General features: G+C 43.2%; 3 protein-coding genes across 3 annotated transcripts in view; 2 read left to right on the forward strand and 1 right to left on the reverse strand.

Moving 5' to 3' along the window:
• Positions 1-3,107: 3,107 nt before the first annotated feature.
• LOC137904621 (microtubule-associated protein tau-like) lies at positions 3,108-39,085 on the reverse strand. The gene is made up of 16 exons (XM_068748820.1): positions 38,874-39,085; positions 36,353-36,363; positions 33,559-33,624; positions 32,813-32,890; positions 32,048-32,272; positions 27,381-28,700; positions 13,603-13,931; positions 11,871-12,068; positions 10,751-10,865; positions 9,784-9,840; positions 9,427-9,673; positions 7,035-7,077; positions 5,160-5,252; positions 3,614-3,695; positions 3,431-3,540; positions 3,108-3,281 (listed from the first exon to the last, which is right to left on the reverse strand). The coding sequence occupies exons 1-16, from the start codon at positions 39,083-39,085 to the stop codon at positions 3,108-3,110; spliced, it is 3,360 nt and encodes a 1,119-aa protein (XP_068604921.1).
• A 20,326-nt stretch (positions 39,086-59,411) lies between these two features.
• LOC137904522 (LIM/homeobox protein Lhx8-like) lies at positions 59,412-63,874 on the forward strand. The gene is made up of 8 exons (XM_068748712.1): positions 59,412-59,438; positions 60,773-60,925; positions 61,743-61,864; positions 61,949-62,169; positions 62,629-62,726; positions 63,176-63,271; positions 63,457-63,637; positions 63,798-63,874. The coding sequence occupies exons 1-8, from the start codon at positions 59,412-59,414 to the stop codon at positions 63,872-63,874; spliced, it is 975 nt and encodes a 324-aa protein (XP_068604813.1).
• Positions 63,875-66,773: 2,899 nt separating this feature from the next.
• klhl20 (kelch-like family member 20) overlaps positions 66,774-72,089 on the forward strand; it is a 7,449-nt gene continuing 2,133 nt past the window's right edge. The window contains exons 1-13 of the mRNA XM_068748323.1: positions 66,774-66,796; positions 67,298-67,555; positions 67,656-67,764; positions 68,105-68,311; positions 68,595-68,753; positions 68,899-68,993; positions 69,101-69,216; positions 69,604-69,787; positions 69,895-70,038; positions 70,501-70,634; positions 70,882-71,090; positions 71,191-71,297; positions 71,596-72,089. The exon at positions 71,596-72,089 is cut by the window's right edge and continues 2,133 nt beyond it. Of these exons, the coding sequence (XP_068604424.1) occupies positions 66,774-66,796; positions 67,298-67,555; positions 67,656-67,764; positions 68,105-68,311; positions 68,595-68,753; positions 68,899-68,993; positions 69,101-69,216; positions 69,604-69,787; positions 69,895-70,038; positions 70,501-70,634; positions 70,882-71,090; positions 71,191-71,297; positions 71,596-71,680 (1,830 nt within the window). The 3' untranslated portion in view covers positions 71,681-72,089. The remainder of the gene's footprint in view (positions 66,797-67,297; positions 67,556-67,655; positions 67,765-68,104; positions 68,312-68,594; positions 68,754-68,898; positions 68,994-69,100; positions 69,217-69,603; positions 69,788-69,894; positions 70,039-70,500; positions 70,635-70,881; positions 71,091-71,190; positions 71,298-71,595) is intronic.

Consider the following 72,089-nt stretch of genomic DNA (forward strand, 5'->3'; position numbering starts at 1 on the left):
TTCTTATGACCGCATTAATTAATTATTTTTATTTCTCAACACTATTTTTTAAAGTACAGATCTGCTGAGCAGACGTGGCTAAGTACCACTAGATGGTCCCGATCACAGTACTTGCGAGCCCTTCCTGGTTCTGCGTTCCTGAAATACCGCTGCACAAGGCATTCCTGGAGCCGGGCAGTTTCCCACTGTCCAGAAAATACTAAAGAAATAATGAACCCATGATCATTTAACATTTGTTAAATTACCTTACACAAAGAACCAATGCAAAATAACGAACAAAAATGTTTTAAAAAGCTATTTACTTCAATCTATTTACACTCCAGATGTTGTGGAAAGCGGAACACAGGAAGGGGACGCAGATGAGAACTGGGCTGGATGAGGACGGCCTATGATCAAAATGAAAATAGTGACAATGATGGGAAGACCACACCAACGCAGCTCGTCATTATTCCAACAATGTCAGTGTCGACCACCAAAATACGAGAAAGACTTTCATTCCAGAACAGAAACATTCTTCTACGAACATCATCCTCTTATCTTGTCTTGTCTTGTGTGTATCACTGTGTGTGTATCGGCTGATCTATCTTTGTGTGCTTTTGTGCATGTTTACCAACTGTTTTGTGTGCGCTTTCCTGCATACGGCTGTTTCCGTGAGAACTTTAGCAGGTCTCACGGAGAGGACGCTAAGACGCACTTGGATAGCGGAAAGACTTAAAAGAGGATGTGATGCTGTGGCTCCACCCCCTCTCCACTGGGGGGACCACATGACCAGGAAGTGCCACAAGAGAGTGCATGTGCTGTCTGTCTGACTCTTAAAGTCAAATGGGAAACGCATGTGATTGCTGGGGCCCCTCACAGGAAGGGGAACAGGTGTTTGAGGGACGCAGCGGCAGGGATCAAGAGATTAGACATGCGGAAACTAAAGACTTATGCTGCAGGAGAACATGCACTGTGACAGATCAGAGTTCCGTGCCCTCAAACGTTGGTGCGGGTCCTTCCTACTCTGATCTTAACTAAAAATATCCGGATTTAAAACCTAAATCCAAAGTTTACTGATGAATCTTTTGTGAAACAGGGTTAACCCGCTCCACGACCACTTGGCCACCAGCCCTCTTGATTATCATGCACTGATCTCACCACATGACTTTTCTAACTGTGCTACATTCATCTGCTTCGCAGATTTACAGCTTCTAAACATTGCAGTAACGATTGCCAAAGAAAAGCCTCTGTCGGATGTGTCTGACATTCTGCGCTGATTTCAAGCTCTGTCTTTAGATCCATGTCCAACTGTTTCCCCTCCCCTCCACTGCCCAGACGGCACCCACTCGTCCTCGCCACCCAACAATGCTAGCTTCAAACATAAATAATCTAGACATGAAGAAACAGGGGAAGACAAACTGGGGCAAAGATACCAAGAGTGTTAGTGTACAATGAGAAAGCATGCATGGTTGTAGGTCATGTTGATTATGAAACAATTGCTGATTGGTTAGAATATGTTTAAAGCAGACTTGACGGTATTTGCTCTGCTGGCACTGAGACTGCGTTAACGTGGAAAAGAGGTGCAGCTAATGAATGACAAGGTTGGAAGTTAAAGAAGGTAAGAGGGACCGTAGTGTTTTTGCTATAAAGACAGTAATTAGACGGAGGAGCACTGAAAACTATATTGGGTTTATTGCAGTAGGGTTCTAAAACTGGGGCTTGAGCTTGCAGTTTTAGGAATCAGTGCTTACGAGGGGAATGTATGAGTTTGCATGCTCGTGGGAAGCCCCACATAGAAACAGACAAACGGCAATTGCTCTTCTCTGCTGCAGGCAGGACCGAAGATCAACCGGGGAACTGAGAGGTCCAGGTTCGGAATAGTAGCAGGGCGCTAGCAGGTGGGCCCCAGAGAAATACGGCGACGCAATTGGCCAGTTTGGTGCTGCAGTGGGCGGGATTAAGGGTGGGGCCATAGGGAAGTGACTACGCCATGGTTGATTGGTTGGTTGGTGCATTGGCGGGGTCGGCCATGTGCTTCCCGCCAAAATCTAGGTCACTCAGATTCAATCTATGGAGGGAAACAGGCAAGATTAAGATAAGAGAATGTAACCACCAGAAAAACACAAACGTTTGATCAGAAAAGGAGAAAAGAGGAGGAACATTTATCTTAAATTGTACTAGATGACTCTTTATGTCTGGATCTTGTCCATATGAATTAAATGCCAAATAATAAAACATTCCTGTTTTTATTGCATCAGCAATACAGTCATCCATCAATTAGGCTGATGTGGAAACCACACAGGGTTGGACTCGGAGGCCAGAGGCAGTGCAGCAGATAAATTTATCTTCTAACACAGGCTAATCCGGACTCCGTATCTCTTCATAATTCAATTTCGTAGCAATGTAGCTGCTATTTTTACCACCCCACTCCATCACACACATAGAGAGCAAGCATACACACATGGACACGTGCACAGATGCTACTCGTCTCCGTAATTTGCTGCTTGCAGAACCCCATGAATAGCTATTGTCCAATCAGAGCTTAGCAACTGTATCTAGACACACGGGCCTGTTGAACATGTTGCAGCAGTGTGGACAGGATGACAGTGTGGAGACAGTGTGGATGACAGTGTGCTTCTTTGCTACAACACAAGCTGCAGCATATTTGACAAATCAACTAATCCCGACAATCCAGGCTGCCAGTTGGTCACTGATGTCAGGTGGTCAGTAAACAGCTGTGGCAGAGCGTCCACTGGTTAAATGCTCGCTTTCCTGTGGTAAACATAATGATAACGATGACCAGCCATTTAGAATAGAATAGAATCGTACTTTATTGTCATTTCAGACGGTGATGCAATGAAATTAATGCAGCTTCCGTTTACTTTTAGGGCTTTTCTGCATGTATGCAATTGATGATTGAAGAGCAATATTGCAGGTCATCTAAGACTTTATTTCTGTCTTCTACATGGAGCATTAGGGTGTGAGGGTGGAGTCTTGGACATGCAACCTCATGTAATGGATCGCTGTACCTTCTGCATGCATACTGAACCGCTTCCTGCTGAACAACGGGCTAGCTGTAAACACCTAAAGGTCATTTTCATTTGACTATAGCTGATTTGCGTCCGCCTTTACTCACTTGTCTCAGCGATGCGCTTGTCTAAGCTAAGGGGCTCCCTCAGCCCATCTCCCCCAAAAAGAGTCGGTGGGTGCTCCTTCATCCCAATCTCCTTAGCAACACCTCCTGGTGCCGTTGCCAGAGCAGCAACAGCTGTTGGAGTTGGGCTCACCTCTGTTTTCTCCTCCTGAAGCCAAATATAGGGGAAAAAAAAACCCTCATTCTTTTTTTAGTGTATTATTTCATATTAATACGCCATCTAGTGGCATTAGCAAGTAAAGGCACAGTGACACAGCAGAGGCAAAGCCTGTTGAAGGTCACGCGTAGATGCTTGACCTTGTGTCCGTTGGTCTGTCCGCTGCCTGGCCCCACGTTTTCCATGGATCCAGCCTTAGACTTAGATTTAATGTTTTGCTTCTGGGACTCAATTTTCATCTCGCCTCCACCTGGAGTCAGAAGACGATTAGAACAAGAACAGCGTAGAGTTTAAAGGGAGGAGAAAGCCTTTCTGAAACTGACCTGGCTTATGTTTGATGTTGTCCTTGGAGCCACATTTGGAAGTCACTTTGCTCACATCAACCTTTCTATTCAGGATCTGCACCTGAGAAAGAGAAGAGATCATGAATATTCTTTAAATTGCCTCATTTAGACGATACGTCCTGACTCCAACATCCGCCTTATCGATCTCAGATTACATCCACTGTCATGCATCAGATGCGTTTACACAGGGATGATGTTGAATTACATTTAATCTGTGGGAGAACAGATTGCATCTCCACTCCTTACTTTGACCTGTTTTATTTTATGCAAGGCGTCCTCTTGTTTTTTTGAGGCTGGTACATGACGCTCCACCGTTGCAGATAAAATGGGACAGGCTATAATTGGAGGTAGGGAAAATTCAGGTATTATATCATCATCACCTCGCGAGGGAGTGTGTTTAATCTGGATTAGTCTGCTGGTAGTTGGTTCTAATGGATTCGAATATCTGGTTACCTGAGATCAATCATATTCAAATATTTGATGAGAGAAAGGAGACAGTGGAATATGACCCAATGCAACAAAAAAAAAAACTTCTTCATAGGGTGACACTTATTAGTGAGCTGATTATAATATAGTTATTAGAAATGCAAATATTTAAATTCATTGAAATACTAAACAAGCCATTATAATATTTGCACTTTAGAAAACTGCCCTTTTCTTTACATGGAAAATGCTTTTCAACATACTTTTTATGTGTTGTACATGTTTTGCATGCAAATCAGCAGTACATAAAAAGTATAAAGCATCGTATGTAGTTATGGCAGGCAGAAATGGACCATGAAACGGTGAAGACTGAAATAAGAAGCCACACAAAACACAATAGTTGGCAGATATTTGCGAGACCAGTCGAGGGGATTGAGACTTTTTATATCACGGCACAGACCAAGAGGCTGATTTCCATCATCCCATCATGTGTGTCGCCTCTGCAATGATTAAACTTTAGTTTGTCATGACTGTGGTTGACACCTGTTTCAGACAATGGCTGCTGGTAGCGTGATGCACTGCATGTGGGTGATCCAGCTTGCAGAGTGATTGGAAGGCATTCTTTGAACATTTTCATGATCTGTTATGGATTCGACTAAATGAATCCATGAGAGCAGCCCAGAAATAAGATAAGACAGAAGCAGGTGCTAGAATGACACGATACGTGAACGCAATCGGGGATGAAAGAGGGATCCGTGAGCATGCCGACCACAGCGCATTCAGTAGTCTGGAGAATATCAATGCTTCAGTGTCGCTGTCATTCAATCAAGAATAACTCAGTCTATACGGAAGCAGCAAACTGATGAATCGTCAAACTGATTCAGTCTTAGATCCGCTAGTGATTGCATAAACTAGGTTTAAGAGGTTTACAAGATATGATATCCAACCACATTCATTTCTCTTGCACGTCATCCTTTTCTAGTTGGGATAAAATGAGGTTCCCAACTCTTCCACCAGTGTGAGCCAAAAAAAGCAAGACAAGGACTGAATTAGCATCTTAATAATATGGCCAGAGTCTGACTCCAGCTGCAGCTGTACTTACATTGCCACCTCCTGGGACATGCTTAATATTGTCCTTGGATCCACAGCGAGACGTGACATGGCTGAAGTCCAGCTTTTTGTGCACTAGCTGAACCTAAAGACAGGCATGCAAGACGTCCATACGAGACAGGGAGGGAAGAGACAGAGCGGGCAAAAGAAGAAAGACAAGAGCAGCAGAGAAGAGGAGATCAGCCGTCAGCGTCACTTGACAGGTCAGTCGGCTTGCTTTGTCAGTATGGAAGAGACCTTGCCATTCTCATCAATGATTCCTCCAATCAGCGATCGGCTGCATCATGTCATGACTGGAGCAGAGCATTTGTAACGATGTTTTGGGACATTATTGCGATTCAAAATTAACTTTATGAAATATTCTCTAAGGAGGTATGAGCTGAGGATCCTGACTGAATAACAGTGGCACTCTTTCATAAGCTGCATCAAGTACATGACAAACACTGGAAGAGGAGAAGAGGCGCGTGCAACACAAAAGTACACAGGAAAGCCAGTGTTCTGGCGTTAACACATGCTCCTCTATGCAGAGACACAATCGCAAGCGACTAAAATAGCAAGAAAAGAATAGAAAAGGCAAAAGGTGTCCTCAGCCTCTTTTTTCTGTTCTGCATTCTGTCGTTAAGAACAAATTCCAGTCGACGTTTGGCTCAGATGGGAAACCAAGATTTTTTTTTTAAAGCAATGAGCAGTGATTGTAGCTTTTGGGTCATTGATGAACCTAAGTATTAATGGATGATCACAATCAGCCATGTTGCATGTGTTGAACGCCACCCCTTTGTTGATAATCAGGATAAACAATGTCACAGACGAGGTCATTCCATAAAGACGAACAAAAAAGGGCCTGGAAACCAGACCGACGCATTCAGGTAACAGATGAAGTGACCAGCAGGATCAAAATCACAAAGACACATAAAGCGGCTCCGCCTTTTTGTGCGGGGATATTGATTTTATTGCCGCTGCAGCAATGTGAAATGCCCTGGAGCAGACGTAAGACACCTTCCGAGTCTCTGAAGATGGCATGATGACGCAGGCGGCTGCAGCAAAGGATGACTCACAGAGTTACGCTCAATGCACACAGACGTGCATGGACACATGCACACAATCAGCACTCGGCCTGTGTTGCCCGTAGCCGCGACGTTGTGATGCATCAGTTCATAAACTAAAAGGACTTAATTAAGGAATATTGGAAATACTTTATTTTTTATGCAAAAATAAAATTGGAGATGTCATGTTGACAGTTTTTGTCTTTCAGACTTGCATCCGAGTTCATCTCCTCAGATGCCAGCAGTAAAAACATGGTGTATTTTTTTGGATAGTGCGCTTTAAAAGATGGAGGAAGTTTAGCCTAATGCTAAAAGCTATAGCAGAGACGCCTATCAAGCAAAGATGAACTCATTTGAAACGGTAGGTAGAAAATGTCAAAACACAAAAACTACATGAATTATTTCTGATTTTAACATTTGGAATTGAATTTAAGCTCCAATGCACATTTACCTCTTCAGGCTGCTTCTATATGATTCTGATTACAACACGATGCAATGTAAGTAAGGCCATCCGTCTAATGGTTGGAAAAGTAGGGAAATCCCAAATGCCAGTATCCTGTAGTTTACGATGTGAAGTTAAATTGGCTGTTATTCAGCACAATAATAATAACAATACAATCTTATTTAGAGACATTGTCTTACCATTGATCATGAAAACTGCAGTTTTTTTAATAACAGTCATAATAAATCGAAGGAAGAGCTGCAGACTGGACAGATATCTTCTCATTTCTCTGGTGAACAGCAGGGGGCGGGTCCTGGGTGAATGCATGTAGAATGTGTGCGTGCAGGGACATACGGCGTAAGGAGAGATGGTAGAGACTCACTCTGGCCTTGGCAGCAGGGGTGGACGGGTCTGACGCCTTGTTGCTCTGAGAGGACAAAACCTGCGGAGACAAGCACCCCCCTGGTCAATACAACCTCCAGCCAATCACGGGCCTCCGTAAATGCAGTGGAAGAGCAGGTGGAAGGGGCGGGACCTAATAAACCATACTGTGTGGTTGTATGGAAAATAGCGGTGTCATTCAAGAAGAAATCATTCGAACAATGTGTGGGTGAACAATTCTGTCTCGTTGTAATAGTGACACCAATTAGTTGTGTGACTTAATCACCAACTAATGGGCAGATTATGGTACAATAGCAGGTACAAGAACAGGTACAATAGCAGGTACTCAGCAGCAAACCGGAGAAGATGAAACACCTTAAAACATGGCAACGACTTACAGCAGTTACACAAATAAAATGCAGCTTGTACCAAATATCCGGCGCGAGAACGAGCAGAGCAAAAGATCAAATGCCACATTCGTGACAGTATGGCGACAAATAGGAGCACAATATTTTATTTTCCATACTGTTTGATTTATTTTTGAGTGACAAACATACAATTTGCTGCCAATGTCCTCATAATGGTTGAAGCTTAAGAGACTGGAGGATGAGTGACACGTCTGCTATTTTACAATCTCTTTGTTCAGCAGCTATTTGTTAAATGCATCACACTGTCTCCACTTTATTGCACTTAGGGACACGTCATTAAAATACATTCAACCCTCCGTGAAACGACACAGCAGGAATAGAACTGCCTCTGCAAAACACAGGCCATCTCAAAATTAATCTAGCTTTAATTGGACTTGTGATTTCTAGCCCGATATAAATGATACAGGTAGACGAAGTGGGGAATCACCGTGAATATAAAACAAGGTATAAATAGGGGAGAGATGACATCCATGCTTGGGTTGACAAATCGGAAAGAATTTGCTCAATGGTTTACCCAGACAGCCGTCTCTAATCCTCCTGTGTGACCGCGCGGAAGAATAATGCAGCATGAATGGACAAGGATATTTAAGTAGATAAATATGTACATATTGTATTTTTTAGAGCACAGAAGCAAGAAGACAACTTTGATTACGCCAACAGATGGGACATTATTATTTTCGCAGGGTCTATAGACATGAAATCTAGAAAGAGCTGGCAAGGAGATAGGAAGTTAGGGGTTCGATGCCTTGCTTAACGACACCTCGGCAGGAGGTTAACTGGCACCTCAACGGACTGGGCTCGTGGTGCAGCTAGTTCAGACTGACGATTAAAAGCAGATTGGATGCAGATTGGATTTCAGATTTACTCTGAGAAATGACTAATGCAAAAAAATCACAGATTAACTTTGACTATGAAAAGAGGCTGACATGACAAAATAAAGCAGCACAAAACAGTATAAAAATAAAAAATACCATGATAACTATTTGTATAAAATAGTTACACATTTTGGAAAAGATTTGAAGAGATGATTCGCTACACTCACGATGTCATTTTATGAGATTAATGGAAAAGCAAGTCTCAGGAGACCGGATGAACCGAGCTGACACATCAAATCTGAAGGGGAGCAGAGAGTATCTGTGATTCAAGGCGACGCCTCAAAACCCCATCACAAAGAATGAGGGGCCGGAAATACAGCCAAGCGTCTGACACGCGTCAGATCATGATGTTCTGTGCACCTTTATCACAGTTATGGAAGGAAGAGGAAGCTCATTGTGTCAGTAAGGCTTCAAAGAGTCTCCCTGTGTGTCACAGCAGGAGAGGTTCTCCAAGCGTCCCTGGGAGTGTGAGGAACAAAGTTCGCAGTGCAGCAAAGACAAGACAATTAAAAGGTGGATGGATGAGAGAAGCCTTTTAACATCGTACCAGAGTAACCAAAAAGTATTAAACAGCATCATCCAAAATAGGCAATACACATCTTAACCTGAGTTTAACTGCAATGGCAGGCGCTGGCGTACATTAAAACCCTCACGTATAGCATAGAGTGGATGTGCTTGATGATTTAATTGAATTAGAAAGTCTGGTTTCAGTGTTTGAAACATCTGCCGCAGCAGCAAACGTTGTCTGACATTTAAGTTGCAAAACTCAAAGCTGTGGTTATAAAACCGACAGGACAGAGGGAACTGTGCCGAGGAGAGACGGTTCATTACCCACGGAAATAAACGAGAAGGGAGCTCTGGTGGAGATCAGGATTTACCCAACCATTTCATTGTGTGAACCTGGACTCGGAACAGAAATAATACTCAACCATCACTAATCCTATTGTCATGTAAGAAGATTTAAAGTCAGTTCATCAGCTGTGCCTAGACGTGAACACACATTCACTCTGATTGCAGAATGACCTCATTCAAAGGTTATTATTTCCCTAATTGTTGTGCTGTTTGATAATTATATTGACCTTTCTTGAACTGTGTGGTTTGTCCTACCTTTCCTCCACCGGGTTGGTATTTGATGTTGTCAATGGATCCAACCTTGGAGCGAACGTTCTTAAGGTCAGGGGTTGGAGCGTTGATAGGCCGGGGGGTTCGAGGAGTACGGGGCACTGGCGGCTTCTTCTCCACTGGGGTCTGCTTGGGCACGGGGGGTTTGGTGATAACCCGGCGGCGATGAGCTTCACCGTTAGTGGAGGGCGCAGCGGAAGAGGGGGGGCGACGGGCTGCAGACCGGCGGAGAATAGAATGATTCCACCTTTCATGATGCCTGAATAAACCATTTGAGCAGCTCATTGATCCGGCGTGGAGAAGAGAAGACATTGGCTCGTCTTACCTGCCGTCTTGGGTTTCTTGGGCTCGCCTGTCTTATTCTCAGCATCATTTTTGTTTGCTGAAAGCAGGACACATAGAACACAACCTTGAAAACACTAGAATGACATAATCCTGGTAGTATTTATGAGTGTACTAGTGTAGACCATGTGGGGGGGATTTTTATTTGGCATTTGAAGTACAGTGTTTTGTTTAGAATCTATACTGTAGATGTGATGTAAAGTTTAGATCTTCTCAGGAGTCGGTTGAGATCAAACCAGAAATAGAAAATTACAAAGTCAAGGAGAGATTGTGCATGACAAAATAAATAAAGGACGAATAGAAAGACATTTCAGGTGACAACAAATCTCGCTGAAAAGCTGGCTATAGAATTACAGCGTGCAAACCCTGAAAACACAAAGGTGATGTTCTAGAAAGCTCCAAAGCAGGTGATTGGCTGCTACTGTCCAACTAAATCTCCAAGTTTTCCTGACTGATTAACTCTCCTAGAGGTCTGAGGGTAACTGGTCCTGTATGGGTTCTGTCATCATGATGCGGAATGATTATGGGATCTGATTAAACCCCTGCAAAAACGTACAGCATTGACAATTGTGTGAATGAATCGTATTCTCTTGGGCTGAAGAGAAAAAGACCTGTTTGCATTGCATCGCTCAGACTGAGTCATAGCGCCCCGCTCAAAGAGCTCTTTGTGCTGTGTGGACAAAAATACCAGTCTGGTGTCTTCAACAATCAGCTCTTGAATCCAATTAAGTATAACGTATGGTAGAAATTCAGTTACCGTGCAGCCAATGAGTCTCTCTGCAGCCGTAGTGCAGTGAGCTGAGGTCACATTGCATTGTGAACCAGCTAAAGCAGAGTTGAGTTACTGCCTCTCAGAATAAATCACCGTCAGGCGCAGAGGACAAACAGGTGGGGTGGGTACGATGGAAAGAAATGTGCTCTGCAAACGAGTTGGTGCGGGCTGAACCTACCTGCGGTTTTGCTTGCAGAAGTTGCAGAGGAGCCATTTTTATTGGCTGTTCCACGGGATGTGGGTGGGGCCTTTGGCACAGGGGGGCGTTTCTCGGCAGTACCATTTTCTGGAGTCTGGAAATGACACCCAATGAGCAATAAACTGTGTGCGTGTTTATGCAAACAAGCATTTCTTATTCTGCTGCCACTTTGCTCTTTTGTGCTATTTTCCAGCATCATGAGACGTGAATCATGCGAGTATGACGTAAGCAGAGAAGGAGAGCAAAGCGAGGAAATAAAGGTGAAGGCAGACTCATCTGGAGCAGAGGGGGGGGGGGGGGGCTGCAGTCTTTCAGTCAGATTGAAAATCACACTGAGATTCTGTGCAATAAGAACACGCAGGGTTGAAAAAGTGTCAAACAGGACCCTTCAGGTACGATTTATGTAAACATACTAAAATTTTAAGATTCAGAAGTCAAAATGTGAGCCCAAAAGAACTCCCGCTCATCAGAAGTTAAGTCTTTGAGAGCCAGTTCTTGTTGCGCTCATCGGCAGCTCCGCCAGGCTCCGGCGATTACACATCATCACTCTGAATAAGAGGCTTGCTCAAGACGAATAAAGCCTGCTCAGCATAAAACGCAGGAGACTCATGTAGCGCGCTTGTCAGCGAGGTGGATATTGGACTTGATCCTGACTGACTCCTCCAGTTTGCTCACAGAAGCGATGCCAAGCTGCCATGATCCAAGCTGCTGCAGTCGCTCTGCGTGGACGGTAAGACTTCAGGACGCACGGCTCTCTCCCGGTCCAAGAACTGATGCATCAGCAGTGTGACTTTTTCTTAACTTAAAAGTCAGTCAAATGAAGAGATTGAAACTGTCTGAAAACATTGATTTCAGGATTGAGCGGTTCTCACAGACAGCAACGACTGATTTGAGTTACAAGCTCAATGTCAAAGTATTACTGTACATGTTTTCCGCCTCTTCAATTGTTCTGTTCTTGGACTTTTTGCAAGGTGCCATGCCCCGTTGGAAACTACCATATGATACTGAGAGAAAGCCGGTACCGGTACTTGCTTTCGGTGGGAACGCCACAGTGGTTGCACCAACTTCACGAGAACGCCAGCGCAGACTTTAAACTCACCTTAGCAGCCTTGGTGGAACCAGTCGCCATCGGCGGCCGCTTGGCGGCAGTCGGTGTGGTTGCCTTGGGCACGGGACTTTTTTTATTGGCTGAGGCTGCAGTGGGGGGAGGGCGTTTGCTTGAGAGAGCTTCTCCATTGGTGGAGAGCGTGGATGGGCGTGATTTGGCAGACCTTGGTGGAGTTGAGCCCAGGTCAGGCTGGCAATAATGGAATTAAGAGAAGCCACAATAACAACAGAAGAGAAGGGAAGTAAATAAAAAAAAAGACAGAAAAAGAAAAAGCAATCGCTGATTGCAGTGACAGCGTGATATGGCACAGCCAGGAACCATGTGACATTTATAAATTAAAGTGTAAAGTGTAAATTAGCATTTTCTAGCCATGTTAGCTCATCAGCAGCAAAACAAAAAACTACTTGAAATATAATGAAAGAAGCATTCCAATAGCACCAGACAGCTCATGGTAGGAAATCAGGCCTCAAATTATTGAAAACAACACTTTAATCAAGTCACCAATCACACAGACATAATGACGGACGACCTCCAAACGGAGCGACGCCGGTTCTGATTGTCTGCATCACCGGAAGAAGCCTGAGCTTGAACCTTTTTACCGTTGTTGCTCTTGATGAGGGAACATTTTTTAATTTAACTTGAATAAGGTGAGCTTGAAGCTTACTGCTATACTGCTAACACGCTAGCCGGCATGGGCAGGGTAAAGTCTAAAGTGATTTATTTCCAAATTGCCGCACAGAAAGATGCATCGTACATCTTCACACACTAAAACGATCTAGAAAGAGAAATAGCACTGCAGGTACAGGGAAGCTCGTCTCCTTTGAGTCTCAGGAGAATTATTTCTTTCATACCTTTAGTTGCAACAACATTAAATTCACATCTAACTCTTAAAATAACTGCATCTGGCACACCTGCTCTCCTTCCCACCTGTTTTTCAGTATTTTCTCATCACAGTTTTCCCTCTGCTCCTTCACGCACACATTTCACGTCTCATCTCATTTCCTTTCCTTTCATTCTGTTTCTCAGTTATTCTATCACTCCTGTGCCAACAGTGCACTCGGCGCTGCTGACGAACCTTGTCTTGTCTAGTCAGAAAATCTGAAGGGGAGGGTTTTATAATTACCTCCACCAATGACGTTTGTTTGTTTGTTTGTTAGCAGGATAACGGAAAATGGATCCATTATCTGCTGAATGGATCTTGATGAAAAAACGAAAAGACAATCTGACGATGGATCTTGGTATAAATTACTGTAGATCCCATTACATTTAGAGAGCAATCCGGATACCTGTCTGGATTGATTAAAAAAATAAAACTATGGATTTTCCCATTCATTTATAATGGAGGCTTTAAAAAAAAAACATCTTGTAGTATGTAAAATACATTTATTTACTTTGGCCCTCACGTTGAGTAACATCTACAGCCTCACACAAATGACGAGCAATAAACTGTCGAAGCTTTGCTGCTCCCTCTGGCTTGTGCATCCGTTTGTGAGTCTGTAAAGGGCAGCGTTAAAAGTCGTTTGATAGTCTGTGCTGGATGGAACCGTTCATGTGACGACTTTAATCATCTGTGCATCGGAGCGAAATGGAACGTCAAAGTCCAGCAAATGAGAACTTGAAAGCCTTTTCCTTCAAAAGGAAAATCCACTGATGCGACTATCAGACAGACACAAATCAGACACACACACTTATGGTTGTGTGTGTGTGTGTGTGTGTGACCCACCTTGCTCTTGCTGTCAGGACTTCGTAAAGCCTTTCCATTGCTTGTGGGAGACTTGGCCGTTCCTTTCCCTTCCTTCTTCTCAGCAGACTTTTTCTCCTCCTCCTTCTTGTCGTCTTTGTTGGTCTTCTCCGGTTTGTCAACCTTCTCTCCCTTCTGGTTGGTCTTGTTGTTTTTCTCTGTGTCCATCTTCTCCGACTTGTCCTCGTCTTTGATGATCTTGTCAGACTTCTGCTTCTTGTCCGGTCCATTGTTCTGCTTCTGCGGCTCTTCCTTCTCTTTTTTGTCAAAGGGATTGATCTTGTTCGTCTTTTCTTTGTTGTCGGATTTCACTATGAGAGAAGCAACATCGTTGTTAGCGTCTGACAGGAACAGATCGATAATGTTCTGCAGCGTTCTGCATGCTCATTGTATGTATATTCCAGGTATTTATAGGCAGGAATATCTATGTGGGTTGTTGTATGTAGGTCGCCCCAGCAGCTGATTAAGAAAAATCAGAGAAAATAAGTCAGTTGAGGAAAGAAGAAGTATAACTTGGAAAGGATGGAATAAAATTAGCACTCATCTGTTCTAGTCCGAGCATCGTTAGTCTACTATGAGTCACCATCATCAATGTCTGAAATCCATAGACAGTTCTGTCAGAGGCCTTTCAATTACCTTCACTTTAGTTTATTGTCTTTTGTCATTGATTGAAGTGAGGCCACCAAAAAAACCAACGTCAGAAAAATGTCAATCAACCACCAATAATGATTCCAGATGATAATCAACAACTGAATTGTGCATTGATGATGGAAAATGATAAATGTGTTTTTGTATCAGGAAAACTATCTCAAAGGAAAGAGGTCATGGTCGTCTTGCGAGGTCAAATCAAAAGCAGCTAAACTTTAAAATCAGTCAGTGATTCACAACATATTAACAAACACTTAATATTCAGTGACATCATTATTGTAACTTTAAAATAAACAGACGACTTTATTACTCGACTGAAAGTAGCTTTATCACAGTATCGCAGCTCGGGCTGCAGCGATTCATCGATTAAATCGAGTAGTTCGATTAGAAAAAAAGCTCCGATTTCAATTTGGTTGCCTCGAGGATTCGATTAATTAGTGTTGCGTATTAAAATCACCCATAATCTGTTGAAGCCGTCCGTGGGAAAGCCAGCACGGCATGTGTGGCGGTGGGGAGCACGGACAAAGATGAAGAAAAGAACGATAATGAAGGAGAAAGGGAGGAAGGAGTCCAAAGCGAATGACAGAATCTGTCCAAAGTTTGGGACCATTTCAAGTAAAAAAAACCCCCCAAAAAACGAGAAGGTGGTGCAATGTTAGCGGTGTCAAACAGAGCTTCCGTATCGCAACAGGACTACGTCGATGTTGCAGCACTTGAACAGGAAGCATCCAGAACATTTATTATCTAAACAAGCAAACAAGGTCAAATCAATACCATCAGCTGACGCTATGTGCATGCTATCGTCACATAAGTTGTTTTTTTTTTCTATCGTCACATAACTAAAGCCCCTCTTTTGAAACACTTGGCTACATGCTAGAAACAAATTTGAAAGACTTATAATAATAATATATGTCACTAACAACATTATAGAGCGTGTTAAAATGTGAAGACAGTTTTTAATTTATAGTTTGAAATTGTTTGATGCAGCTAGTTTTATTGTCAATGTTTGTTTCACTACCTGAATACCTGAGGCTTCACTCAGGTATTTTATTTATTTTTATTTGCATTGAATGCTCTTGAGAAATTAAAGTGCAATATTAATAGAAAGGAGTGTGCCGTTTAAAATAAATGTAATTGCAAGCATTAACATTTGTTTGTTTGTTTACCTCTTAAATATATTCTGAGACACTTTAATGTGTTTTTATCCGATTACTCGATTAATCGAATGAATTACTCAATATATTAATTGATTACCTAAGCTGCACCTGCAGCACCCAGCAATACCAGCACGATGAAACTGCTGGGTGAGAACACACAGGATCCATGTAACGCCACGCTATAAGGCACAGCTGCACACACACACACCTGTGTGTGTAGTTGTGTGTGTGGGTGTGTGGGTGTGTGGGTGTGGGTGTGTGTGCGAGTCTGTTTGTTTGTGACAGATGTGATTGGGGAATTACTAACATTAACAGACACAGAGCTGGAGCAGCGATATTTCACTGCAGGCATTCTACTCCCTCACACACACGCATGTACACACACCTACACACACACACACACACACAAAGCCCCTACTCACGAGACAGGACAATCAATAGACAGGATGATAGACTGATTATTGGGAGGTATTATTTCATATACAGTTCACACAAGCTGGTCATTTCGTAAAACTCTCATACTGTAATCACACTTTCATCAGTGCCTGTACAACATTTGTGCTCATCCATTCACTATTTATTACCTTCTGTCGTGCACATGCATATATGGATTTACCTGCTCACGTGCACCAGTAATCACACGTTGAGAAACTTCCTACAAGTTTTGAGCATAAAGTTTCTATTATCAGCCCAGTCCTGTTTGTTTTTTCTTCTTCTTCTGACCTGGATTTGCTGCCGTCAAACTAAAACGAGCCCACAGACGCAGCATTTCGGGAAGTAGCTGGGCTTAACTAGTCCTGGTTCCAGGTAGGTCCCTGAGCCCATCGGCCTGATGAGCTGGTTGTGTGTTATCACAGCTTCATTTAGCTTTAGCTTCAAGACTCGCCTCCTCCTCCTCCTCCTCTTACAGTTGTGCTATTTAGTGTGTGTGTGTGTGTGTGTGCATTGCTGTGGTGCGGTGCGGTGATGCATTTTGCTGCCAAATAAATAAAATACACCTTAAGTTGCACCTTCGCCGTCTGCTGTCAGGGTGCAAGTGGGGGTGTGTGCCTTTAAAAGCTGTAAGATTCACAGCTCATCTCACACACACACACACACGCACACACACAACGCTAGAAATAGCTGTTCTATATTTGAAAGAGTACAGTCACAGTCAATGTCTAATCAATGTCCCAGCTTTTCTATGTCGACTGCAGTCGGAAAAACGAAACATGGCTGAATAGAAAGACGACAGAGGCGGAGAAACACACATGAAATACTGAACGGAGAGGAAATTAATGTTGTTCTACAAATACATTTAAGGGTAGTTCCTCTGTCAGATCCCACGTTCGGTTACATCAACATGAACCTGAATGGAAAGTGCTTTAAATGTGTTTATCAAATGATAATGTCAATAAGTGCAATCATAGCATTTAAATTACGAGGGTGGAACTATCGTGGCTCTATTGCATTTGGATGCAACAGAATTATCGCTATTAAGGACATTTTGGATCCCAGATCCAGAATATAAAATCCATTCAGTTTTGACCTTGCTAATAAATTCTGTCCAAAAACTGTTCTGTTGTTAGAAAACATGCAATCACATGTTAAAGGGATGCATTTTAAATCTAAAGCTGAGAGCAAGGACAATAACTGCAACTGATGTGGGGAAAGACAATAAGCACTGTCAACAGGTGGACATGATGGCAGGAGTACATTAAAATCATAGCATGTCCACCTGCAAATGCACTCACTTTAAACTAACTTTCAAAAGGGTTCAGGTTGATCAGGTTGCATGCGAGATGCAAGTTCCATTTACAGCCTCCATTCAAGGCATATCAGCAGAGTGTGTGCAGGAAAGTGAGCAATGCTGGTTCAAGTCTCAGAAATGCACCGGAAGGCTCTGTGATTGTCATTGGTTAACAGAACTTCTGCCTCTCCTTCAAGTCTCTGATGCTGTTGGACATCTTTGATACATCACGCAAGTGAACATCTATATTTGTCCTTTAAGTACCGATAAGAATAACTGAACGAATCAAACGTCTCGGAAGTGACTCAGAAACCTCGAACGAATCTCAGGAAACTTTCATCCAAACACAAAAATCTGCCGCTCGCCTCATATCCATCCCATCAGAGGCGCACAAGAAGAAACTCTTACCCGTTATGCTTGCTTTATTATCTTGAGTGCTGCTAATGGACATTCCCACAGGGGGTGGGACAGCAATTAAAAAACTGCTCTCGCAACTCCCGTGGTGCCTTTTAGGAGGTGGGGATGAGGGCATTAGCGGTGATGCCATGAATGTGGATGACATCATCATCGTCGCCATTGCAGCTGCAGCTTCTCTGCCGTCTGTGACTGTGAGTGAGCGCCGGACGGCGGCGTGAGGATAGGGCGCCCTCGGCGGGCACGCTGTTCCCATCAGGGCAGAATCCGGCATGTTGGGTGCCATCACTGGTGAGCTTCCAATGCCAGTAGGGTACGTTTCAGCCATCACCATGGGAACAGACAGGTGTGAGCAGTCAGACATTGCACGTCTCACTGCGGTCCGCTGTGGTAGGTCGTTGCTTGGGCCAGTTTTTGTTTCTCTGTTTCGGTTAGCAGGCGATCCCGTTTTCCCATCATCACCCGTTCCACCGCTGCCTGGCGGTGGTCTTGTACTCCCCTTCTCAGTGGGACCTGAGCTTTCCATTTCCTCCGTGACACCTCCTACACCCTTCACCTGAAGCCCAGGAGGCAGGCCTGCTTCAGGCTCTCCAGTGATGAGGTCAGCAACGGGAGCGGCAGCGCCAGTAACCTGGGTAACGCATTGCTTTTCGAAATATGGCTTGATAGTTAGATTTCCGACAGGGACAGGCTTTTCTTTCGGACAGCCGAGTAGGCCTCCAGATGTCGAGGACGTAACAGATTTAATCTCATCCTCTTTATGTCCTGAACTTGATCTGGCATTTCCGCTGAAGCAAGGGTTTAATGTGTTTCTCTCCCAAAGCCGCTCAGCTTGAGCAGATCCCCGGATGAATCCATCGTTGCCGCCAGAACGGTTTTGATGTGGATTCTTTTGTCCAAAATTTGAGTTTGATGTGAGTTTATGGTCAAAAGCGGGATTTGGAAAGGTTCTTCCAGGTGAGACAGGCGGAGAAGGTACTGAAGAAGAAGGGGATGAGTGGGAAGAAAGGGGGCTGCTTGGGCTTTGTCCTGAACTCCCTAATGACCCTCCTGCTTCTCCCACTCTTTGTGCATCATCCCTTGGCCTCTCCCCTCTGGCTCCCTCATACTCTATCTTCAGCACTGGCGTCTTGAAGCTTGGACTTCCTGGGGCTTCAGCCACTTTCCCAGAAACCGTTCCCTCAGTCCGACCTTGGACTAATTTAATCTCACCTTCCATCAAAGTCATTCTGGACTCACCCTGTGCAGCAGAGGCAACCTTCTCTCCTGATGCCATCTGGGTCTGGCCGAGCCAGTCACTCTGTCGGCCAGAACCCGGGCTGCAGGGTGATAGTGCAGAAGAGGCCAGGACTGCAGGAATGCTGGCCCCGGAGACATTGCTCAGCCTTTGTTGCTGTTGATGCTGATGCCCGGCGGAAGGTTGACCGAATCCGCTGCTGCCATGATTGATGCCGGGCTGCTGCCAGGATGATCCAGAGAGGAAGGACATTCCCCTGCTCTGTTGTCAGATCCTTTTGTCTCACCCCTTGCTGGCCTGTTTGGTTTTTCTTCACCTGTCTTTAGTTCGTCCGCCTGTCTCCTGCTCTTTTCTGCAGTTTTACTCTCGTCCAGGAGGCAGAAATGTCCTCAGTATTCAAAGTGTTCTGAGCTTGGAAAGTCGAGGAAGCAGTACATCCTTTCTTTTCTTTTCTTTTTTTTAATTGATGCCTTGCAGTTGTGTACATGTACAAAGGAGCTGATGTGCATGTGTGTGTGTGTGAAGAGGATAAAGCAGCAGGCGTGAAAGTGACTATGTCTGGTCGTCTCGCTTTCTCTCTGAGCGCTGCACCGATCAGCTGTGGGGCTAAATTGCACCTTGCTCTCTCTCTCTCTCTCTCTCTCTCTCTCGTCTCTCTCTCTTTCTCTGACATCACAAAGTCACATGATAGCTCGGAATGTTCCCTCATTCGCTGGAGCATAATTTCAGCATCAAGCCCCTGGCGACAAGCGTGCACAAGCATGCACACATGAAGACATATGATTGCACACACACACACGTGCACAGAGACAAACTTGCATCCATGCAGGCAGCGTTCACACGCTGATATAGAGTGAGAGACATTAGGAGGGGTTAGTGAGACATCAATGAAGACTGCAATCATCCTCCGTCGACTCTGATTGGTCACCGACATCATGAGATGATGCTGTGCGAGCTTAAATAATGTGATGTGAATTACACGTGAGGAAGGGCAGGTACAAACACTGGTATGTAATTCTGGCTTGTGGTTTTGGCTGGACTGAGTTTGAACCGTCTCCTTCGAGCTCGAGATTGACGATTTGCTGTTTCTGTGCAAACAGCATAGGAGGGAAGGTGTGAGTTAAAGTATCGAATGGAAATATGAACACTGACTGTTGGACACTAACATGGGTTAGTTGTTAGTATCCTACATTTGTTGTGAAATTGTGGGGGTAAAACTCAGGGCTGGGTTCGGGTTTATTCAGTCGGTCAAAACGTTTTCAAATCATAATATTTGACAAATGGTTTCAAATTTAGTGATTTATGAAATGAATTTGTTTACCGTACTTCCTGACAAAACGGAAGCTTTGACTACATTTCAAGGTGGAGCCCCAAATTAGTGTCACCAGTTCAGCATAAATGTGACATCACAATCCCCCTTCTGTTCCAGCGGCATCAAATAATGTCAAGGAAAGTAGTTTAGTAGAATATTACATCACACTGAAGAATAGATTTTGAGTATAAACTATTCAATCTATAATGTCGTCATTACATTTTCTTCCATTTTCTTCATTTGGATGTTAATTTAAAATTAAGTCATAATTACAGCATGAATTCTTGGCAGCTTGTATCTTTCCAGTCTTGGTATTTGGTTATGTTTTTATATTCAGTAAGTTTGTAACTTTACACTTGGTTTCATGTTTATTTTAGTACCTATTTTACTTTTATCTTATAATTAATATCTGTCAGACTCTGACTGGTATAAAAAATTCATTCATTCCATGTAGAGTATTTCAAGACATTAAAAGATCCTTCATTGTGAAGAGCAAAACAAATTACAATAAAAATATTGCAACACAACTGAGTTTTTCTAACACACTAGCTATCTTAAGGCCTCCATTCTGATATTTCAATTTCACCCCAACAGGCCTGTACAAAGGCAGCAGCAATTTGTGAAGCATGACTGATTATTATGAATGATTATTGCATAATCCTCCATAAACAATTAGTTTATTGTAGCCACAGACAAAGAGGCAGCCGGAGAGAGGAAGACTTTAGAGTTGTTCAGTCAGAGTTGTTGCTTCTGTTAAAGCTTTGGGTCAGTATCAGCAATGACACAATTCAAATGCGTTCTCTGGTTAGATTTGTAGGTTTGGTAACAGAGAGGTTCTGGCTTCTTAGAGTCCGAAACCTGAAGACCAACTCCTCCCACTTTCATGGATTCAAGATTCAAGATTCAAGATTCAAGATACTTTATTGTCATTATGCGAGCATAATAAAATCGTGATGAGTGGTGAGTGTATCAGTCAGATGGAGCCTGCATATTCATCTAAACGCCTGGTGGCGACCTTTAGCTGATATTTCACTGGCTTGCAGCAACAGATGTCCATCTCAGACTGCTGTGGCAAAGCCAGCTCGCCGATTCACTTCTTTTTCTGAACGATCTCAGACAGAAATGTATGCATATCGGTAAGATTCCGCCTGATATTAAAGACTAAACCGACTAAAGGCGAGGTGCCAGATCAGATTTAACTCCGAATTGGCTTTACACACACAGAGGCAGCGGTTGGAATCAGTGAACCCTATTGTGATAGCCATGATAGAGGTGACATCAGAAGACTGCAGGCATAGGAACGACTCAGACATACTGAACCAAAATATCAATGCAACACTTCAGTTTTTACTCCCATTTTTCATGAGCTGGCATCATCATGTCCCGCAGCTCTCTAGCTTTTCCCGTATCGTCCCAAAATTTAAAGTCCCTGCTCTCGGTCCTAAACTCTTCCATTCCCTCTTCTCTCGCTGCTGCTGCACCCGTCTTCCTCCTCTTCTTCGTCTCTGTCTTTGACCCACAGTAATCCATTTTCCAGCAGCAACCCGTGGGTTAACAACTGCGCTGGCGGTCGTTGTTAAGCCGGGCCTCGACCGATCCGGTATGATCGGATAATCTAACATGATTTTCATGTTAGATTTGGCAAATTTTTACGCCGGATGCCATTCCTGACTCAACTCTCAGCATTTATCCGGGCTTTGGACCTGCACAAGGGAGAAACTGGCAATGCTACATTAGCTCCTGCTAACCACTCTACGGGTACTACCCATAAGCCTGATGAAGTTGTGTCAGCATATTTATTTTATTTTATTATTTTACATATGCTGTTACCTTTATGAACCCTCCCTCCACTGTTATCAATCCTCCTTCCACCCTCCTCTGTGTTCAATATGTACCGGTACTGCATTTTATATCTATATATATTATATATCTTTTTATTGTTTTATTCTTCTTAGGCTAAAAAAATGCTTATTTTAACAATAAAATAATGAAAATAATGGACATTTCAACACTTAAACATTCTGCAGAATCCCACGATACATGAATATACATGTTCGGCAAGAATATCCGCGATACAGTGAATCCGCGGAACGTGAACCACGATATAGGGAGGGATGACCGTAAAACCATGAGCAGTGTGTCGCTCCCCCCAGAAGACTGACATGCACTCGCTCATACTGCAGTATCTGTCTAAAGGCACTCCATGTGGCCCCACACAGCCCGAAGCCACGGCCCCCTTTGGAGGCACGCCTCACAGTTTGAAACCCCCAAGCACACAACACCCTGTGCAGTCATGTCGATCTTTCTGATGCTCGTGGCTATTTCCTGTCACTGTTGCTATTAATAGCACATCAATGTCTAAAATGAAGTATATTTTAATTTCACCTTCTCAGATTACAAAGAAGTGAGATGATTAATTCTGATTTCAGCATCATTACAGCACAATGATTATCTTCTTTACAGTAGAAAGCATGAGAATGAATAACTGGTTTTGTTTTCTATGCATTTAAACCAGTCCCCTTCACTGGTCCCCAGTTTCTTCACTGGTCAGCACTTTACCAACAACGTGACGTCGCTAACTGTAACTGACAAGCTCTAATTTTAGCGAATGTAGTTTGGCCTTTATGTCTGCCTGGTGCTCCTTCATGACCGTTAAGACACACATTGGGGTTTATTTTGACTCGGTCCCACATACGCCACCCTGCTGTCAGTCACTGCAGCAGCAGGAGTGGATTCATCCGCAGCTGAAAATAGTCCTCACTGACTTCTTCCTCCTGACTGCAGCTGCAGGCGCTTTAAGGAAATGTGTGAACAATTATAGAAATGCAATGTTTAAATCCTCTGTAGGAACCAAACGAAGCTGCTGACATGTAGTTGACCAGCATCACTATTTCAGTTGGATAATCTGCGGCTTCCTGAATTCTGTCTGAGCCTTCTCATTAGATTCACAACTAAATCACAGCGAAGACAAATGAACAGCAGATTACCTGCTGGTGTTCACCTCCTTCCATTGGTATACAGATTGTGTATAGTGTAGTGTCGTGAAAATGATGCCCAATGATTATAAATCTGTGGCGCGGTGGAGTAATATCGTCTCCATGAAAATGGATGGATTATAAATCTGATATTGTTAAAAACACCTTTAAAAGAAAAAAAACCCTTTGTCAATATGGAAACTAACAAGATAGGCCACAGAGACACTACGTGGGACACAAGGAAGACAGAGACGAGCTCAAAAGCCGGAGAACAAAATAACGAGTCATATATATAGAATATCAGCAGACGTCTCAAATTAAATCTGAAACCCAGACTAAAAAACCCAGAGGTCACGCAGAGCCCTCCTTGAAGGTCACAGACTGTTGAACATCAGCTGAAGACGGAGGAAACAGAGAGAGAGGGGAAGCTAAAGCCAGCTGCCCATGGGGCTTGGCAAAAGAAGGATGGGGGGATAAGAAGGGTGGAGGTGTGGAGAAGGAGGGAGGAGAATCTCGTCAGAACGCTTCTATTTTTACTCCTCATCCTCACTGACTGTCACACCCAGTCCACCCCTACACTATCCCTCCATCTCTCTCTCTCTCTCTCTCGCTGAGTCTTTTTGTTGCTATGGCAACCGCCTCTCATGTCTCCATGACAACCCCCCGCCCTCCTCCGAATCACCAGTGTGGTGATTACTATGGTGCCGCAGCAACACGGGGAGTCTGAGCAGGAGAGAGGAAGACGTGATGCGGATGAAGGGAGAAAAAGGAAAGGGCAGAAGAAGAGAGTGGTAGAAGCTGGGGGGGGGGGGGGGGGGGGGGGGGGGGGGGTAGAAGGGGGTAGAGAGAGAGACTGAGGGGGATGGGGGCAATCTGGGAAGAGATAAAGATGAGAGACCAATGAAGGAGGGCAACAGATAAACATTGATGGGGAAAAGAGGAAGGAGAGAAAAGACTCGACCAGACAGAAGAGGAGAAACAGCGAAAGAGATTAGAGGTTAAAGGAGCAAGAAAACAGGACAAGATGATCAAACTATATTAAAAAACTAGAAACGTCCTACTATCATCTCTTGAATCCGGTCTGCCGCTTCAACTCGCTTCAAACACTATTTATTCAGGGAAATTAGAGTCGACATTATCAGATCGTATGTTGACCGGATATCGTTAAGATGATGAACAACACACAGTTGATTTACTTCCATCAGTACTTCCAAAGAGAAGACTGGCAGCTTCATGCTTCATCATTGTAGCTTTCATTCCGCCGTGTCGGATTTGGCAGGAACTTTTAGGCATTTTGACAAAAGCAGATGAGAAAAGCCGGAATTCAGTGCAAACGTGCAGAAGATAAAGTCAAGCCTGAGCAGAACAGTGGAAACGACAGTATGTGTCGGAGAAGCCGGACGATAACAGCGAGGTGAGATGCAGAGGTCAAACTGTGATGGGGTCACTGGCGCGTCACACATACGTTGCATTAAATCCCCGACGCCACTTCCACAGAAACCCACGTCCGAATGAAAATGAGCTGCATGCAGGAGGAGGCTTTGTTGTCACAGCAGAAGATGCTTATATTCTGTTATAAAATATTGTCAGCGATCACAGATGATCAAAATCCAAGAGATTGAAATTAGGAAGGGGTAATCTGTGCTGGGTTACAGGATGTAAATGATCCTCTTCACCGCCAAAGTCGGAAAAAAGGGAAAAGCACAGAAGGCTGTTCCTCAACGCCAGATGATTTCCAGACCACAACTCAACCTTGTTAGGGAAGTGGAGTCTGAGCTCTATTTTTACACCACATTGTCTGTACAAACTCGAAGGGACACGATCTTTCAGGCCAGTTAGTTTCAAATTAGACTGATGACATTTATTTAGGACTGATGAGGCTAAATTAATGTAATTTTTCACCTGGCCATATCTGAATGGAGAGACATGAGTTGCATGAAAATATCTAGAATTTCTTAATGCTCCATGGACTGTAATGGAAGCTGCCATCCATGTTGCTGCAGCCTATCCCAGCGGACTACAGGCGAGGGGCGAGGCACACCCCGAATGCATCGCCAGATAGCCACTCACGCACGCCAATTCACATGAACTGCATGTTTATGTTGCAGTTCCTGCCAACATCCAACAACTTCACAGCCACTGAAGAGGGGCGGACCAACATTCCACAAACATTCAACAACTGTATCGACTCTTTGTGAAGGAGGCGTGTTGGTCACCGCAGATGCTGATTGGGCTTCTGACCCCCCAATAAAGCAAAGCTGCACATTTCAGAATGGTCTTTTATTGTGATCAGCCTAAGACACACCTGTCCAATCAGCATCTTGATATGACACAGCTGCGCAGCTTCGGTCATTTTTATGTAGCTTTTTTCTACAAATAATGCCTCATTTGGAAATAGCAACACACCAACACACCACATGGACACACATTAATGTGTGTCCATGTGGTGTTAAACACTACAGTAACATTACTGTGTAGAATGAGAATGGAATATGCAAACCAGAAAAAGAGGCATCTTACCTGTTGGTCGAGGTCCGATGATGCGTTAGAAGCAGAGAAGGAAGAAAAGGGGAGAAAGCATTCTCAGTTATGTCAGAATCATCTTTTCCACATTACATAGAAATCATCAGAATTAATATAATAGATATGCATATATATCCACTGTTAAGATTATAAGGGCTGTGTGGAAATACACTGTTTGAATGTCAGAAGTTGCATCATCAATCCTTTTGTTGAATTCAATGGTGCATCCCTGGAAATATTGTAACTAAGCAATAGAGAGAGGATGAGGTTTTTTTTATAATAAACAGTGGAGGGGGTGGCCTGTGTATACAGGCCAGGAGCTGGTATTTTTACTGGGAAACCATCAAAAAGTAAATTTTGCATAAAATGGGATCTTTAAGAATAAACATCTTAGCTTAAAGCTACTTCTGGATCTCTGATGGAGACGGTTCAGCTTCCACTGGACATTGAGGCGGCCATATACATCTGTCAAAGTTTGTCTTTTGTCTAACATAGATTAAAAGAGGAAATTTAAAGGGATCGTTAAACCCAAAATCAAACGCATACACCTTGTAGTGAAATTACACAAGCGAACCCACAAACCTCTTTGTGAGGAGTTACATCTAGGAGCTATTTTCTTTCTATAGTACTACCCTGTAGTACCCTGCCTCGCCCCTACCCTGTAGTACTATAGAAAGAGAGAATAATGCAGAGGTCTACTCATGGATGGGACAGTGCTTGCAACATGTACGGTATTTATATTTGAAAGTAAGATTTCTTTCTCAGCGAGGCATGCATCGCTCTGCTCTGTGATATGGAGTTGAAAACTGTCTCATTGGACACTGAGTTAAAACAATATGAATTTATTCAAAGTCGGTCCTCAGTTTGTGGTTTGCGGCAGATTTGCTGCCTAAATCGGAATGTTAAGAGTCACTTGTTATCAGTGTTTTGACCTCTTCAGATTTAGACCTATAAGACAGCAATGAGAGTTATAATTTAAACTCAAACGTAAAACAGTCTTTGGGGCATTTTGATATTTCCTGTTTGCACCTTACCGTTCTAAACTATGTTTTAAGCTATTGCACACCTGCATCTACTGTTAGCTTCTCCACCACGTAGCTGACCATTTATCTATGTCAACTGCAACATTACTGGCTTCACAAAGCAAAACTGCTTTAGGAAACTAGCCTTGCAATGAAGGGACCCAGAATATGTTTGTGTTTCTCTAGACAGAGAGGAGATAGTGGGCGATTACACAGGTGGCTGGCAATCAGATGACACAGCAGACAAGCAAGCAGAGATCGTGGACATATCAGAAGCAGGTTAGCTAAGGACGGTGCCATGATCATGGCGACAGATGCACAGAGGCAGGCAGAGGAAAATTAACTTGGATAACTTTATCAACAGATTTGTTAATATAGAGCCCGACAAGCAGAGTACATTTGGCTCCTACACTCATGCCAACAGACACGAGGGACATATCTGGACACAATTATTGAAGTTAGACCATATTTCCTCCTGATCTTAATGTAGTAAAGACATTATCTGTGGCTAGATTTAGGTGTGGACTGAATATGAATCAATATCTGGAAAGCTCTTGCAAAAACAAGGTGTATTGTGCCCCAGTGCTTACAAATGCGTAGAAGAAAGGATCAGGCACCAGGCGCTCGACGGAAAGACAAAGAGACATGCAAACAGGAAGACAAAAGTCACTACTTCCTGCTATCATAGCCTTGATTCAAAATTACCCCCATGTTAGTCATAATCTTCTCTGTAGTGCACCAACCTTCCAGTGGGGGGAGCTGTGGCGACGAGGACTCCTGGTGCTCTGAGTGTGCAGGGCGGGAGGGTGGGGCTGCAGGGGCGATGGAGGGAAGGGGAGGGGCTCCTATGGCCCTAATGGGAGTGGCTACAATTTTTAGGGGAGAATATATGGGTAATGTGGGAGTGGCTTCATTCTTACAGCGAAAATCTGGGGGACTGTTGACTGTGGCTGGGCTGGTAGTGGACACAGGATCAGGGGCTGCTGCTTCCGCTGTACTAACAAGAGTGGGTGAAGTCATTGCAGGTGGAGTTGTAGAAGAGTTCAGTGAAACTGAGGGGACAAAAGGTTTGGCATCAACATTGAGAACTGATCCAGCTGCTAATGCTGGCGGGGGAGTCTTTGTGGCAGCTACGGGTGATGGACTGGTAGACAAAGTAGGAGTCACTGTAAGACCCGGAGTACCTTTGGGGGAGATGAAAACAGAATTGGCCTGTGAATCTGGGTTGAAGGCTTCAACTGGGCTGGACTTTGTCAGGTGACCAGAAGCAAGAGATGGGGTGTTGGTGATTGGGGTATTGGTCTGTGAGTCAGGGGTGGAGCCTGGAGGGGTCTGAAGGACTGAATCGAGGAAAGAGAATGTCTGGGAAACTGGGCTCAGATTGTCTCCCGTCATCAATGCAAGGCTGCCCCGTCCCTCCCCAGCCACCCAGCCCTTGCTTGCAGCAATGGCAGCTGAGTCACTGCTCGGGTCGGGTTTGCCTTTTGCAACTTTCTCCCCATTTGCTTTTAAACCAACTCTAGGAGGCACTGGCAAACCCTCTACACACATTGGCTCATAAGAACGTGGAGATGAGTCTGCTACAAGGCGAGCATGGGAATGGTTGGTGGAACTTGTTGGCATTTGTGCAGGGTAAGCGGGCGAAACAAGGCCAGGGCTAGAGGGAGGAGGTGCAACTGTAGCCAACCATGGGGGGGTAGGCTGTTGGGGGGCTCCCCACTCCTGTGGAAGTCTTGCACGACTCTTATTCTTCTTGCTTTTCACTCTACCCCCTCCTCCACTTTCTCGGATCTCCCACTCCCAGTTTTCCTCATCTTCATCCTCCCCCACCTTCCGTCGGCCCTGATCAAGCATCCCACGCTTGTTGGCCTGGCCGAAGCTATTCTCGCGGTCGTCCAGGAAGTCGTAGACCTCGTCGTAGCTCTTCTTCTTCTTCTTTTTCCATCTCTGCTGTTGCTTCCCAGCATCACACCCCAACCCTACTCTCTCTGGGCTGAGGGACTCCGAGTTGGAGGAAGTGGGACTGCTGTCATCCATTGATTCACTGGGAGAGAGGATGGGAGCTGCCAAGGGGGGGAAGGTTTTATAAGAGGAGGAACCAATCATATACTGTTTTAGAGAATCACCTGCCAAAAATTACACTGTGGTTACCGTAGATAGTGAGTATCCATACCTGAACCGTTCATTCTACTAATGGCAATAAATAAGTGTAATGTTTGATCACACAGTATGAGACTCATATCAGTTTAATTTGATGGAGAGCTTGTACAATTATGTATTATTATCATCATTATCCTCCCTCATATAGACAAATTAGACTATATTATATATATATATATATATATTATAATAAGTGTACTCTTTCGAGTGGAGCTACATTGATCCTTTAACTTAACAATAATTGTGCAAATGCTAACCTCCCCTTGAAAGTACCACTGTTTTGCTTACAGAGTTAAAATACTTTTAATTCAAAGAATATCTTAAATCAAGAAGTAACACAAATACAATCTCTGTGGTTAATACATATATCCAATATCTGACAAAATAGAGCCATGATTTGTATACTATATGAAAATACTGCTCGATGTCAAGGCAGAAAAAGATCAGGCCGCCGGGGTTTAAGTGTGTCCCATGTGCAGACAATTTAGTCTCTGCAAGGTGGCCATGGGTCCAATTCTGGTTGGTGGGCTTTTGTCTTCAACATCTTTTGCTGTCCTTTTCAAATTATATTGCTTTTTAAAGAGAAGGAGAAAAGCAGCACATTCAACTGAATGTTAAGAAGCAACAGGATTGTCGTTTTGTCACAGACGTCTTTGTGCTGCAGAGATATCTGCTGAAAATAGCATGCTAACCAGGTAGCATTGTCTGTTCCATCTTCTAATGTAACTTTGAATTTCTGCTGGTACAGTATTCGCTTAAAACATTTGTATCGAGCTGCAAGGTTGCTGCTGCATTTTAAACAAGCTCTCTTTGCATTAGTAGAATAAAACAAAAAAGCAATAACTTTTAAACAACACAACACGGAGAACAATCGAGCTCTTCAGTATCTGATCTTAAAACTTACATAAATGGATCACATAGGACATGCATGATTAAAAACATACATAGTTAAAGACTTAATCCATCCAAAATGGCACATTAAATGATGAAAATGATGCCAAACTGTGCACATGCAATCAGAGAAATCCATCTTGCACTGAAATGAACCCTTTGTTTTTCTGCTTCACTAACATCTCTGGTTTGCTGGTGATGTAATAACAGTTGGGCATGGCTTTTCCCTCTGAAGCCATATTTCTCAATTCGTTCTGACATGCACTTCATCAGAGAAAAGGAGTGGACACAAAGAGAGGGCAGAGAGAACCAGACAGAAAGAGGGACAGGCTGCAACAATGAAACAGTCATCTCAACATGTCTTCCGGTCTAAGTGAGTATTCTTTGAACTCAGGTTTCACCCTCCCATCTCATTATTGTCTATTTATTACTTTACTGTCGCCATCGATCCAGAAAAGCATCCATTTCCTCTAACTCTGGAAACTTTCACTGTATTTGTAAAGTAATTGCAGAATATTTCTACCTTTGGATCCGGATGCTTCCACAGCTACAGCGATAAACGTCCGGAGGAACGGACGGGGTCGGGGAATTGACATTTAGAAGTACCGTGATTCGCTATTTAGTCCATCTCAGGCTGGAGTCTTCAACTGTGTGATCATGTTCATGTTTATGTGATAAGATAATTATATGTTTCAGGACTCTTTGCATGTCAATCACAGAATGTGGAAAAATAGCTTCTCACAGGAACATTGTGAAAGGCCTGGAGAGCTTCTTTATCTTTGTCGTCAAGTCCTCCTATTTTTGTTTTTGTTGCCCGGCTACCGCTAATTCAGCTAATTTTCCACTCTTACTCACTCAAGCAGCGATTGATCATTGTTGACATGAATAATTCATGATGAAAGGCTGGTAGATATTTATAGGGAAACAATAGGTTGTTAATAGGTTCTCTTTTCTCTTTGGACTGCATTGACTACTGAACACAGTAAAGCATTGCTCCCCTTTGTTATCTTCAAGGCCATGCATAAATCCCATCTGGCTGGAAGTCAATAGATAAAGAGCGCATGACGCCATCAGCATCCAGCAGCTGGACACCCACACCCACAGTGGAATCAACGAGAAAAGACTGCCCTCTGCTGTCCTGCTCCAGAAGCCACATTTACACTCTCGTAGGCAAGTCTGGGACTCTTTGACTGAAATAAACTCCAGAAATGTGTGAAGGTTCAACTGTCAGGTAAACTTCATCTTCGTAGATTTGTTTTTGGCAAAGTTGTCTAAATCAGAAACATACACTATCAAGTTTTAGAGAGGAAGAATACAGTTGTCCCTCGCTGTATCGCAGTTCACTTTCCGCGGACTCACTGTCTCGGATTCTTCGCTATATCGTGGGATTCTGTGGTATGTACAGATGTTTACATGTACATTATTTTCATTATTTTATGACAAAATAAGCATTTTCTAGCCTAAGACAAATAAAACAGTAAAAATATAGTAAAAATAAAATAATTAAAACACGTATTAGAACAATAATACAGTATTGTAACATATAAATTAAAGTACCGGTATGGTAATTCACATGTTATGGAAGTACTCGCTCATCCAGTTAGCATCGGTCTGAGTCGGGGCGACTCAGAGATTGGTGGTTCGACTCCCGGCTCAGGCACGTGTGTACGCTGTCGTTGCATCCTTAGACAAGACACTTCACCCACGTTGCCCGGGCGCACGCGCACTCTGCGACTGGCAGCAGAGCGTAACTGCTGTAAGCCAAATCTGCCTTCGGGTTCCTGTTAAGTCACCCTACTTTTTTTGTTTGCTTTGTGTCTGTCTACTTTGCACTTGTGTTTCTGTGAAAGTTTCGTTAAAGTTTTTCTATATACACGACTGTTACTGTATTAGAATACCAAAAAGTGTCTGTAGGGAGGGAAAGGGGAATACAGTAGAGGGTGGGTTGATATCAGTGCAGGGAGGCTTCATAAAGGTAAAAATACATGTAAAATAATACAATAAATATGGTGTCGGGGGGGTATTATAACAAATAAAGTTATAATACTTATTGTGTGCAATTGTATTTTGAATAATTTGTTATATCATTACATACTATTATCACATCATTATGGCCTAAAATCCCTGAGATATTGTGATATTGTTTCATGGTCATATCGCCCACCCCTAATGAGTAGCCTTACAGTTGTCTCTATGGGTCTTGTTGATTCATGATACTGTATATGGAATCCTTCACCTTCAACGCCCAGACTTTACAGATTCAACACCATCCTTTCTTCTGTCCTGTCAGAGTCATCAGCCACCACCACCATCACACACACACACACACGGCAAATACAACCAGCCCTCTGTCTAATACCTGCAGAATGATCCGTGGAGTGGATTCCCGGTCCATGGGAAGTAATCAGATCATTGGTTTTAAAAGGGCTGCCTCCAGTGGTCGTTTTGTTTTCCCCACCAAGCACGCCCAAACTCTTCTGGGCATCCATAGCTGACCCCATTCCAGTCTGGCCAAGCGTACTGGTCTGGACTGGTGGCAGGCTGGACCCTATGGTCCCTCCCATTCCAGACTGTGAGAAGCCTGCTGGAGACATAGAACAGAGATATATTACCAACATTTACGCTTGTGTTTTTCTTGCTCTCTCTTTGTGTTTATAGATTGAAGTGACTGCTGGACATCAAACTGGTCCAGTAGGCGTCACCTTTGCACTTTGGGTCACTTACAGGTGAAACTATGGCTCATTAGACAGGTGTGATCATCATTCGGATGAACACAACTAGTTTAATGGCTGCTGTCTGACGTGAACTGAAGTGTCTGGCTACACGATTATTTATGGACGATGGCTACGGATCATTGCATGTGATAAGAACCTTTACAGGGAACAATAAATATTCCACCACAGACTGGAAGTGAAGTTGGTCTCATTTCACGAAGCACCAGTGCCATGGCCGCGTTCAGCGGCTTCAAGTTTAGGCTCAGAATATTCCTAGAATTATTTGATCATTTATAATAATAGCTCTTAACATTTACATGTTTAATGGATTATGCTCAATTTCTATACAGATTTTTGACAAATTTACAGACAGACAGACAGACAGATGAAGGTGAGAAGGTAAAGTGGACCTAGAAATGAGGCAGGCATGGTGCTGTCCTTTGACTTGTTCAGACTCCACTGATCAGTCACTCCACCCATCATAGGACCTGATAGAGAGAGACAAACAGACAGACGGAGACGCATGGGCGGTAGCGGCATTAGAGGGACAGTGGAGCACAGGGCCAGCGACGAAAGTCAAAATGAGTGGCAGAACAAATAAATGGCGGTGGATGGTGGCGTAATGAGGAGCAGCATGGAATGACCCAGAGGAACAAGGATGAAGAGCAACCATGAGAAGCACAGGCCCCACCATAGGTTCATTTTATTGACGAATGAAGTTGTATGAGTCGTCGCTTTTAAAACAAATTCTTCTAGACTACATATTTGAGAATGTCAGTCACATTTTCAAATAAAAAAAAATCAATGTAGGAAATTAATGTTTGCATCAAGTTTTGTGAAAACAATTTGAGCTATGTGTTTTTGAGCTATAGCCCAGAAACATTCATCTGAGACGCATCTCACTGTAAGAATAGAACCTTTTAACCATGGAAATGTCAAAATACAAGTACACAAATGAAAAAGTAACCGCGCTCCCTTCATCCCTCGTCCTCATACCTTCGAGATAATGCAGACTGAGGATTGCAATTATTTTGTAAGCTCGATGCATTCTTAAAGTGGGTTTGGTGCTGTCACTGAACTAACCACACATTCAACACCCAAACTTCTAAAGTAGGAAAACTGTGTGATAAATAAGTAGCACTCCTCCTGCCCTCACCAGACAGGTAGTCAGAGCTGAATGCAGGCTGTCCTGGTATGTTGTGGCATCCCCCCAATGACATCCCTGGGCCTAAAGGAGAAAAGGAGCTTTATCACACATACCATCATACAAACTCTGAACATTATTAATTCATTCATAATTCCCAAAGAACAAATATTACATTTATAAATTCTATATAGAACAAAAAGGAACAGTTCACCCAAATATGAAATGCGGTATGTCATTTGCCAGTGGAAAAGTTTTTTGAGATTTACAAAACATGACTGGTCATGATCATTCATAGTAGTACAACTTTGCAGTAATTTCCTTTAATGGAGCTGCCAGGGAACAGGGCTAGAGAATGACCCAGGAGAAGATACATGGACGTAGTGAGGGAGGACATGAGAGTGGCTGGTGTTGGGGAGGACAATGCGAAGGACAGGGTGGAGTGGAGAATGTTGGTTGCTGTGGCGACCCCTCACGGGACAAGAAGAAAGTACAGTAGATCTTACAGTAGTATAATGTGATAAAAGCATCCCATGGTTCATATAACTTTATATTACATATATTTCCAAGCATGATCTTGAATAATGCTGAAAGACTGAAACACAAACTGGGTTTGATCGACGTGCGTTTCTTACAAGCGCCCTGCAGGCCTCCTCTTTGACTGAGACCTGCACCTGAACCCATCTGTCTGCTCTGTCAGCTGTTCAACCATCAAACAGGCCTGACACCGGCTGCCCAGCCTCAAAGTGTGTATCTCATACAGTTTCTGACTGAGGAATGCAGACACAGCACAGCGCTGGAGGATTTATCGTCATGGTTACCCAAGGAAAGGATGAACGCATCCGTGGATCCCTTGCTGCACGTGCACCATCGATATATTAGAGAAGGGAAGTGACATGTTTAGATTCAGTTTGTTAATCACAAACTGTCTACATATTGATTACTGATCAAAGTCATGAATTCAACTTTGTGCTTCTGTCCTACCTCAGTTAGTCAGAAAAGCTTCAGCATCCCTTAACGGACAGTCTGCTGAACTCGGCACTCCCACACATTTATTTTAGCACTATTGACAGTGACAGTCAAGATGAGCAAGTGATGACATCATCAGAACTGCATGTGTGTGACGTTCAGGGTTTTGTTCTGTACCACACACACACACACACACACTCGGTACTTGCTGATGCAGAGCTGACTCTGTCTTACTTGCTCTCCCTCCCTCGCTTACCTCCCTTATACATACGTGCATTGAAAGTGCACGCACTGCAGGGATGAGTTATCCTGCTTCAGCAAACAAAGCTCTTTCCTGGCTCTGCAGAACGACCGCAGTAACTTTGCCTTTATTGTGCAGCTACACGAGCCCCCCCCAGTCAAGGAAATTTCCTCTCTGACGATCTTAGGTGTGACGTCACGAAGAACATTTTGAAGGTGAATTCCCATTTGCAGGGAATTTAAAGCACAAATTGCATTTATAACAGATTTAACAACACAGAAAGAATAATTCTGTGTTTTTGTGTTGTATGTTTTTACTATTGGGTCTAGAGCCTGTAATAAAGTTTATAATAATATGAATTAGCAAACATAAGCTTTATTGCACATGAGTGGAATCATGTGCAATAAATCATTCTGTAACCCAGGATCAGTTTACATTTTTAAACTAATGTTCAGTGTACTTGATTTTTCCAGACCCCATGTATATCCCTCTGCAGAAGGAGGCGGTGATGCATGTGAAACTGTTCCAAAAACATTAAAAAAAGAACTACTTTTTTTGGTTTTATTACTATGAAAGAAAATACTTTCATAGAAATGCCTTAGGATTATAGCATATAGCGTGTAGGTAGCTGAAAGTACAGTAGTGCCGGTAGTACTGTTAGGATTAAAGCAAGTTTATATGCCATGCCAAAATTCAACTGAACAACTTTACTTTCTAAAACAAATTGCTGCTTTTTCCCAATGAGTAGTTCTGTAGATGCAAAGAAAAATAAGGTTGGATAAGACAAAAGAAGCAGAACTAAACATTTGCCCTTATTGACATTAAGGAGAAATGAACTGCTGCACTTTCCCACTCACAGCATGAGTCGCGTTTATGGCAGTCCTTCATCAGAGGCCATAAACGACTTCACAGCTTCCACCTTATTAATCACTGAATGAATAGAAAGCACAGCACTTCCCCACGAGAGACATTTAAGAGACAGTGTAAACAAGGCAGGGTTGAACATGAGAAATCAACAGAAGGGGTGAGAGAAGGAAGACTGAAGTGATGATGAAATTAAAAGACCGTCCACAGCAGATGTATAAGAAAAAGAAACATTCAAAACTGCTCATTAAGTTCACGGACAATAACTCAAATGTTTGCTTATATGTGGAAATATGTTTTTGAATATCTACAGATGAAACATTAAGTTGATTAAGTTACAACACGCGGTGTCCTGTTGGACGCTTTGGATGCCCGTCAGGCTAGCGTGAGAAAGCCAATCAGCACTCCAATGCTAGAGATAGAAATAGACAATCAACATTATTGAACTGAACGAAGGCGACAAGTGATTACTGATTGCATTACTCAATATTTCGGGGCGACTTCAACCACAGTAGGATTTGTTTTTGAAGACATTCCACAGGTAGTACTCATATTCAGAATTCTTTATTAATTCTATAATTTAATCTGACTGTACGAGCATGAAACAAATTCTAGATACATTTTGTACTTAGCATTACATTCAGAAGGAGCAGTGGATGCACACATTCGAAGACAAGTGCAGAAAATGATCAGCGATCAGTTGAGAGCTGCACTTAATAAGAGACTCTTCACCACTGGAGTGACTGGGCGAAGTGAAGAGGACAAATAACTGATGCGTTCTCTGAGCAACAATGTCACAGCAGCTAAAACACAACAGGGGTGTGTTCACGCTTTCTGCAGTTTCTATTAGAAAATATCATTTATGTACAATTAATGGGAACTTTCTGGAAACAAGGTGCTAGTTCTACTATCAGACTAGCAAAGTGCAAAATATTAGAGATGCTGCCCAAGTCCTGTTCCCTACAGCCGTGGACAGCAAAGCAGGTTAACACTGAGCGCTGTGTGTGTGTGTGTGTGTGTGTGTGTGATTATGCTAATAAAGCACGGTCTCCAGGCTGACACAGCATAACAAAGACAGGAAGAGAGAGAGAGGACAAGGTGGAACATTAGTAAAAAGGAATGAAAAAGAAATATGGCTGAAATGAGGACGACAAGACAAATAAAGACAACAACCCCAAGAGACAAAGAGAGTCTTACAGCTAATTTAATTCCAGACAGGGATTGAAGCACTTCAACTTAACATGCACGCACACACACACACAGAGACTACCCTGTCGATCACGTTGTCTGTATTTGTTGTATGTTCTGACCACACATTGTTAATTAAGCTGCATCACACTGTCAACGTGCATAAATACTTGATTTGAGGTCATCTGATTCGTGGTGCTTTTCCCTTGTAGAAAAAAGGACATTGGTATTTTTGCTTGTAGCAATTTTCTCTTGCACCGATACAGGTTTAAAATAGCATCTGGATCAGAATAGATCAGAACATCATCGCACTAACGTTGAATAGAAGGTGCCCTGATGTCGTTCCAACAGAACATCATTGCGCAACGGACTACACAGAACCTGCAGCTACACAAGGACGCTGTAAGACGGAGACCTCCACATCTCAGTGTGTCGAAGGGGCTTTTGTGTCTGCTCCATTCTACTTATCCTTCCTTTATTCTCTCTCCTTGCCCCCGATCCCGTGTCTTTCTATCGACATTACTTCACTGTCCCAGCTCTACCATTTCCTTCGGTCTCTCCTCTATCCCTTGCTTCTTGTTCAAAGTTATTAATGTGATACTCGGTTTGTGTACGAGTCACGACCCTTCAGTAAATACTCAACTGTTTTTGATGCTCCAGAAACGGACAGGCAATCCAGATGGACTTTGCTGTCGTTGAGGGATAATAACCCCGATGCTGTCACGGTGATGTCACAAGCGTTAGGTCGGCTTATGCAAGTGATTATTCAGTTTCATTTATTTATTTTAATAAAGCCAACGAGGGTATAATGAAACAGGATGTTGGATTATAGTATGAGCTCTTGGAAATTGATCGATTGCTGGGACATAAAGGCAGAATTTGACCTCTGCTGCTGCGATTTTAACCCATTAATAAGCTACAGGTGATTTTCTTCACATTTCACAAAGGCTACAGGCTTTATTGTATTATTATTATTATTCAGCAGGAATAATGCAGAATGTAATGAGAGCACATGCATGAAAGCAGTGATGCCATGTTCCATCTCAATATATCACATCAGATTTATATGTATACCAGGTTACTTTGTCAAATGTAACATTAATTCATATTTATATTAGTTCATACTGTACACAGTTCTACATTATCCTCTGCAAATAACAACAGACTCCACTGTGACTCTACGTACTTCATTGAGGCCAGAACGAGAATCACTTTTACTTTCACCCAACCGCCATCAGACTTTCGAACAACTGCACAATTCTCGGACTCTGACAGCACATAAACCACGCTCACTATCTATTTATTTATCACGTCTGACATGCATACATATTTATTTATTTTTGCACATACATCTTGCACAATACGTATATAGTTATACTGTCTCCTCTTCCTCTGACCTGGTGGTTCATGATTCTTCTTCTTCTTACTATTTATGTTTATTTCTTGCTCTTCTTCCACACTTTGCATCGTCATCCGGTTCTGCAGTGACGTAATGTCTGAATGATAATAAAGGAATCTGAATCTACATTGTGACAATATTAGACCAGCACAAATCGGGTGTTCCACTAAGGACCAGTAATTATGCACATTAACCTGAAGAAATCCAATGAGGCTACAAAATATACTTCATGTCGCTCACCCATCTTAATGCGTAACAAAGAAGCCCCCGCCACAGGGGAGTTCTGTAGAGTTTGATCACTTAAAGTGAAGTAATGTGAAAACATTGTAAATATAGTAAATGGAAGCCAAGGAGTAATTGTGTGGTTTAAATATACAAAACTACTGGTGTGGTCCTTTGGAGGCCCAGCGAAAACACACACACACACACACACACACTGCTGTGCCTTTGCCAGCTTCCATCAGTTTAAAAGAATGAAACCCGAGGCCAATTTCACAGAAGCAACTTCACTTCAATGCCAGTGATGATCCAAAATTATGCAAAGGCTGATTTCTCAAGAAAGCCTGCCAGCCATCTCAACTCAACCCGCCTCCGGAAAACCGAGCCTCCCTGCAGGGGCGCCGCATCTGGCTCACTCCTGCCTCCTGTGCTTGCAGTAGCGCTCACAGCGACTTACCGCCCTTGCCGTCCTTTCCATCCAGTAAGGGCCGGTAGTCGCTCTTGGAGACCGTCTCTCCCACCTTGTCATCATAGCTCTCTTTCTCCAGCGTGGCAACAAAGTCTCTCTTCAGCAGGGCATCGGCAGGAGCCCCAGCAGGGACCCCAGCAGGGACCCCACCTGCGCCTACACCCAGAGCATCTCGCAGGCTCAGGTCCATAGTCTGCTGTTCCTGGAAAGAGAAAGGAAAGATAATCTGGTACTTCTCTCAATGATTAGGCGTTGAATAAACCTTCAAATAAGCATTGTGTCATACATCAAATCCTCACACTCTCAGGTCAACCGTATATTATTATCTTAAAATAAAGTTTGTCAAGTTATTGGGTTAAACCTCAAAACATTGCTGAGATATACTAACCTTTCTCTGAGAAAATAGCTCAGATTAGATGTTATTTTCATATTTATTTACAGCATCAAGTAACACAGAGATTCCGTTTCAGCTCAACCTTAGCTGTGTCAGCCAAAATGCATGTGGACACAATTATAGAGGACATTAGACCATTAAAGAAAACAAATAAAAAGACCTTCTACCACCAGGAATGTCTTAAAGAGAGACATCTCTGTTTGGAGGACAACACCATCAGCAACCACAACCAAGCCTTCGAATCAGGCCTTCTGATTGGAGGTGATGGCATCCACTGAGCCAATAAGAATCCGATTCAAAATCAAGACTCTAGGTATCACCGGAGGGTTTAAAAAATGAAACCGTCAGCTTCATTTTAAACGACAAATAAAAAACACAGTGAATATAATTTAGTTTAACTTGTCTAACTTTAGGTTTATCAGAAACAATCTGACCCTTGAGTCAGCAAAATTATATTTTGACACTATGATCATGTCACACATGTCATACTGTGTAACAAGTTGGGCGTCGGCCTGTAAGACGACACTACAACCGATTGAAACTGTTTATAAACAATCTCTAAAAGTGTTGGATAAAAAGCCAAATAGGTATCATCACTGTCATATATTAAAGAAACATGGGCGATTAAGCTGGGACAACACTGTTAAACACTTCGATGCAATCTTGATTTATAAAATCTTCCATGGTAGAGCACCTCCTCCATTACAAGAATTTGTCAAAATAAACTCAAACACATCAACAAGAACAGGCTCTAGAGGTGACTGTATCGTTCCATTTAGAAAAAGTGCCTTTGGTCAAGCCACTTTTTCTGTTCGTGCTTCCCACACTTGGAATTCTATCCCAACCACGATACGTGAACTCCCGACTCTGACCTCATTTTCCGAACAATTTAAAGCATGGCTATTGGAAGAGCAACATTGTAGCCACAACCATGCCTAAACTGATATATTTGTTTACCGTTGGCTAAATGTTGGGGTACCATCCGCAGATTTTCTGATAATGTCATCATCCTCATTATTTTGTACTATTTAGTAGAACTGTTCTATTTGTTATGACTGTTGCTTTATTGATTTTGTTGTTTTATGTTGTTGATGTCAAAGGGACTAAAGATGGAAATTAGCCATTGGCTATAATCTTACATATTTACATGTAAACGTTCATGAATATGTATTGTCCATGTTTAAATAAACTCAAACTCAAACTCAAGTACCACAAACATGAAACACGCTGCACTGCTTTCTCTCTGTTTATCCCTTAATCTTCCCAGGAAACAATTGTCATTGTCCTGCTTCTAGAACACACACACACACACACACACACACACACACAGATTCACACACACTAATGACGCACTTCATAATTCCATCGCTCAAATGAAATGACAGAATGAGTCATCCCAAATTCAGGTTTCCTAACCTCTCTGCCTATTTTACCGCTTCATTGGAACGGTTCCACAAAGTTCTAACCCAGTTCAGATCAGCAGCCATGATGATGATCTCATTGCTTCACGCCATTTTAAAGATGCAGCAATTAATATTTGTATTAACTGTGCGTGATATGTCCATCCATCAGTAATGTCCTTGTCTCTGTCTGTCTCTGATGCTCGAGACTTTAATAGTTCATGTTTTCTGGATCAGTCACCGCCTCTATCTGCAATTGACATATGGCGTGTAGAGGCTTGGCTTTCCTTGCATCCTGTCCTTCCTCATCCTCCTCATCCTCCTCTGTCTCCTGCTGCCTGGGACATCTCATCTCACAGCAAATCAAGTCGACCTATGACCTTGACACTCTCTTTGTAGTTTATCCTTGAGCTCATCGTCCTGATTTCTCTCTGGATCCTCCCATATCCTCACCCTTCCTTGCAGACTTTCAGCTTTCTGAACTTCCGAGTCTCTTCCTACATTGTGTAGACTAGAGGAACATTAGAAGCTGGCATTGTGTTAGCGTTTTCAGCCAGGTAGAGCTCATGCCAGGTTCTCCACATCTCTCACTGGATGTCCTCCTGGTGCCGAACGGTTACTCAGGCCTTTGCGTTGGTGTTGTCTGTTATTTACCCTGAGAGCCCAGCCTGGATGGATTCTTGGATCTGTTGGCCTCTGCTCCTTTTGTTTTATCTAATCCCCCTCTCTTCTTTCTATGGGAGGAACTTCTATTGCTTTATTTAGAGCTTCTAAACTTCCAATGTTGCTTTCACAACGGTTAAATCCGAAGCTTCCTTCTTTTGGGGGTTGTAGCCTGATTAATACAAGTTTTTAAAAGTTTTCAGTTCTTCTTGTGTGATCATATTCTGAAATGGGCAGCATGTGGACCCATACCGGACCAGGATCTGAGCCAATGACCAGTCGTTCCAGTCATCGGTGGCGATAAACAAGGCTATCAAATCAAAGGGGTTTCAAGTTTTAAAAAAATACAATAAAAAATTTAACACAAACTTTTTACCGAACCACTGAGAAGATACATTTTTGTATCTTCACAAAAATGCCACAGAAGAAATACAGTAACTGATGGTGAGCTTAAAGCTCTCTCTCTGTGACACACACACACACACACACACACCCATATACACTAAAGCATGACACATCAACAATAAGGAAGTAGCTAGTATTCAATGACAGTAACAGTCCATCATTTAATAGTAATCTTATAATGCAGTGAAAATGTTAGTCCGCAGGATTAGCACGACTAACTGGTGAAATGATGAGCTCATTTTCACTGTTTCACAGAACACGGTGGTGAGGTGGAAGAAGTGCAAAGACGGCGACACAACTATTCAGTACAGCACATGCAGGCCAAGCCTGACAAGCCCACAACATTTCTGTGTAGCTCACCAAACCCACAACCCTCTGTAGCCTAAGGAGGACATGTGTATCCTTGTTTCATGTCATTAGGGGGGGAAATGTGTACAAATGACATGAATTATTACTGCGAGAGCAAAGCATATCCAAGATTTCAGCTCAAATCCCAGTTTTCCTAGGCGATGCAACCATCCCAGTAAGTTTCAGGGGGCTTCACCTGATATTTTGCAGAATCCTGCTGAGAGCCAGACACCGGTGAAGGCTGCAACACAACAGAACCACAGCGGGTTGTGTCCCACAGTGTGCTACAAGTTGTCTTTTAAGGTGAGCACTGCTCTTTGTCCCCTGATGCCAGTCAAGATAGCATATTTGTATATTGAATATCGTAGAAAAGCATTTTGATCAACAGTAGCTGGAGAATTTTGTTGCAAAATAAATTTCTTTTATTCTCACAAATTACTTTTAAAAATAATCAGTGGAGACCAAAAACAGTGACAAACAGAAAATATAAGAAAATGCATCACAAAGGCTGCAACTACATGTTTCCCTTTTCAGCCTGATACAAAAAAACGTTGCAAATCCTGCCGTAGCGGCCCAGCCAGTCGCCATGGTGACTCAGCAGCTCCTCGCTTTCTTCTTCTCACACACACTCATAACCAGACTGTCTCTGATGAGCAGCAATTTAGATTACTACTGACAAAACACGGTACCAACCCACACACAGTTTGGTTATTGATCGATGGAGTAGTGTGGTTTTCTTAACCTGATCAATTGAAAGGATTTATGTTATAACAGCAATAATCTATCCATATATTTTTACAACTATACAATTGAATATGCAATGTTTGTAACTTAAGTAGTGGACTGATCAAACAGAAACATTCAGCAACATGGCAATAACAATAGCTAGTCGGCTACATATGGCGCTCAGGATCAGCACTGGACAGCTCCAGATCCTGAAAGCGGCATTGACTCGCGGCATTGACTCGGGGAATGTTCTTTATCTTGCCCACTTTGGTTGTTTTTTTAGGTTTGCACATGTCCATGACAAGACAAATTGGTGTTTTTTTGGTTTTGCTTTGATTTTATATCGATTATCTTTGTTCCTGCGTGATGATTGCATTTGAATGGAACTTTTCCACATTATTAGATTTGTTCATTTATTCCCATCACAAACTTTGGTTCATACTTATTTTTCTCATTTACAGTATGGCTTTATCTTTTTTTAAGTTACAACCTTTTCAAAAAGGGATGTCAAAACTCAATATTTTATTGTAATTACTGTGGCGGCTAAATTAAATAAATTAAATAAATAGTTATTTAACAGCATGTTAAGGAGTAGTTACATTTATTTTCCATTAAATGACATTACATTTAGTTACATTTTTACTGTGTTACGGTTTACATTTGGCCTTTGGAGGGCAAACATAATGGTAATGTGACATCCCTGTTCTAGGGTCTTTATAGTTGACGTGGGGACATCACTTTAACAAATGACTGGACAGGAGCCATTAATGCTGACACCGCATCATCATCATCATCATCATCACCAATACAGGTATGCATCAGAGCATTGCTGATAGACCAGACAGAATCTTAGCAGTGTTTAGCTCATCATTTTCCCTCCACATTTCTAACAGAAACTAAATATTTCAAAATAACATTTACTGATTTTTTTTTATATATATATAATTTACAGGCCTTTTATTTCTGCTACTGTATTTGAATTTCTACGTGCAATTTGATGGCCCCGATTTGAATGGCCTGTCAAACTTTGAAGGTGCCATTTAACTACAGTCCATTTCACCCTGGCAGTAAAGGCGTGCATCACCACCAAGATGAATTAGGATTCGATCAATCAAACCATCTATCATGGCAGTGCATATGTTTTTGACGCCAATAGGTAAAAAGCCATGGCCCATAAAGCCCTGATGTACAAATATGGAGTACAAATGTACTATTAATCTTGATATGGTCGTCAGTACTGCCAGCCTTCAAGCAGCAACAGTCCAATAGCGTTTCTTTAGCTAAATGAAACAACGCCTGTGTTCCACGAGCAATTGTTGTAATAGCTGTAATGTAATAAGCACACATTGATTGTTGTAATAGCTGTAATGTAATAAGCACACATTGATTGTTGTAATAGATGTAATGTAATAAGCACACATTGATTGTTGTAATAGCTGTTATGTAATAAGCACACATTGATTGTTGTAATAGCTGTTATGTAATAAGCACACATTGATTGTTGTAATAGCTGTAATGTAATAAGCACACATTGATTGTTGTAATAGCTGTAATGTAATAAGCACACATTGATTGTTGTAATAGCTGTAATGTAATAAGCACACATTGATTGTTGTAATAGATATAATGTAATAAGCACACATTGATTGTTGTAATAGCTGTAATGTAATAAGCACACATTGATTGTTGTAATAGCTGTAATGTAATAAGCACACATTGATTGTTGTAATAGATATAATGTAATAAGCACACATGGATACGTCTCAGCAACAATGACAGAGCAGCAAGGTAAATGTCGCTGTGCCGCTTCGCTTGCTGTCGGGACGCTTAGCTTGACTGTCACAGCAGGAGAAACATGGGCGGGGCTAATAGGGTGGTAGTAACACAACAAACGCAGCGCCCGGGTGTGTTTACGATGAAGTCTTCCTGTGTGTTATTTGCAGCTATTTCGCCGCAGGGACTGCTTTTGTACTCAGTGCTACTTTAGCAGATGTGTTCTGTAAAGTTGTACCGAGTACATTATGTATATGTGTGTATTTACTTTGTATGCATCTCTCCTCGCATTCAACAGATGATTCTGTCTGACGTACTGTTGGCCTGTGCTCTTAGACTGTACTTTCAGGATGTGAAAATTGGGTAACCAGTATCCAGGAGACGATGAACAGCACACGAAATCCCCTGACTTATAACCCACGGGCAATGGTGTCAAGTTGCTCTGTCTGGACCAGCAAACGTTTAAAGACACTATGACCTTTAAACTTTAGCCTTACTTTTACTTCAAGGGGAATATCTAGGAGAGCGATGATATCCAGAGTACACACAGCACGTATATGTAGTGGTGACCCAGTTCATTTAAGAAGGCTTTGTAGAAGCCAAATGCAACTGATGGAGTGCGGTTCCTATTTTGTGCACTGTGTGGCGCTGTGGCCATGTGGGGTATATAAGGCAGGGCCAATCAGACGGTGAACAGGTGTTGACCCGGAAGGGCACATAGGTTTTGACCGCTCTGGCGGGATCGCTGCACCCAGATGCTCGGGTTTATTGAATATTTTAAGTTGTTGTATTTTGTAATAAATTAGTGACATTTTATTCTCTTAAGCCCGCTTCTGGACTCTCCTTTGTTTTGGATACGGCGAAACCAAGACGTAGCCACAGAGCGCGTCGAACCGAGAACAACCGGCAACACTACAATAGCCCAGCATTGGGCTGGCTATTATACTGTCAAAACCTGCCCGATTGGACTAAGTTTGGAACCTCAGGAGACCTGTCTTTGGGAGACAGCCAGGGATGATCGTGTGAGCTGTGGCGTGGAGAAGTGGCCCGCGAAGATAGGTCGGACAGCAGTCAGCTGTTCCGCGGAGCGCTGTGGATTACGGAGCTGGACCGGAGCTGGACCGGAGCGCTGAAGACCATCGCTCGGATTTACAGTAAAGGCGCCCAACGGAGGTACGTGTAGCGCTCCACCATCAAAGGCCTAATTGCGTGCGCACGTTAAATCCAACGCATTGGTGAACATTGAGCGCGTTTTTACGCATCGAAGCGTTGCGCTGGATCACGTGACTCGTTGACCTACTTTCCGTTGCGCTCACCTGAGCTGAATCTGGCTTTGCGATACGAACCATGGAGGCATGCGCTTTGGACGTAGACACAAAATGAAACGCGTCAGTCACTCACCGCTATGCAGACACCTGGAGACCTTCTAACGATCATGAGCAGACAAACTGAGATTATAGCAGCTTTAATGAACCAGCAGCGGTCAATGACGCTCCCACCAAGAGACATTCCAATCTTTGACGGCGATCCCTTGCATTACAGGACCTTTATAAAAACATTTGAGCAAGGAGTGGAAAGTAAAGCAACCGCAGCAGACTGTTTGTACTATTTGGAGCAATTCACCAGAGGCCCGCCTCTCGAACTGGTGCGGAGTTGTCAACATATGGACCCAGATCGTGGCTACGTGGTGGCCAAGGCTCTACTGCAAGATCAATTTGGAAATCCTTACAAAACAGCTACTGCATACATCAGCAAGGCTTTGTCATGGCAGACTATAAGAGCAGACGACACCAGGGCACTTCAGAGCTACGCACTATTTCTGCGTGGCTGCTGCAACATCATGGAGGAGCTGGAATATGTGCAGGAACTGGACATGCCTGTGAATATGAGGGCAATCCTTGCAAAGCTCCCGTATAGGATGAAAGAACGCTGGCAGAGCAGGGCTCATGACATCATGGAGTCTACTGGCCACAGAGCTAGATTTAATGATCTGGTGGGATTCATGGAGCGTCATGTGAGGATCCGTTCAGATCCCTTTTTTGGAGATCTGCAAGAATACAGCTCTAATACAACATTAAACCAGCCAAAGTCACAACCCAGCCATAGAGAGAAGGGGCATGTGGTCGCCAGCACAGTGACCGCTATGGGCTCTCACAACGAAGTTAAGCCGTCACGCCCAATCAAGGAGAACGAAAGCTGTGTTTGCTGCTCTATGGAACATGCATTGGAAAACTGTCAGCAGTTTAAGGAGAAGAGACACACGGACAAAGTGTTCATATTGAGGAAAGGGGGGGTGTGTTTTGGATGCCTTCATCGAGGCCATGTCAGCCGTAATTGTGAAGCAAGATTGCAATGTGAGATCTGTAATCAATATCATCCGACTGTGTTGCACATAGATCGACAGATCACTGTTTTAGAAGATGGACTGGAATCACCAGAACCCACCTCAGTCTTTCATACGACTTATGGACATACAGGGGCCGGCAGAGGTCGCACCACGCTGTCAGTGCTTCCTGTTAGGGATGGGAATGATGAGCTGGACACTGGAACGATGTCAGCCAGAGGAGAGACCAATTTCCAAACTGTGTCTGGTGTATGAGGTCTAGTTATTGTTGTGATGATTCAATATTTGTTGTATTTTATGAAATGTTGAGAATTGCCATGTCTGGTACCATGCCAATTAGGGGCCGGTGTGTAGAAGCCAAATGCAACTGATGGAGTGCGGTTCCTATTTTGTGCACTGTGTGGCGCTGTGGCCATGTGGGGTATATAAGGCAGGGCCAATCAGACGGTGAACAGGTGTTGACCCGGAAGGGCACATAGGTTTTGACCGCTCTGGCGGGATCGCTGCACCCAGATGCTCGGGTTTATTGAATATTTTAAGTTGTTGTATTTTGTAATAAATTAGTGACATTTTATTCTCTTAAGCCCGCTTCTGGACTCTCCTTTGTTTTGGATACGGCGAAACCAAGACGTAGCCACAGAGCGCGTCGAACCGAGAACAACCGGCAACACTACAATAGCCCAGCATTGGGCTGGCTATTATAGGCTTTATTAGGCCCAAGCGCCTATCTAGTTATTATTATTATTATTATTATTAGACTCAAACATCACTTGTTCAACTCTTCTGTGAATGAAAAACAAAAACAAGCAACAACCAGACAGAATGACAGGAGAGGAGATGGACTATATGTGTGTGTGCGTGTGTGTGTGTGTGTGTGCGCGCGTGTGTGTACATATAGAACAAGGCCTTTATCTCCTGAATACAATGGAGATAAATCCTCGCCTGCAGTCTGTGAGGGAATATCCCGGGGAAACGGGTGAAGTCTGGAACACCGGGTTGCGAGGAGTCATCAATAACAGGCGACGCGCACTGCGAGCGCAAGCACGAGAAACAGGCAGATTCCTGACCGGACACCGGCCCGGTGTGTTTTCAGCGGGAGGGGTGAAGCATCCCGACTGCGGCACCACCATAACAAAGGGACACGAACCCACGGACGTGGAACGGGAGACACCCCCCCCCCCCCCATCACAGTGGCGGTAAGATGAAACGCCCGCCCGCCATATAGAAAGATAAAGGATGACCCACATCCACGCCGCCGCAGCGCGAGACCGACATAGCGCCACGAATATGACGTAGATTTCAGCATTCATCCAGGCGCGCGCCCGAGGATGCAGTACACCACGACAGTCACGCGCACATCTTAATAAGATGTTAATACCAAAACTCACCGTTTCAAAGTCTCCCGGTCCCCTGGCTGAGTGTGTACGTGCTCGCGCGCGCGCGTGTGTGTGTGCGTGTGACAGTCCGTGCGTGATGGTGAATGTCTCTCCACCTTGCGCTGCTGGCAGAGGAGACTGGTGCCAGGACGCAAACCACATCCTTTCTCCGCCGCCTCAGCCAATCAGAGCGCGCAAGCGAAAAGAGCCTGATTCCCCGAATCTGCAGCCAGCGAGGCGGTGATGCCTTCAGGTGCTGCCGTGAATAGGAGGATCAACGCACGTTGGAGGAAACATCAATTTGATCATCAAATCATATAACACAATATAATATTTGAGTGTCTAGAAAAGCGCTATATAAAACCAATGCATCATCATCATCATCATCATCATAAAGAATAGAAAACTAAACACACACCTCCTCAGAATAAAAGAACACACCAAATACTTAGAACCGTAGCAAACACAAACAAGCCATCATTTAATAAACTATTTGCTCTGATTACTCGTTTATATATTGAAATCATATCGAGTGGGAGATTGTAACCATTACTGAACTAGATCAATGCAACAGTATACAATTTACATAAAAAACAACAACCTCTGTTTCAAGGCGGTCAATAGGTCCAGCTGTAAGTATAACGTCAGCATAAATCCTCTGAACACTGCTTTATTGAATGCACCGTAGACCAACAACAACAACAACAACAACAACAACACTGTTCTGAATGTTTGTGGATCACTCAAGGCATCAGAATACCTTTAGATCCTCTCTTGTGTCCAAACATTAAACTGAGCCCGTTGTCAACTCTTCCACTTTCGGTCATCATTTTATTGCTTTGCAGTGTTATTAAAGGAACAAGCTGATGGACAATAGGACTGACTGACTGACTGCAACCTGATGAAGCTAGCTAGCCAGATGACTGGCTGTCTGCTGGAGATGCAGAGGTTTCTATAGGATTATCTCGGATTAGCGCTCCCATTTGATTTGGTTGGTGTGTTTGTAATCTCTCAAATGCTCCATACTATGTATACAAAACACAAAAACATTGCAAACAAACATCAAAAAGACAAATATGTGTGGATAAGACGTCTTTAGGACAATGATTTTATGTTTTGTATAATGTCATGTCAGGCCACACAAACCAGCTGGTGGAGGTGAAACCACAGTTTTTAAGTCTGGACCAACCAGCAGGACTTTAACCCTTTAATAACCAGCTGATGACCTACTTAAGGAGTGAACCCCTGCAGAGTCGATTTTGGCTGAGGGATTGAAGAGCTGATGGATATACCACATTTACATAGGTCATGACTCGCACACACACACACTTACACACACAAACACTGGACACACAGGCTCACATTTGTTCACAATGGCTTTATGTGAGGAAGCAGCAGTTTTTAATTCCCATAAGCACTGAATGATAAAAAAATATAATTTCAGCTGTTGTCCTGACCCAAATCAATTCAAATATCGAATGAACAGAACTAAGTTTTATTTAATGATGGGCTGCATATGGGCAGTTCAGATGTGGGAAAGAAAATGGCTCAGAGAAAGGAGATTTGGAAGAGATAGTTTTTTGAGGTTGGAGGGGGATTTGGACAAGGCTACACAGGGGGTGTCCGGGATTAGAGAGGTATGAAGTTGGGGAGAAGGGAAATGATGGCACGGGTGAGGATGAGTTTCTCATTGTGTGGATAGAGAGTCAGGTCGGTCTGAGATACAGTGCATTCTAATTCCAAAATACAAATTATAATACATCAAGAACTAATGAGATTAAAGTGTATCTCTTGTGTTGTCATAACATTCTGCATATTCTGCTTGTCCCAAGGGTTACAAAATAATAATAAGCAGTTTAATACAATTTAAAATCTCAAATGTCTTCAACATGAAGAAAAATCATGTCACACACAACACAAACTTTATTTGTCTGTTACACATCTTGCAGGATTTGACTCATAGATATACAGTCAAAGCATTCTTGAAAATGTGTATAAGATTTTCATTGGGCAAGAATCAGTGGCCAGAGTTAGCCTGGTCAAACAGCCCCACCTAGTGGACAAAAGACGTTTTTCAATTTACAAGTCAATAATAGGAATATCCATCCCTGTGGCAGGGAGAGCGCGATGGGTTGAAATGATTTCTCTCTCGCTCTCAAACAGCAATAAATAAAAAATGAGTTTGGTAACCGGACATCATCGTCAGAGCGGCGTCACCGACAGAACCCGCAGGAGAGGAGCTTTTCTGCTGCAGCTATTTTTGGGTGCACTTTGTCTGATGCTCTTGTGTAACCAGCAACAAATCCACCGAGCCAGACGATAGGGTGGCTCATTTCTCATCTCAGGAGAGTTGGCTTGGGATTCCTCTGCTTTCACTCACTGGCAAAACAAATAGCTAAATTGTTCTGCTGGTGCCTGCATGAACGGATAGAAACATCATAATGGGTGGAAATGAAAACCTGTCCTTCCTCCGAGACAACACACAGATCTCAGACCCTCTTAGCCTTTCTCCTTCTTTCATCATTCCATTCAGACTGGTTTCCTCTTTCTCCTCTGTGTTTGTATGAATAAGCCTCAGAGCGAGGCATTCTCCATTGTTGAATACGTTGTGGCTGCTTGTCAGCGCCTTTACCCCGAGTCAGGAGGTATGACACTCACACACACACACACACACGCACACACAACCTAAGTGTGACAAATGTAAAGCTTCCTCCTCAATGGTACAAGGAAATGTGTGAATGTGCCTGTCATTGTCTGACCAACAATTACACGTTACCACTGACTTCAGCGAGTCTAACTGACTGAATGTAAGAAAACACAGACACAGGAAATGGTGCTTTTGTTTTTTCTGAATGCGATAGTTGATAAAGGGCACGTTCAGCCTGCCTCACGAATCGCAACAGTTTTTTAAATTGTGTGTGAGAAAGAAAGTATAAAGTACCTTATTTTCTAAAGACATGAATCATTTGTTAAAGCATTGTAAAACACAAAACGCATATACTTGTTACCAAATACATCCAGGTCTTGTCTGCAGCGTTGTCAAGACTCAAAAATACAGACACGTAGTTATATAAATATTTAGGTTATATCTTTTTATAGCTACGTAATCTATATAATTAATGTTATATTAAATCTTACAAAAACTTTTGATATTTGATTGAAATTGCCACTTTTTGTGTACACTTCCAGTCAAATGCTCGGACGCAGCTTCTCATCCTATGGGTTTTCTTTAGTTTTATCACTTCCTACATTGAGATGGTCGCAGGTTCGTCTCCGACTTGTGGCCATTCTGTGAGGAGTTTGCATGTTCTCCCCGTGCCTGCGTGGGTTCTCCTTCCGGGTTCTCCGGCTTCCTCCCACCACCAAAAACATGCAGCCTAGGCTGATTGGTGACACTAAATTGCCCGTAGATGTAAGTGTGTGTGTGGCTGGTTGTCTGTCTCTGTGTTGCCCTGCGATGGATACAAATTGAATACATCAAAAGTATGAAACAAGATATGTGGAATTATGCAGCAAAATTGTGAAAGACCTCTAAATATGTTTTATTTTTTAAATTCTCCACCTTTTGCTTTGATGACAGCTTTTGAAACTCTTGGCTTTGCTTGAATGAGCTTCATGAGGTCGTCACAGGTGAGCCTTGTCCAGGTTCATCCATCCATCCATCATGTGTTCTGTCTGCGGTTGAAAAGTGGGCTGTGCTGGATCGCACCTGTCCATGTGTGTCTGGTGCAGTCGCTGGAATTGATGTTTATTTCCTGTGTATTACGTGAGTGTATTTATTGATTAAAATCAGATGTTCAGGAGTGAAGATTAAACAAATGCATTAAGGACTTGGAGAATTTCCTGCTGCTCACACACAAACATCCGCCGTTTCTCAGCATATTGTACCTGAACACGGTAAATCATTGTGTCACATCCAGATGTTCCTCTCTATCTGGACGCGTGTTCTCATCTACATCACAACGGATATCATCGCTTGCAATGCAGCGAGGAAAGAATCCCCTGGAGTGGTGAATCCACGCTCTGCATGACGCTGCTGTGATGTCATCACGTGCTGCAGCCGTGGCTGCTAGCAGGGCTGCTAGCGCGGCCATTTGATCACTAGTTCAACAATGTTGCATGTAAGGACTCTCAAGCAATGAAATATTATTATTAGTTTTATTGGGAATGACTATTCAGCATCCATAAATATAAAACAGCAGAGAATTGTATGAAAGCAACTGATGCATGTGCAAAAGCATTTGCAATTTGCTCAGAGGGAGGAGAAATTGCTACTTTTACTAAATGTAAAAATATAGTACAAAACGATCAAGTCAAGAATCTGCAATGTTCTTTTTGATTATTTTGATCTTGAAAAAACAACTACCTGAATTATAAGTATTTATATCCACAGTATATTATAAAACAATGAGATGGATTTAATATCTTCTGGTTGGTTTTGGCACCGAAAATCAAAGCTGTCTGCAGGATACGTCATAAGTTTGAGTCGGGTCTGTTTGTGGAAAACTTTCATCACTTCATCTGTTCGGGTCCCGGCAGCAACTCCCCCCCGCCGCCGTTTATCAGCTCCTATCAGAGTCACAGCAAACCTCGTTTCATCTAAAAGTGCACTTCAAAGCACAAGCGAGGATATTTTTGGAGATTCTTTTTGTGCTTCTATATTTCTTCATTCATTACACCAAACTTATTTTTTCCCTTTGTTTTCTTTCTCCCAGTCCCCCCCCCTCCCCTCTTTGTGCCATTTACCTCTTGCCTTGCCTCTGCCTCTCCTATCGCTCCCTCCATCTCTTGTCTCCATGTTTCCTGTCCTTTATGAAACCCTCCTCTCTGTCACATCTTGTTTTCCTCATTCTATCCTGTTTAAATACAGTTCCCGCCCCCCACACACAGCAGAGTCACGCCATTGGAGGAAATGGGTGAATAGTGGCTGCTGAGTGACAGGTTATTCTGGGCTGACTGTGGAGGTAAACACAGAGAGGTAATGGAGGTAAAGTCCGGTCAGTTGGCTGACTGGGCCACTAACAATGGGCCGGTAGGTAGTGGCTGGGCAGCAGCACCGTCAGAACCACTGCTGCGTCACAGAACCCGCCCAAACTATTAGAGGCATCCATATTTACCTTGGCTCTATTGACAAACAGGGCGTCGCCTGTAGCTACAACCACATGGATAAATCATGAATTTGGCCAATTTGGTGTCTTTGGTTTCATTTTTTAAAACTTAAATAGACTTTAATAATTTGAACAAGTTCTACTCATAATCATTTGGTTTGAATCAATACGACACCGTTTGTGACAACGAGCATCCAGGCATAGCGTAGCTCCATCATGCTACACCCACATGCTGCACACTGAGTATAGAACAGGCCAGGGGGAACCTCTTGGGTTCCTTCGGTCTTCAAGATACAGTCGGTACCATGGAGGTTTCTAGATACAGAGTAAAAATCACCCGACTAAACTCATCACCATAGAAGTGTTGTTTCTTACTAAATTATGAATGACCCCCCCCCCCCCCCCGATGGCATGACAAGGATGCGATCGTTAAACTTGAATGAACAAAAAGATAAAATAAACAAAAATGAGCAAAGACCAGATTGAATCCCTTTTTAGAACAAAATAAAAAATAAATACAATAATATTTATTTATCTTCTCACAAACTCTCTAACAGCAAACTGACTATTAAACTCTGTGGGCCCACACACACACACACCTACACACACACATACACTCACACACACTGCATAAAGCCCTTATTTATCATTCAGAGAAACCCTTAGGTTCTCTGTCAGAGCCTGTTCAACCTTCTATCTACATGACAGGAAGGCAGACATGAAAGAGCTGAGAGAATCATCATATATGAGCTCAGGACGGATTTCAGGACCTGAGGACACATTGGAATGAGACTCAAAGTGAGGCGTCAGCAACGACATCAAGATAGTCATGTATTAAACAGGCTCGTTGGACAAGTCACTCAAATTCTTGCTGCAGAGAGAGGAACGTGCTGAAGAAGCTGCCATTGGATACTGGTACTTATTCTGAATAGTACCCACTCCAGTGGGAAATACTTCTACAGACTGGACACATTGCTTCTTTCCCTACGGCCTGCCTGTCATCCCAGTTGCTGTAGAAGATAATGTCTCTGCATGCTCAGACAGAGGACATGCTGCTGCTATCTAAATAAGGATTGTGTTTGTGTGGCTCCTGTGCATCCCTCTCTCTCTCTCTCCCTCTCTCGTTCTCTCTGCCTGCATGTGTGTGCATGCATGCACTGTTCTGGACCACAGCTCGCCACATTTGTGCTCTTTGGTTGTGTCTGTCTCTGTTTTGTGTTACAGCATCGTATGTGGGCCCTGTCAGTGTTATGGCTCGATGCTCTCAAAGACTTCCCTGGAGATGCTGGAGATAAAGGTGGAGCGAAGGGTTCAAAAACGCAGGATGGCTTCCAAGAAATGATAACAATGTCTTCATTTTTAATCAGCACTTTTTTTTCCCTTGTCACAAGTGTCATGACCAACAATTCAGACCTGCTGTTCTCCCAGTAGTGAATAAAGCTTCAAGCCATTAGCCTCAGGCAGCTAAAGGTGTCTGGAAAGATCATTGTTTCTATTTACCTGTTGTTGTTGTTGTTGTTGTTTTTTTTCACATTGTAGTCGTCTTCCCCGAGTGGTACCTTGAGTGACATCACATTAAAAGTTTTCATCAACATTGTTTGCAATGTGTCAATGGCTGAAGATTGGTTTGAATACAAGCCACACAAATCAATAATGCATTAATTTATATTTAAAGTAATTTGAATTGTCTTATAAAACAAATCCAATCTGCCCCCCATCCTTGTGTCCGGGGATCAGGTTGTCGAGCCCCCTGTCGTAGACTCCCACCCAATCCGCATTGCACCCGTCCCCTATGGTTCCGTCGGCGGATGGTGAGTCCACCGGACGTCGGGCCCACGTCAACCTTTTGGGCTGAGCCCGGCAGGGGCCCGGCCTCCGGGCGCATGCATACGAGCCCCGGAAGCCCCGGGGAAGACCTAGGACACGCTGGAGAGACTATGACTCTCAGCTGGTCTGGGAACGCCTTGGGATCCCCCGGGAAGAGCTGGAGGAGGTGTCTGGGGACAGGGAAGTCTGGAAGTCAATGCTGAGACGGTTGCCTCCAAGACCTGGTCCCGGATAAGTAGTGGAAGATGGATGGATGGATGGATCCCATCCTTTCAAAATGAAACTTTGTTATGGTTATATTCCTGGCAGACACACACACACACACACACACACACTTGCCTCCCTAATTTTAACCATCTGTACAAAACCCAGTGTGCAGAATGAAGGGACCACCATCTTCCAGTCATGTGACTTCCATCCATAGCTGTCACATCTAAACACTTCCTGTCAGGGTCAGATTACCAATGGAAACATGGCAGTCGGCGAGGAAAGTTCTCTCGCTCTCTCTTTCATTCACACACACGCACACACACACATACACCTACACCCCCCCCACACACACACACACCCACACACACCCTGCATATGCCATCACATTCAATCATTCTTCAATGACTCCCTGAATCCCTGAAATCAAGCTAAGTAATCTCAGATGCGCTTGAATGTAAATGAAAACACACACACACGCACATGCACACACACACACACCTACACACACACACACACACTTTTATGGTGACACTTCAAGCACAGAGATAAGCGTGGCATGTCATTTCCAAACCAAAAGCAACTGCTGCTTTAAACCAAAAACAACTGCGTGTTTGTCAGATCCTGGGATGTTTATGGACGTGGAGGGAAACCAAGCCCAGTAACAAACACTGGCACCGCTCACGAACGCTGACATCATGATGGTGCACGAACCACTGACCGGTCCAGAAGGTAGAAGGACCAATGGCCTTTAGTTATTAGGTATCACCTGATCTGATCTTCACAGTGGCTTTACTCTGTAGATAAATAATAGATATCAACGTTAGAAACTGTCCTGGTGTGTGTGGACGCCTGCACTACAAAGACATGCAAGATATCCTTTCATTAACTGCAGACTCTCCAAGTGGTCATTGTAAATCAGCCCAGGTTTTACTAATGTAGCCACAAGCATGTTGAGAGAAGAAAAGAAGAGCAACTAAAAAAATATAAAGAACATATAATACGGGATAAAAGCAACACGGCTGCACCAAGAAGACAGTTGCATACAGTATACTGTATATTTATACTGTATATATATATATATTTATGTTTACTGTACAGAACGTTCAACTGAAAAATAAGCAGGAAAAAGTATTTCATTTTATAACAGGTGGCAGAAAATAAAACTAAAAGTCTATATAAGTTTAAAATAATTTATATGAGAAAAATAAATATCATACTATCATTTTAAAAATAAAAATATAAAACAAGGTCAAAATTGAAAAAAGGTTAATTTTGGGATTTTTAAATGGGACATTTTCAATAACTATATTATAATTGTTGAAATACCAAAGATTCAATGGCAACGTTTCCTTTTTTTCAGTGTGGATTTTGTTTTCCATGCGACATTTCATTTTTCCGGGTGGTAAATAACAGTAAAATCCCAGACCTGACCTGAAGTCATCTCATTAACCACAAACCCTGGTCCACACTATACAGAACCCATTAAATGTGTTGTAATTATAACTAATTAATGTGTAACTTCTTTGTATTTGTCTGCTGTGGTTTGCCGACCTGTCCATGTTTGTGTCATGCTGAATACACACAGACGCTAATCTGGGAACATCAGGAATAGATTGATTAAACCCGTGTTGGATTATGGAATCCTTCCCCTGAGTAAGAGTTTTGGCTTTTGGAATACAAAGGCGGTACTTTGTGTTTGTTTTGTGGTAAAGGTTTAAAATTAGTCACTCCTACACAAATTTACACCCCCGTATATACAGATTAATAGATTACCGGTAATGATATACAGATGTCAAATTAATGGGTAGTTTTGTCCTGTGTGATCAAAATGAACTACAAATTGTTAAATCAAATATCATACACTTTTAGGAGATCTAAACAAACCTGGCATTCATAACTTCCCATTAATGTTGTTTATTTCCATTAATCCATCTGGTATTTTAATAAAGCTAAATAATTACAGTTCCTTCTGAAGGACCTTTTCAGTGCTTTTAATAACATGTGGGGACCAAATAATCCCTCTGTCGGAGGAGCAGGTGTCCGTCGGATGCACGCTGTCCAGAGAACTCCTTATCCCCCCTGCCTCTGAACACTTGGTCCAGAAAGCAGCCATGCACTGTGGGTAATCTTTTATAATTCTGCCGTGTAAGGGATTAAGTATATTAACCAGACAATGGCAGGCAGACAGAGACAGTTACCTGAAGTTGGTTAGCTGTCAGAGGGTTTGGAAACACATTCTGTTGGGCAATTATGTTAAGAAAAACCAAGTGGACTAAACAAAAGGTCAGAAGCCCTTAAACATGACGTCTTGGTGCCATGATGCAGGGAATCAAACCAACACCCTCCTCTCTGTAGGACCTCCAGAAATACTTCAACCCTCGGAAGAGGGCTGTATGTCAAGAAGGGCTTTACTTCCAATATAAATTTAGAGACTTTCCGAGGGGGGACAAGGAAATTAATATTTGAAGAAATTATGAGATACTTTAGGTGTATTTTACAAAACAAAACCCACTGAATTAATTAATATATATATATAAGTTCAGCAATGGCAATTATAAACACAGTATATGCAGAATAATTCAACATTGGTTTGATTCGGTAAAAAGGTCTATAATTCACGCTTTCAGCAACAAAATGTGTCGATATTTCAGAATAAAGAACTGTAGAACTGGAGTTTGCATTGATTGATGGCAGAAGAGGAACAACTGTGACAAACAGACGATGGAGTTGACACAGGAATGTCTGGTTTATTCTCATTTTTTAAGAGTAATTTTTTGTATTATTTATTGTAAATAAAAGGTCTATCAAATGTTGGTGAATGCCACACAGTGTTGTTTACAGTCAACAAATCTTTGTGCATTTATTTGAAAATATCACAACAAATATCGAGAAAGAGATCAGTTAAACCTGAGCAATAAATTGAAAAATCATGAGGAGGCAGCTTTAAATTTTATCCTGAAGCCCTTGCTGAGAAGGCAGGGAGGCCGAGGTATCAGGTTCCAGACCCAAATGGATTCTTGCTTTGCCGTTGGAAAAGTGTTCCCCGGGAATGTTTCTTTGACCTGCTCTTTGGAAACATCATGTTCACTTAAAGTCAAGGACCTCGTGAGTATTTTCTATAGATGAGGAGCCACTTGACACTAACATCCCCTCTGCATGCTGCTCTTGGATTATCAAACGGTCCCACACAGCAGGTAAAAATAAAAGCTAGATGTTAAATGTTAAATCATGTACCGGTAGATGAAATGAAAATACTTAACTTCAAGTTAACATGAAAAAACCTAACAAAAGAGAACCCCCCCCCCCCCCCCCCTCGGGTAACCTAACCCCTAGAGCAGTTTGGAAGGTTGACACTCTGAGCAGGTTTGCATAAATAAATAGAAGTTCGACCTCTGCGCTGCGTCCGTTACCTCCCAGGTGGCAAAAAGGGAAATGATGAGGAATAATGTTCATGAGAAAAAAATCTAAATGACGCTTTGGTTCTGGTGGTGGAGGTTTCTTAAATCTTTACAGTCTTTGTGCACATTTGTTGGCAACATATTCTTATTCTTGTGTTTTATTTAGTGCAAGAAGGTTATGGGTTTAGACATGGGGCTTTGTAGTTTGCATTTTCATCTTGTATCTCCATTGATTCCTCTGATTGCTCCAGTTTCCTCCCGCATGCAGTCCTGCTGAAGTACATTGGTGTTTCTAAATGTCTGTCGGTGCAGCATGAATGACTTCTCCATGATCCTGACTGAAGTTCAATAGAAAGATGTTAGCTGCAGGAGGGTCCGTCCGAGGTGGGCGGTGCACATTGCTGCTTAAAATGGCAACAACAAAGTTGTGAAGGAGACTTGCGAGGAGCAGAAGGCTGTCCGGGGGGGTCGGTGGGCTGATTGCAGGCTCCCAGTGCACTGCTGTGGATAAAAGCATCGCTGAACGGGGATGCAGTGGAGGAAAATGTTTAACTCTGTCTCTACCAGCATGGTGAGTATATGCTAACATTAATAACAACATTCATTTGTTCTGTAAAATAACATTTACAGTTGGGGAAAACGTAAACTTTTAACTACAGGTAATTAATTCCACATCTTAATCGCTGCTAAATAAATTAAGATGCGTAAAACACTGTTCAGTCAATTTAGGAATGCATTTATATTATTTATTTTATTTAAGAGGTTAGATTGAAAGTCATCTGTTCTAAGAGCAGAAAGTGTTTGATGCAAATGACGTTGACTTATTTTATATACTGACTAAAGAAACATCTCAATCCAATGTGAAAATGGTGCATTATTAATACAAAAATAATGGATTTAAATTAAAGGCTTGAACAAGAAAAAATAGAATTAAAATGTTTTTTATTTAGCAAAATGAAAGGATTTCTTTTGTCGAAAGAATACAGTGTTTGGATTGAGAAATGTTCTGCTCGTAATGAGTGATCATTGATGTCTTATAATTATTCATTTATATTAATTATGCATAAGAATATCAACAACATCATATCTAAACATTGTACAGAAACGACAGTCTCCCCCGTCTCCTAAATAACTTGTAGTCCACGTGACCTCATGTGCTCTGCGTACAAATATGCGCTCAGCCTCATTTCTGTATATTTTCATTTACGCTACCAACTTCGCTTTCACAGAAATAATTACAATTTAGAGCTGTTTGTGCTTCCTCACCATTTTGTAAAGGGAGCAGCTAAATGGAGGTGAAATGAGGAGGCGCGCAATGCGCATGCAGGACACCTGGATCAGTGAGACACACCTGCGCCGGCCGGTGGCTCGTTATCACGCGCACGTGCGCCGCTGAACGCAATCAATCAGAATCGGGTTCAGCTGCGGCAGAGGCCGGTTGCGTCCCAAGGATGATTTCATAATTGTTTCTCAGATAAAGAATAACATTTTCACGTTTCTTTTCTTTTTTTTTTTTTTTTACGCACAGACGCACAGTTCGGATGAAAGCTTCGTTTTGATGTCACCTTATTAGCGCGCGAGGCAAAGGCTGCGGTTGTCATGGAAATTTGAACGGGAGGTCGTCGGTTCGAGGTCGTTTATCACTTTGGACTTGGAGCTGCCGGACAGGCTGTCGGACCCAGGGGGGACGGGGGCTGCTGGCGTGCGGGGGGACATTTTTGCAGACATGGTGGGTGTTTGATAAAGAGTTTACTATTTTCCTTCACAGCTCGGACACGCGTGGACACTTCGCGCACGGCTCTGAAAGTGACGCACAAGAATGAAGCTATCCAGACGGCTTCTTTATTTTATTACGTCATACTTTTTAATTACTGGACGTTCTCATTGACAGACTGTCTCCGACAGGGTTCCTCCGGGCCGGAGGACATTTTCGAGGAGGACAGCGCCTCTCCGTCCTCCCTGTTCTCGTCCTCGTCCTCGTCCATCGCGGCCTCCCTGCAGGGGAAGCCCCTGTGCGCCTCCTGCGGCCAGGAGATCGTGGACAGATACCTGCTCAAGGTACCGTGACAGGATGTCAATGACGTCACGTTGAGTCCTAATCGATTATTTGCCACAGGGACAGCAGGAAACTGATCAGTCTGTTACCGTCACCAAATCCGAGTGTTGCTTGTTAGTTTGATATTTTATATCGAATTCTAATTATGACCTCTTTTTTATTTTTAGAACCTTTTAATTCCGAGTATAAACTGCAGTTAAATAACTCTTGATTAATGTTGGTTATACTCGTTAAATTTCAAGTAAACTTGATTCGTTTTATAATCTTGAACCGAGGGGAAAAAAGAGAATTCTAACATAGCTATTATTTAGCCCCCCCCCCCATGTTAAGTGTGTGTTTCAGCCTGTGAACCCCACGCTATAACTATTGAATATAATTCTATAATTCTCGCATAATCTAAGAAATTGCGCAAATAAAGTTGTTTCACAAAAGTTACGCAATAGATTCGAGCCTCTATGGTCCTAAATTAAAGGCCTGTGTTGATATATTGATTGATGTTAAGGGAGGTTTCTATGCTTTATCTTACTTTGTTTTACATTACATTAATTAATAATTAATTCACTCAAAGGGTGGACAAATGTAAACAAGTTGACAATGAATAAAAGTAGAACTCCATTTCAGAAGCAATCATTTCATCTCCCATCGGGATTACGATCCGGAACATGAGTTTTCATTGGTTCTTCTTGTTTCCACTGGCCGTTCAGTGCACTACATAAAAGATGCATAAACATGAATGACCACATAACCACCAACTTATTGGCAGAAGTAATGACACTTGTTTTCCATATGTTGTAACAAGCTTTAATCTCCCTGCTCCAGGTGAACGACCTGTGCTGGCACGTGCGCTGCCTCTCATGCAGTGTATGCAAGACGTCACTGGGGCGACACGTGAGCTGCTACATCAAGGACAAACAGGTTTATTGTAAACTTGACTACATCCGGTAAGTCAGACAATAAGTTGTCTAATATAACAAGACTATCATGAATTAGATAAGAGTGTCCTGGTCCTGCCCGTCCTCCTACAGGAGGTATGGGACCCGCTGTGCTCGCTGTGGCCGTAACATCCACTCCAGTGACTGGGTGCGTCGGGCGCGAGGCAGCACCTTCCATCTGGCCTGCTTCTCGTGCACTTCTTGTAAGCGCCAGCTGTCCACTGGTGAGGAATGTGGGCTACTGGAGAACAGGGTCTTCTGCCGGCCACACTATAACATCATGACGGAGAACATCAAGCGTACTAAGGAAAATGGTGAGTGCATGGGTGGAATCACCACATGGTGATCTGGATCAGCACCAAAATGTTCTACATTGTTCTTGGTATCTTTATACACCAACCATGAAAAGTCAAAGTAAATCAGAGTTGCTGTGTATTTTTATGGGGTTTCAATGTTAAAATATAATGAGGTTTTCCTGACCTCATTCTGGATCCGATCCAGATTGAATTTGGTGGTAAAATAGAGACCGCCACCCAGTCAAATTCCATAAACATCGGTCAATAATCAACCGAGATATTGAACAAATTTGAACCACAATTATTTCACCTTGTGGTGCCACATGTGATGCTCTTCATTTCAGTGGATGAATCATTGACGGTCAGGCTTCTGCTCCGGAGTGGGACCGTAAATCTTTACCTTTTTTGTTGCTGCTCTGTCACAGTGAATGATAAAATTGAAAACATGAATTTACATAACGCACCTGTGCTTTAAAGAGGCACCGAGGGAAGAGGTGTCGGATAAAGACGACTCCACCACCATGGCCAGACCTGCAAAGAGGGCCAGAACCAGCTTCACTGTTGACCAGTTACAGGTACTAAACTCGATCCTCGTGGGCGGACGCCGATGTGAGGGCAGAGGCCATTTACAAACGCTCAGCAACACGGTGTCCATAGAAAATATCTGATAATGCTGCTGGGATTCTTACTGAAGTACCAATTTAGAAAGCTTTAATAACTGACGGTGCAGAACTTTATGTCACCTTCCTGTTCCAGATATTCATTTGTTCATTATACTTTTCTTCGGTTCTATTTACGAGCTCAGTCTTGACTGAATGTGGCTTAGATTGATCAGGTGGTGAGAAATGTTGCTCTGTCTGACAGTCAAGGATGTCTCCTGCCCTCTAGTGGCAGGGGTATGTAACATATTGTGTCAGGTCTCTGACTGGCCTCAACTCGAGTAAACTCATTTAATGATATGCTCAATTTTGATTGACCTTTCAACCATGTAAATATGTCCCCTCTGTTACCTCTACATGTGCAGGTGATGCAAACTCAGTTTGCAAAAGATAACAACCCAGATGCTCAGACTCTCCAGACGCTGGCAGAGAGGACCGGTCTCAGCCGCAGGGTCATTCAGGTGGGGCAGCTGTTGATGCCTCTGGGGGGAGTTGCTCTAGTGAAAACTTCAGTGGAAATTGAGGTTTTCACTTCAGCTGTTGGCTCACAGGGTGACCGACTCTTATGTTTGGGAAGTGCAGCATCATTAAATGTGAGGAATTGCATCAAACCTCTGATGGATCCTTTCTCCTTCCATCCATCCAGGTTTGGTTTCAGAACTGTCGAGCTCGTCAAAAGAAATACGTCGGCCCAAATCCTGCTTCCTCTGCTATGATGACATCACTTGCTCCTGATCAGCTGACACCACCTTTGATGGAAGATTTGCAATACACGGCCTATATTTCCCCAGATTCACCCTTCCTCACGACCCTGTCTTACATGGATGGTAGGAAACACGGCCGTGCGTCGTTAGGCCTCTTGTAGTACACAGCATACTCCTAATTATAGCAGGAAGTGTGCAGCGGCAGTTTCTTTCTGTAATCCGAATGGAAATGATGGATTTTAACAAATGTTTTTTGTGGTTAATTTTATTTCCCCCCCTCCAGTTCAAACTCCTGACCCGCTTTTGTTGCAGCCGTTCATCTCCCATTCATTGACGCAGCTGCCAGTCAGCCATGCCTGAGCCAAAGCCTGGAAACGGAAGACAATCACTGGATGATGGGAATATAAAGTGAAAATTATTTGAATTTAATTCATGAAATGTTCAGCAGAGTAACATCAGTTGTGTTTAATGCTGTAATTTATTTCACAGCCTAATTTTTGACCGGACACTTAAAAAGCAACTGGTTGAGCTGCTGGATTTTCATTAAATCGTACAGACTCACAGTTGAGTGTCAAGTAAAACGGATGCATGTAAGAACTTTATGTTAATATGTGTCATGAATTTCTTTAATTTATTTGAAGACTGAGATAAAGCACTTTCTTGTAAAATGGATGTGGTTTTCGGTTAGACTTTAATATTTGCATGTTTATGAGGAGAAATGTTGGTTTGTACACTTGACAGAAATAATTCTCAAGTCTCAGGATTGATTTAAACAGAAAAACACTGGAGATCAGATCTATATTTTTATTTCTTGGCTCCTGGCTGTGTTTTGAAAATATGTGTGTATAAACTCCTGATTTCTGCTTCTGCTGTTCAAATCTCAACAGCAAAACTTTGGATTAACATTTAAGGTGTTTGTCAGCAGAGCTTGGATTAGACTAAAACATTGTAATATGTGGAGCTGCTTTCTTAGACTGTGACCATTAGATGACAGCAGAAGCCATGAATGAGCCACGCACTGGGAAACGTTTGATATACAGGGAATAAAAGTTCACGGCTGTGTCCCAGAGTGTGTGCAATTGACTGCTCTTTTAAAATGAATGACTGTAGCTGCTGTCTGATGAACAGTGTGTTTGTGTGAGGATTCACCTGAAATTAGTTGGTTCGAAGGTTTCAAACTACTTTGCTTATTTTATGACAATAGCAAATTAAGGCATCTGGGGCATTCTAAGATGATCCCATCAAGATCTGCGAAAGATAACTCGTAATAAGAATCGTGAGGTTGCAGCACTCAGATCAAGTAGCATTTTGTTTAAAGGGCTATTGAGTCATATCTATCACAAAAATGGAGTTGAATAAACTGCTCCACTCAAAAAAAACCTCAGAAGTAAGAACTAATGTGAAGACACGATATACGTATACAGTATATATGTATATTATTCTTAACAGGCTCCAAATCCTAGTGACTTGTACTGCTCTGTGGTTGATTATACGAAGTAATCTCAAAAGTATCACACATTGAACAATTTTTGATGGAAGTAATTGCATTTTTTGAGGAATTGAGGACATATGTAGATTTGATAGTTTAATATTATCGACAGGTTATGTTACAAATGACGTAATTTATAATGCTTTTATTTTGAGAACGGACTGACCGGAAGTGCTTAGCATGACGCATGACGCATGCGCATAATACGTCGTAAGACAACCCGATGTGTTGAACGGAGGGCGTTAAACTATTATCAAACCGGGTGACGTCGCAGTGTCGTGATGCAAATATAAGGTAAAATCTTTCTGCGAAGTGTCTACCTTACGTTACGTTATTTGCCATTGTTGACAATTTCCACTCACGTCTCAGCTGTGAGGTGAACTTAACTTAGTTATCGTTAGCATTAGCATTAGCAGTCACGTTTGATAACATTCGTAGTGTTTGGTTTAATGCGGAGACAGACTCGCAATATCTCGCTAAACTGACTGCCTTTATTTTATGTGTCTTATTAATATTTTTCTATGGTTCTCTCAATTTATGGAACCGCAAAATGCTTGCGTTTAGTAAGAATCGCCGGTGGATTCCAGTCCTCGGTGCTAGCGATAGCATAGCCTGGTTAATCTTCCACCTGATATCCTCGGGAAACTCACGTTGCAAGCTGCGTCGCCAACTCGATGCATTATAGAGTGAACCGTTCTGGAAGCACTTGTTTTCCTCATAGAGCTAATTGATCTCTCACACAACCACCACGAGTGGATTGGAAGTTTTCCTCTGTAGAATTGGTGTTCAGTTTGTAAACTAGGCTAGCTGACTAGCTGTGAGGCTAATTCATCAAACACACATTTCCTTACTTTCTAGTTTATTTGCTATCAACCCAAGGAAAGTCCGAAATCCCAACAAGTTGACGCAGATGTAATTAATTTAGACTCTTTGTTGATGTGAGTCTTAACTGCTGTTTCGCAGCTGCGTTCGTCAGCATCCATGTGATCACATTTAGTTTATCTTGGACTCTGATAAGCTTAACAATGGTGGCAATATCTCATCTCAAAAGACTTCACTACTTTTGACAGCTGCTCAAATCACAGCCAGCAGTTCTCTGTGTCAAACGTATAATTAATGAACAAAGGATGAAGATGCCAAAGGTCACGCCAAAACAGGAAATGCTAATTGTATGTAGTCAATTCACAAATGTCAAAATGCAGCTAAATTACATCGTGAACTTATTCTTTAAACATCACTTGAACACAAAACTCAACGACTGGTTATAAGGGAATGTTGCAAGTGTTGTACAATCAGATAAGTGTTTATGACGCACACTAAGCTAGCTTTGCAGTCACCCCATCTTTTAGATGAATTGATATCAATACAGTAACGGTCACATTTGATTTCAGAGAAGGAAGAAAGCTTTTACTGTATTGTACTCAACACACACGACGAGATTACATTTTTACCTTACGAATGGGGCCCCTCTAAACCAACATGCATGTATTTTTAGGGGCCGTAACATGCATAGGGTGAACAAGGCGTTTGCCCTCGCAAAGAGGATGCTTTTACCTATTTAGAGTTCAAAACAAGCAGAGTTCAAATAAAACGAGATGCCAGAAACAGAATCTATAATATGAATCTGATGAAGCTTCTCTTTCAAATAGAGCTACGGTCACATGCAGCTTCTCTCCTCTCTGTTATGCTTGCAGTGAGCATTGGTTGATTTGTTTTCTTCTCTTTGTAGGTTTCTCTCGGGGTGTGGCAGCAACCATTATTCTACAGTGCATGGACGCAAAGCTCATGCGCAGGTGGGTGTGTTGCTAAAGTGTAAGACAATGTGTTTCACTCCCTCACAAAGTTCAGCAGCGTGTGATGACGAAGCGGCGTTACAGCAATAGATTCTTCGTGTTTTTGTTTACAAGAAGAAAATTCCTGTCTATCCTTTTCGACCTCCATCACAATGAGGAGCAGACAGCAGGGGTAATATTTATATGAATGCGTTCGTCATAATGTAATGAGTCCAGAACAGCATCCTCCTCTCAATGTGTTCTGGACTCATGATTACGAAATTAAAGTCTGAGTTGGTGTTAAATAAGGTGACTGAGGCTGAGCAAGACCAGTTTTAAATATTAGAGTATTTCATAGACCAGTCAAAGCGCTTTGATAGCGGCCTTCAGCTCAACTTCGTTGTGGCAATGTTGCATATAATAAATGTAAAGACTTTTCTTTCAGGTCATGATGAGCAGAATTTGTCATAGTTTTTATTCAGACACTATCACTCAATAATCAGACATTTGATTGATGTTTAGGGCCACCAGTGCACGTCAAGACGCCACTGGAATGGACATCACCAGCCGCTGTACTCTGGGGGACCCCAACAAGCTCCCTGAAGGGGTCCCCCAGCCTGCGCGAATGCCCTACGTCTCAGACAAGCACCCACGACAAACCCTGGAGGTGATCAACTTGCTGAGGAAGCACCGTGAGCTCTGCGACGTGGTGCTGGTGGTGGGCGGCAAGAAGATTTATGCTCACCGTGTGATCCTGTCTGCCTGCAGCCCCTACTTCAGGCAAGAGACAAAGTCTGGAAATGAGTCCGCTGCCCGACGAATGAAGAACAGAATGCTTTGGGCCAACGGGGTAATAGCTTTGGATTTCCTTTCTCTTAAGGGCGATGTTCACTGGAGAGCTGGCGGAGAGCAGGCAGACGGAGGTGGTGATCCGCGACATCGATGAGAGGGCCATGGAATTGCTCATTGACTTTGCCTACACTTCACAGGTAGAATAAGTTCAGAATAAGCACAGTCAGGTTTGATTTCATACAAATGAAAGAAGCCTCAACTGGCCTGTTCAGTGCGTGTGGACATTTTCTAAAGTTGTACGAGGATGATGTCGATGCTAAACTTATAAAGAGGAAAAGTTAACTCGCTTTTAATCCTCCCATTCTTTGGTGTTGAATTTTAAGAATGTGGAGGGTCAGCCTTGCTGCCACGTGATGGCGAGCCCTGCTCCTAAACGATGACGTCACACTGCTGTGACTCCAACTGAGACACCAAAATGACTGCCTGGAGGCTGTATGAATAGACGAGTGTCTGATGTCCTGCCCTTCCCGCCTCCAGGTGACCGTAGAAGAGGGAAACGTCCAGACGTTGCTCCCTGCCGCCTGCCTCCTTCAGTTGGCTGAGATCCAGGAGGCTTGCTGCGAGTTCCTTAAGAGGCAGCTCGACCCCTCCAACTGTCTGGGTATCAGGGCCTTCGCAGACACACACTCCTGCCGTGAGCTGCTACGCATTGCAGACAAGTTCACTCAGCACAATTTCCAAGAGGTAAGTCAACTTGTTGCACTTAGGATGCAGGCCGCTCATGGACATTTGTGTACCGGTATTTCATTTCATTTCGTGTTATTTGAAAACGACTTCTTTCGGCTTACATATGTCAGTTTTTGCACGACAAAGACCTTGCTGGTCAGCTTGTTCCCCGAGCGGGCGCTTAGGCGCCGCCCAGCTGCCTTCCATGTGTTGATGTTCTTCTGACATTGATGCCTCGCCCGGATGCTGCCGGATGTTTGCGGCAGATTTGCCGACTGACTTATCGGCTCTGCTGTCTCAGGTGATGGAAAGTGAAGAGTTCATGCTGCTGCCTGCCAACCAGTTGATTGACATCATTTCCAGCGATGAGCTGAACGTGCGGAGCGAGGAGCAGGTTTTCAATGCTGTGATGGCCTGGGTGAAATACAGCATCCAGGAACGCCGACCACAACTACCCCAGGTAGGAGGCTGAGGAAACGTGCGATGCCCATTCGTGTCTGTGTTGCTAGTTCTGTCTCTGATGTGCTCGGTCCATTCACATCCAGCCGACAGTGTTTCAGCAGAAGAACTCTCTGGGTCTGACGTTGGTTTCATACGTTGTGTAGGTTCTGCAGCATGTCCGACTGCCCCTACTCAGCCCCAAGTTCCTGGTGGGCACTGTTGGCTCAGACCCCCTCATTAAGAGTGATGAAGAGTGCAGGTGCGCCTTCTTCTAGTTCCTTAAATACTTCGTACTACAGATACTGAGGGGAGGAATCCTCGATATTGTGTATTGTATATCATGTACTCGCTTTTCTGTTATTTCAGAGACCTGGTTGATGAAGCTAAGAATTATTTGCTGCTGCCACAGGAGAGGCCTCTGATGCAGGGCCCAAGAACCCGGCCAAGGAAACCCATCCGCTGTGGAGAAGTACTCTTTGCAGGTCGGTGCCTTTGGCCAATCTAAAGCATATGGTCTTACTTCCTAAAGTAAACTGCAAAGGTGCTTCTTCTAGTTCAGTAAATCTTCATATGGGTTTCGAGTCTCCGCTTCTTTCCCCTTGACAGACACACGCAAGAAAAAAGAGACATTTCTATTCAAATAGTAATAATGAAAACTCATCACATAACCTGCAGAAAGGATAAGAGTACCTCTGCTGTCTGTGCCATTAATGCACAATGCACAGAAGTTTGATGTCATTAATTATTTAATAACTTGATCTTGTGAAGTGGTTTATTTATTACTGCTGCCCGCTGTAATTTAAATTGCCCGTTGGGGATTATAAAGTTGAATATGGCTGTTTCTTTTCCATTGCTCCCATGTCTCACAGTTGGGGGGTGGTGCAGCGGGGACGCCATTTCCAGCGTGGAGCGTTATGACCCTCAGAGCAATGAGTGGCGCATGGTGGCCTCAATGAGCAAGCGGCGCTGTGGAGTTGGGGTCAGTGTTTTAGATGACTTGCTGTACGCGGTCGGAGGTCATGACGGGTCATCATACCTAAACTCGGTGGAAAGGTAATCATTCAGGCTTTTCATCTCTTTGTACTTTTGTGTTTTATGCCTCGTAGTCTATAGAAAGATAATTAAAAGGAGAACCTCCTCATTGCTCCTCTCCTGTGCAGATATGATCCAAAGACCAATCAATGGAGCAGCGACGTTGCTCCTACGAGCACCTGTCGTACGAGTGTGGGAGTGGCGGTCCTTGGGGGGTATTTGTATGCCGTAGGGGGGCAGGATGGGGTTTCCTGTCTCAACATTGTTGAAAGGTATCTGCCAGATCTCAACACTTTCACCACCTGGTATCAAATGACAGATTCAAACCTACAGCCTGCAACATTAGTTCAGGTTCACACCAAACGTTAGTTCGCTCTGCTTCAACTAGCTTCCGGCAATAGCAGTTGCGCGTGTCGCTGACGTCACAGACATGCGCAGTAAGGACGACTTGTACCGATACATCGGAATAAGTGTTTTCATGCGCCCTGACCGGGTTACAAATCGGTATAAACCACCCCTCTCGATCGGGATAGAATTGTGACCGGGTCAGGCTGGATTGGGTTAGACTATTCCGGTTAAGGTTTGTCCATGAAGCATTTTTATTCCGATCAGGATTTTAACCGGGTTAAATGTGTCCATGTAAACGCACCTATTGAGTCACTGTAAAAAAAAAAGGTGTTTCTATGATTTTGTTTTTGTTGGTAATGAAAAAGCTTTGTGACCTTTTTTTTAAGGTATGATCCTAAAGAGAACAAATGGACTCGCGTGGCCTCCATGAGCACCAGGCGGTTGGGTGTCGCTGTAGCAGTGCTGGGGGGCTTCCTGTACGCTGTGGGAGGGTCTGACGGGACGTCGCCTTTAAATACAGGTACGAGTCACGTAGAAGTATCTTCAACCCACCAGCCTGAGTCGTTTCGTAGAATATCTAGCAAAAGTGTCATCCAAACAAATTCTGGCACAATTTTTGAGGAAGAGCAGGTTTGGTTCCCTTTCCTTCTGGATCCCTCGTTTCGGGTCTTTTTTGAAGTCAACCCAAAGGGTTTCGGAGATGATCCTTTTGCTTCATATTCTGCTTCATGGTGATTTTTGATTCTTAAGAAGCATTTTATTCTCAGTGGAACGCTACAATCCTCAAGAAAACCGCTGGCACACCGTGTCTCCCATGGGAACCAGAAGAAAGCACCTCGGCTGTGCCGTCTACCAGGACATGATTTATTCTGTCGGAGGCAGAGACGACACCACAGAGCTGAGCAGCGCGGAGCGATACAACCCGAGAACCAACCAGTGGTCTCCTGTCGTGGCCATGACGTCCAGACGGAGTGGGGTGAGTGTGCGCCTTTTTGTACAGGTGTCGGACGAGTCGCCGTATTCTCGAGCTTTTATCAGAGAGGCGCTAACCTGTTCTCGCATGTTTGTTTCTGCAGGTCGGCTTGGCTGTTGTAAATGGTCAGCTGATGGCAGTGGGAGGCTTTGATGGGACGACTTACCTCAAAACGATCGAGGTCTACGACCCTGATGCCAACACATGGAGGTAAGGTCCACTCAGCATGGCGGTAGCACTAGCAGTCAGACATGCACACAAACAGCCTGGGATCGGTATTGAAAGCAAAATCTGATTTGTTCAACAGTATGAAAAACAAGTTTTCGAGTTCTAGATGATCCAATATAACAGGGATAACTATTTAAAATCTTTGAATTGTATCACTGCATCAGCCTCATCAATAAACGTATGTGCTATTTAGTAGCGTAATAGCATCGACACAAGTCGTCTTATGTCCTGCATTGCAGAACGTTTGAACGTTCATGTGAATCTCACCGGCTCTTTTCAGGTTGTACGGTGGGATGAACTATCGTCGTCTCGGTGGAGGGGTGGGCGTGATTAAGATGACTCACTGTGAATCCCACATATGGTAACACCCCTCCATGCATCCGCAAGCTGACCCACACACACACACACACATCACGTGGCGGTGGATGCCTCTTATCACCAAATCGTGTGCCTCCCAAAGAGACTCTGAGGATCATGTTGGGGTGAGAGAAGTGTTTTGGCAGGGGGGGAGAGGACGGAAAGAGAACGGACTCTCGTTCATCCCGAAACGCACTGAAGTCATTAACTATGGAATACCCTTCATCGATTGACCACAGTCTTCATGGCGTGCTGAGTTGAACTCTACCAAGAGCCATTAAGCTTCCAGTTTTCATCTTCCAAGCCTCTCACTCGGTGGCATTTTGTGTGTGTGTGTGTGTGTGTGTGATGAAGTTCAAACCATCCAGTTACTGGAAACATCCCCTTGGTGCTCACTACTTCCGTGAGAAGAAGCGT

The sequence above is a fragment of the Brachionichthys hirsutus genome, chromosome 15 (genome assembly GCF_040956055.1).
Source record: "Brachionichthys hirsutus isolate HB-005 chromosome 15, CSIRO-AGI_Bhir_v1, whole genome shotgun sequence".
Taxonomy (NCBI): domain Eukaryota; kingdom Metazoa; phylum Chordata; class Actinopteri; order Lophiiformes; family Brachionichthyidae; genus Brachionichthys; species Brachionichthys hirsutus.

Bases quoted from the DNA above. Each gene is read 5' to 3' on its own strand.
- LOC137904522 (XM_068748712.1), top strand. From the start codon at position 59,412: ATGTTTAACTCTGTCTCTACCAGCATG. The intron at 59,439-60,772 runs GTGAGTATATGC...TGTCTCCGACAG, and splicing joins ACTCTGTCTCTACCAGCATG to GGTTCCTCCGGGCCGGAGGA. The intron at 60,926-61,742 runs GTACCGTGACAG...TCCCTGCTCCAG, and splicing joins TGGACAGATACCTGCTCAAG to GTGAACGACCTGTGCTGGCA.
- LOC137904621 (XM_068748820.1), bottom strand. From the start codon at position 39,085: ATGGACCTGAGCCTGCGAGATGCTCTGGGTGTAGGCGCAGGTGGGGTC. The intron at 9,674-9,783 runs GTAAGACGAGCC...GCCGGTCTGCAG, and splicing joins CAAGAAACCCAAGACGGCAG to CCCGTCGCCCCCCCTCTTCC. The intron at 7,078-9,426 runs GTTCAAGAAAGG...GTCCTCTCAGAG, and splicing joins AAGGTAGGACAAACCACACA to CAACAAGGCGTCAGACCCGT.